This window comes from Anguilla anguilla, chromosome 12, assembly GCF_013347855.1.
Source record: "Anguilla anguilla isolate fAngAng1 chromosome 12, fAngAng1.pri, whole genome shotgun sequence".
Lineage (NCBI taxonomy): Eukaryota > Metazoa > Chordata > Actinopteri > Anguilliformes > Anguillidae > Anguilla > Anguilla anguilla.
Window position 1 is genome coordinate 9982244 of NC_049212.1, and position 72089 is coordinate 10054332.

General features: G+C 46.9%; 1 protein-coding gene across 2 annotated transcripts; it reads left to right on the forward strand.

Annotated features, from left to right (window-relative positions):
- Window positions 1–19249: 19249 nt before the first annotated feature.
- LOC118208802 (WSC domain-containing protein 1) lies at window positions 19250–51968 on the forward strand. 2 transcript variants are annotated; one of them, XM_035383690.1, is made up of 10 exons: window positions 19250–19677; window positions 38871–39619; window positions 41427–41541; window positions 43371–43555; window positions 45039–45160; window positions 47991–48162; window positions 49850–50014; window positions 50954–51154; window positions 51382–51767; window positions 51912–51968. In XM_035383690.1, the coding sequence occupies exons 2-9, from the start codon at window positions 39202–39204 to the stop codon at window positions 51732–51734; spliced, it is 1731 nt and encodes a 576-aa protein (XP_035239581.1). In that variant the 5' UTR covers window positions 19250–19677; window positions 38871–39201; the 3' UTR covers window positions 51735–51767; window positions 51912–51968. The 2 variants fall into 2 exon arrangements, with proteins under 2 accessions (XP_035239581.1, XP_035239580.1); XM_035383689.1 differs by having other exon boundaries at window positions 51382–51771; window positions 51915–51951.
- The last annotated feature ends 20121 nt before the right edge of the window (window positions 51969–72089 follow it).

Consider the following 72089-nt stretch of genomic DNA (forward strand, 5'->3'; position numbering starts at 1 on the left):
GAGGAAGGGAAGGTTTTAGTGTCTTAGGGCTTTTGGGGTGCTCCACCAACACCACCCTGTCCTTCAGGAAGCAGAGAATTCTCACCCCGCCACCCCCCGAAATTCACCCCCCACTCCCTCCTCACCCCTGTCCCTCATCCTGCCCCCCCTTCCCCCTCAGCCTGTCCCCCTCCCCGCTCAGTTTACTTAACCAGCTTCCTGCATATCAAAGCCGGCTTGATGCATAATTTATCTCGACCACCTTTTGAAGCCTTTGAGCTGGGAGACAGCGAGGGCGGCCCCACAGGCAAGCTCCACAAAGATCTGTAGTGCCTTGCACTCCTATTCCCCCCGCCCCACCCCCACCCCAGCCCCATCAGGAGAAGCTCCTGAGCCCACTCTTCTCAAACTCAGCCCCCGGCACATCGAAACGCGCAGCGGCTGGAATTCAACAGCATTTTTCCCCTTTTCTAAACACTCGCTCCAGGCCACGGTCTCGAGTCACTCCTAGAGGCCCCCCAGCACGTCGAGCCTGCAGGCCCCAGCGAGAACTACTCCCAGGGACCAATTTAGCCCTCTCGCAGCATTCAATAGCCGAGCCACGCCAGACCGAAGGCCTTTTCTGCTTGTGTGGAGAGAACGGCTTTCAGCTTCACAATCCAGGATAGATCATTGAAAAATAAAACTTGTTCACACTTAGCGAACAGCACGAACCTGTATTGGCTTCATACAGCTGTGAAGGTGAAGTGGTGGTGCTTTTTCCCGCTCACTGTTGACATGAAGAGCAGTACCGCGGTCACGGACAGCGATCGCCACAGAGTGCTGTGAGAGAGCCCAGACAGCCTCTCCCTAAGGCTACTCAAACAGACGCAGTAAGCTTCCGAAGGGGCTTCCGGAGGATCCCAAACCTGACCAAGCGATGAGTCGCTGAGGCAAAAAAGTCTCATCAGGGTGACATTTTGGCTCCGAGATCCTCACACCGTGCCATTGGGTTGGGGTGGGAAGGGGTGGAGGGGGTGGCTTCCCATTTTCAAATCTCTGCACCATGTCACATTATAGAAACAGTGGGCAGGGGGCGAAAGATGATCCAAATATTTTTTGGGGAGGGGTGGGGAGGTGGGGTGGAGGGGTTCCACAGATCGTCGCTTCATTCAGAGGAGCTCTTGCTTTTGGGCTGACGAGGCCGGAAGAGTTTCTGACATTTGCAAATCTGCGGTGGAGAAGGTCACATTCCGATTAGCTTCTTTTATTAACACGGACGAAATGCCACCTCTTTCAATTCTAATTTGATCTATTATTCAATAACTTTTTTTTTTCTTTTTGCATCTGCCCAGAAAGATGAGAACATCAGTGTGCAGAGTAGAGTGCTCACTCATGTACACGTGTGTGTGCGTGCATGCATAGGAGCGTGTGTGTGTGAGTGCATGCATACGAGTGTGTGTGTGTGCGTGCATGCATATGAGTGTGTGTGTGTGTGAGTGCATGCATATGAGTGTGTGTGTGTGAGAGTGCATGCATATGAGCGGGGGTGTGTGCGTGTGTGCGTGCGTGTGAGAGAGAAAGAGAATAAATGAGTATGTCTACGATCCAAACAACTAATTGACAACAGGGTGACGTATGGCTGAATGAACTCAGTCCTCCTAATAGAAGAAGCACAGACTCATGTGACAGCTGGAAGTGCACAGAAATTTAAATGGCGATGGCGTACAGGCTGAAAGGCACAACCGCCGGGCTGTACAAAGACAGCATGGCGTGCGATCCACTGAAACGCGTGACAGTCGCAAGACGGTGCGCGGTTTCCGTCTGACTGGCTCATCGTCAGGCGACGGGAGAATCGGCTGTAAATTTTACGAGGCGGAACAAAGCCTCAAACGATCCGTGACGACAGACAAAATCTCACAAACGGTTTTATTTTGGCCCAAAAGTAAAGCCTTAGTGTACCATTTGCGGCGAAGACCACTGAAGAAGAAAAAGAAACGGCAGGAAAAAAAAACGTATCCAATTAATATCTGACAGCTTCCGGGCAGTTTTAATCTGAAATTGCACAGTTTGGGAAATTTTCCTCAAGATGAGTGCATTGGGATGCAGCGATATCACCGCAACCGCGATTAAAATTCCACAAGGATGATTTGGGAATGATTTTTGGGAGTGCGCAACAGCATCAGCAGCCTATAGTGGCTTTGGGGGTGATCAACGTCCAAGCTATTTTGTCTGCCATTTTTTCCCACTCATGATCACATGAAAGTTTCAGGGAATTTCAGCGACCAAATGCAATTGTGCAGATGTGCACATCGGCTGAAGAGCCACAAAGGAAAACGAGGCTGTAGTTAAATTGAAAATGCTGAACTGGGGGGAGCGTGTGAGCCCTTGTGTGGGACTGCGGTGGTGTGATGGCGTTCTGCGCTGCGTGCCTCCAGGGTTAAGAGCACCGTGTTGGCGTTCCATGGACTGACTCTTTCTGGAGGCAACATCGGACGGATCTGTTCTGACAGGTGCCGAGAGGATGCTTCCCCCGGATTCGCGCGGCGCGCGTGGAGGGGTGGCGGTTCGAGGCGTCTGGTCGCCACGGCAGCAGACCGCGCGCGGCGTGTGCGTCTCGGTTAACCCCGAGGGCCATACCGGCGCTTTTCGCGTGCACGCGGTCAACAGCGTGACCAGCTTTTCCTTCGAGATCGAGAAACGTTTCTACTGGCTGTCCTCAAGAGCCCCTGGCCTGGACCAGCCCAGAGTTCAGAGGCATGAACAGCTCCAGGATGGGTCTCTCGAGCTCAGCGGGCGAGTGGACCGAGGAAGAGGAAGAATTTTTGCCCGCCCTCTCGAGAGAGCTTTTAATTTTAGACCACAGTTTTAGACCGCAGAATACTATCGGCCCCTCGTCAAAAGCTTGGCCGAACACCCGAGGCGTAGGACTGGAGGGAGCAGACAGGTGTGCTGTACCCTGGACTCGTGGCAGAAGGGAGACAATGGCAGGACTCAGGGGTGTAACTGAGGGTTTATTAACAGACGCCTGGCTAGGTTACCCGGGGAGACGAAGGATCAGCGAGGAGAGCGGCATATTTAATCTTGCGTTTGGACGCTTTGTAACTTTATCCGGGCGCTCATGTGATTGAGGAACACTTTAAAGAACACTCTTTGTTAGACGGCTGTGGTAGAATACCTTCTTAATGCTGAGATGTCTTCCCTCGGTGCCAAACAGGTCTGGCTGGCTGTGCCTTGAATTCACAATGAAGCGTGTGAACAGGAGAAATGGCAAGATCCAGAATTGTTAAGTCAAATATATTCATGTATTCATCTTTAAAACCCTTCCTTCTTTGTCTTAGGGATCGGAGACAAGGCACCAATGCAAACATATCTAAACCCTGTCGCTTAGTGGCTGTCCAAATGGGGTTTTAGCTCACTGACACGTAACAATGAGTGAGGAAGCTCTGCAACAGAGCCAAAATATGCGATCGCACATAAAAACTCTCAATATGACTGGATCACCTCCTCCACTGCAGAAAATTCCTTCTAGACACATCGTAGATATTTAAGGATTTGCAAGTGACAGACTGACATTACATTTCAAAAGCTATTCTAACACAAGCTTAACAAAGGGTTACCACTCAAAAGGTGCGTCTCAGTCACGCAAGCATCGACATGAAGCGTGAATACGTACAAACGTGAGATTCAAAATGCCAGCCCTCACGTGTTAATCAGTGGCCACCACAGGCAAGAGTAGTTCTGCGATAGCAGATATTTTTTAATCCACAGTTCTGCACAAGATCGATAATTGGTTTTAAAAATTAAGATGTTTTTCACACTATGTAGTCCAAAAGCAGGTATAAAAGCAAGAAAGGTTGAAGCAGATTTCATTTTAAAAGCCTCTGAAATTTAGAGTAAAGTAAATAAAGTTTTGGGAGGAAAGTGACCTTTGGGTTTGACAGAACGTACAAATGAAGCTTTTTTTTTACTCAGTGTGTAGTGACACTCCTCAAACACGATCTGTTCATACTGGTTTATGAAATTCCTGAATGCTGTCAGAAAGATTAGTTTTTTGTTCTAAGTCTTGTGTGGGTTCTTTATTTAAGCACATTATCTTTTGAAATTATGCCTGTTGACAAAACAAAGAAGGAAGCAAAGACGTGGGAGTGTGTGTGGACAATAAACCAGCTTTTTGTTTACCAGATTGGAGTAAGCACACACACTTACCCACCCACACGCACACACACACACACACACACACAGGTAAAAACCAGAGGAACAATTATGGTTTATTAAAACGCATTTAGATGCCCTTCATTAAAACTACACTTAGAATTTAGAATTACGCTTCGCTGAGCTAACAAATTCCGTAGATCAAGGTATTTAAAATGATTCGATAGATTAAATGGTGGATGCGTTTAATGGTGAACTGTGCTTACAAAAGTAGCTTGTATTAAAATAAAAAAAGGTCTTGTGACACCACGGACAAACTGAAATATTTTAGTTTAAACGGTCCTCTTGGAAAGCTGAAATAATATAGAGGAAAGCTAAAATGGAGGTTCATCTTGGCATTCTGAAAGAACAAATTGCCACCTATATAATAAAGCTGTATGCACTGAGAGACGAACCCACTTTTCGAAGATCATTATTGAGAATAACTGTGGGGCAAGGTTTTCCTCCATCAATCATTATAATAAAATTATTTCCCAAACGAAATCCTAAAACTAAATACATGCGCTTTCGATCCAGTTCCTTGTCATTTCTTCAAAACTGTCTAGGAAGGTCTGTGCTCTGCTCTTCAAAAGAGAATTAGCACATCACTAGAAAACAGAATTGTTCCTACTGCCTTTAAAACAGCTGTAGAGAATCCAGTAGGCCAACTACAGAAAATGAAGAATGTCGAAGAGAAGATTTAAAACAAAAAAAGAATTTAACCGAGCAAGGGACAGGACTGAAAATTGGTTCAGCTGTTCAGCGATGGCAAGAGCTCAGTGATTTGAAGGGTTTCAGAAGCGAAGCTGACCTTGCTGCACTTCTGCTGGACAGGTAATTATTTTGCTAGTTCTGTTTCCGTTGGAATTTTTTTATATTGAACAGTGTACTCTACATAGTTATTTTGTTACTTGCAGCTGCTTCCATGACACATGTTACGAGTGAAATGTGCTGCAGAAAAAACTAGATTTAATTCAAAGTAAAGTTTGGCTGTGCAGTATTGCTAACTTTCTGAGGGGAGGGGGAGAGAGCTGACTTTTTTCTCCAAAATCTCGCTCGTTTCTCCAAACTTACATACTGCATTATTATTATATTATTATTATTATTATTATTATTATTATTATTAATGAAATATGCTGTGGGAAAACTGCTTTAGTTAAATCTCACATATATGGAGGCATTTACTTTTTAAGGGGAATGTGGCTGGGCTGTAATTTGCATCTGAATTTGAACCAAAGGGAGAACCACAACCCACACAAACACACAACCACTGTGACATCCAGCTTTGGCAATTCCAGACAATGAACTCAATGGTCGCTCAAAAATGATGTGGGGGAGGGGAACCCTCCTGACCACCCCAACCCAACCGTTTTCTTTTGGACAAGCAGGTTCACTCCCCCACTACAGTATAAAACAGTCTTAATAATGTGCAGGGTTCCCTTCCCCCAACCAGGGATGTCAGTGGCCACTATTCACAAATAACTCTTTGCCGTTATGGCTAATGGTGCCCACTAGCAGTGCTCTGAGTATTATGCCTCTCGTTCTTCAGCCCCAGAGAAACGACTGATCTTAGCGCTGCACTGAGGTGGCTGGAGCTGGGGGGAGAATGCCTGGGGGGGGGGTCAGCTGATTGGAGGGGAAAAAGCTCAGAGATGGTAATCGCCACTGTGAAATAATCCGGTTCATTCCAGCGAGAGGAGAAGGAGCGGAATCGCTCCCAATCAGTCTGCGATTGTTCCCTGACCTTGGGCGGAGACCTTGGTGGGACACGAAGGACCCGCTGGAGAGCCCGGGGAAAAATCCCTCCTGTGATCACCGCGGATCAGACATGGAAGGCCACCTCATCAGCACCCGGAACACACCGAAAGGAAACGTGAAATCCTGAGCCTACGAACTCAATTACCCACGATGCCGAGCAAATTATTTTAGATTATTTTTATTTTCCGCTAATTCCCCACGGTTTTATTTTTCCTCCTCCTCCTCCGACTTTGAAACCGTCGAAACGGCTGATGTGTTTTCCCAAACGCACGCGTCTGCTTGCCGCGCGACCTTTAGCGGAAAAACGCTTGCTGTGCGACAGCGGTGAGCGAGACGAAACTGACAACGGATCAGCTACCCGGACATTTTTTCTTCCTAAGCAAACTACGGGATACAGGCATCACCATAAGGCAAAGGAAAGAGGTGGGCTTTAAATCAACAAATGAGAAAAAAAAACAAAAACAAAAACAAAGTGCGATTAAACATTGAACAGCGAGTAGCGGTAGCCTCCAAACCTCGATGCTGCTGTCAAAATGGCGGCCTACCTCCCCCCCTCTCGCTATTCCACTTAGCATTCATTACCAGCCGCTCTGTCAGCAATCACAGCGCGGGTCCATAAATTAGCGCGCGGTCACACGTGGGGGGGGGGGGGGAGGTGTCACGCCACCGTCGCCCCGCACGACACCGCGCCGCTGGCTATTTTAGGCACCTTCGCCCCGGTTTCCAGAGCGCGAGAGAGAGAGAGAGAGAGAGAGAGAGAGAGAGAGAGAGAGAGAGAGAGAGAGAGAGAGAGAGAGAGAGAGAGAGAGAGGGAGAGAGCGGTGGGGAGAGGGAGAGAGAGGTGAAGAGAGAGAGAGGGGTACAGAGAGAGAGAGCGACAGAGAGAGAGAGAGAGAGAGAGAGGGGGAGAGAGAGAGACAGACAGAGAGAGGGGGAGAGAGAGAGAGAGAGAGAGAGAGAGAGGGGGAGAGAGAGAGAGAGAGAGAGAAAGGGGGAGAGAGAGAGAGAGAGAGAGAAAGGGGGAGAGAGAGAGAGAGAGAGAGAGAGAGAGGGGGAGAGAGAGAGAGAGAGAGAGAGAGCGTCTCTGAGGCGTCAGAGGCCCTCGGAAAAACGGGACGATCGAGCCGTCCGGGCGAGTTTGCCGTAACCAGCACGGAGGACCCTCGCACGCCCTAAGGGGCTTGTTTTGCAGTTTTCGCAACAGATGTTGCACGTCGGTTAAAATACACACATTTAAAAATGCATTTAACTCTTCGGGTGCTGGTGGCAACATCTGAAAACACTCCCAGCTGATCTCGGACATGTTCTGCATTTATTTACAAACATGCTGCCCGTTAAAACGCACGTTGCGATCTGAGGGAAGTGTAAAATTCTACTGTCTAGAGGCAACAAAAAAAAAAGCATTTCAGTTCACCTCTGTTTCTGGCACTGGAAGTATTCTCTGACCTAAAACCCAACCTGGTACTCTGAAGATAAAACTTTTGAGTGTCATTAATACAGCATTATGCAAAAAAAAAAAAAAAAAAAAAAAAAAAAAAACCTGACATCTTTTCGCTTCTCTGATATTAATATTAATTTATGAGAGCCCGTCCTAAATTATGACCAAGCGAGCTTTGTCTCATAAGTAGGATTTTGCTGGTTGAAAATGACTGCAGTGCTTTGTTGTGGCAAACAGGCCGAGATGGCAGAAACACATCGATTATAATGATGCCCGTAGCAGATTCTACCAATTCTATCACCATACAGAAAAACATACCGCTGTCTGTTTTATGATCTCCAGATCATAAACCAATGTACAACAAGCCAAACCGTACATCTGCATCTCCATCCACACACATATATATATGTGTTTGTGTAAATATTATGAAGAGAACTATTTTGGTTCTTTTAAGACATTTATAGCTGAGTTCATTTGGTGGTAGCTAAGAGGTGTTAACACTGTAAAATATCCAGTGATAATTCAACTGGGACCAGGTAAGTGTTGATTAACTCTGAAATATTGTCTTTGATTTTCCTGTTCATTCCTACGAAATGTTGTCTGTACACAGGGGCATTCAGGCATGAAGCCGCGTCCAACCTGGAGCAGCTTCATCCGGGTTTGTGCGGTGATCTCACAAGCCTTCCTTAATCAATACAGCCCGCAAAGCCGCTCAGTTTCACATGGCCAAGTCAACGTAAATTTGCCAAATTTAATCTAACTAGTCTAGCCACACACAAATGCATTTCTTGTTAAGATATACTGTAACATGTAACTGTACACTGTTACCTTGGTTACCTGTATGCTAACTAATGTGTAAACTATTAGCCAGCTTGTCAACTTGGCAAATGCTGCCCGAGAAGCAAAAATAATGCACTGATCACTGGAGGTACTTCCTCCGCAGTGGTCTCAGCGTAGTACTGCTGGGGGTGGAAAGCAGGAAAGACAAAATCCCTCTGCCACAGACTCCATAATGGATGTTCGAACCGCGCTGGGAATATCTGCCGCCCAGTGTTCTGGCACCAATAAACCTGTCTTAGGCTATTACATTACAGCAGTGTCAATTTGAACCGGATCGCTATTACTGAAGGACCTCTGCGTTCACTGAATTACAGGACATAATTGAATCCGTGAATCTGGAGTTTTTTCTTTTCCCGACTGGTAAAAAAGCTATCCCGCCAGCAATTCCTTAAACCTCCCTGGGTTAAGTAATTCCTTGGGCTGATATTTTACAAAGCAGATGACGAACTAAACTAACCTGCATCAGCTAGCATCATTTTTAAGGCATAGCTGCCCAACTGTAGATATCCCCTCATAGTTCTCTTTCTGGTGGGGCACTTTTTCTTGTGGCGCTTCCCTTTTAAAAGAAAAAAGAAAAAAAAGAAGCCCTGAATAGCCATGCTTGATTGATTGCTTTATCCGACTGATTAATATGCGGAAGGAAGAACAGTGAAAAACTCTCTCAGTCAGTGCTGTCAGTCACTCGCTTGTCTTGTGTTTGGAGGGTGGGGGGGGGAGGGGGGGGGGGCGCAGACGCTCAGGAGAAGGCCAGCGAGGCAGCATGACAATGCACACAGCCAAGCCACAACAACAGCTGCCATTTCACAAAACTTCAAACATCAGAAAGTTTCAGGGCTGGGTAAAAAGTACTCAGGTCTAATTCATAAGACTCAGGTTAACGATGCCCAGTGTTGTAACGGTGTGATTCCTGCCTGTTTGTCCACAGGAACAGAGCTGGCTGCTGGCATAAATGCTCTATGCACTTATTTATGGTCACAACCATTCGTGGGCCACACAGTGCAGGTTTTCAAAAATATATATTTTATGAAGACATTTTAGTTGTGCACTGTTCACAGGTTTAAATGCTATTTCTACGGTTGCCAGATGTGCGGTTTTCAACCATAATGCCCAGGTTTCAAATTATTTGCACAGGTGTGGTTTGTGGTGCATGTGACGCAACCGGTCAGAGTAACAGATGGAAGAAATTTTTCCGTTGTTTCCAAATTAATTGGCGTGTCAATGACTCCCTGGTCCGAGATCGTTTCCCAGACCCCACGCCCACGATTATGTTTCCAGCAGTGCATGTTGCCCAGTTATGGCAAATTCCAAATCTGGCAACCTGAGCTATTCTTCTTGTGCCGGTTCCCTGGTCCGCGACCACCGACAACCCCCCCTCGGTTCACGTTTCCTTCCGCACAACCCCCCCCTCGGTCCACGTTTCCTTCCGCACAACCCCCCCCCACCCCCGCCCCCGCCCCTCCCCCAAAACCCATTCTTGATTCGAGCCACTAAAATTCTCAAGCCAGCTAAGCCCAGGAAGCACAGTATGCTAAAGACGAGTGGCCAGAGGCGAATGTGCTCGGTCTACAGGGCCTCTCCGGTCCTTCTGGGACTCCTGCCACCGGAAGGTTCCGCCACAGCTTCATTTCCGAGGTGTACGGGGTCGGTCGATGCGCAGCGCGGGAAAAAGCGACGTCTCTCATTCGCTGCCGATCTTCAGGAGCCTCAGGGCACGGGACGGCCACGGCCACACCCATGACATGACATCACAGGCATTTAGCAGCCGCTCTTATCCAGAGCGACTTACACAAGATTTCACACAGCATTTACACTGCATCCATTTACACACCAGGATATATGCTGAAGCAATGCAGGTTAAGTACCTTTGCTCAAGAGTACTGGTGAGCCTGTGCCTGCCTGTCATGAAATGTCCGGCAATCAGTAATATGTCAACATTTACTCCAATTTCTATTTTCCCCAAGTAATAACATATTTATTACATTTTAATGTAATGCAGTTACTGAATAAATCATGACACAGTAATGAATGTGGAGATTTCATAACCATATATATATAAATATATAAATATATATACTGTATATATAATTGGGTTTATATTTGCGTGGGCTGAAATAAATTTGCTGGGGGGACAAAAATGCAGCTGTGACTGAGCCATGTCTCAAATGAATTCCTTTCGTGTGTTTCATCTTCAAAAAAGTTTTCCTGAACTTTCCTGAAGTGCTGTAATTCTTAATGCGTGATTAACTTTTATTGCTCCCGGCTCCTGTGCGTGTGTGTTTGTGTGTGTGTGTGTGTGTGTGTGCGAGAGAGAGAGAGAGCAAGAGAAACAATGTGTGTGTTTGTGTGAGCGTGTGTGAGAGAGAGAGAGAGAGAGAGAGAGAGAGAGAGAGAGAGAGAGAGAGAGCAAGAGAAACAATACGTGAGTTCATGTGAGCGTGTGTGAGTTAGTGTGGATGTGTGCAATATGTGTGTGTTGTACATGCATATATGTGTATGTGGGCATGTGTGATGAGTATGCCTTTCCGTGCATATGTGTGTATTTACGGTATGTGTATGCGTGTGGTGTATGTACATATATGTGTATTTACGGTATGTGTATGCGTGTGGTGTATGTACATATATGTGTATGCGGGTATGTGTAATGAGTATTTACGTGCATATATGTGTATTTACGGTATGTGTGTGGTGTGCAAACCAAATGCCCTACTTTGTTGTATTATAAGGCTTTCTTCTGCTGCTACAGAGCTCAGGGCTTCCTTAGCGCTGATTCTAAGAAAACTTCAAACAGGAAGACAGAAAACAAAAGGAACATACATAATGGATGCAGGGGAAGGAGACACAGAGACAATGGGGTGGGGGGGGGATTGATGAGGGAAGACAATCATTAGTCCAATTACTCCTCAGATTCTGATTTCAAAGAGATGCACACAGGCAGAATAGAATACAGACAGTGCACTTGGGCAACACACACACACACACACACACATGCATGAACACACACATGCACGCACACACAAAAACACTCACACTATCCTCTAATTTGTACAATGGTACTTGTTTTCATGGCCAACATCCACAGAGGAACACGCATGCCTCACATCTTCACATAATTCTAGTCGTACCCCTTTCACTCCATTTATTTCTGTTTTAATTGAAGATTCTAAGGAGTTATCAAAATTTAAGTTGAGTTGGTTGTTCAAGATGGAGGCACACTGTGGATTTTCTCTCACCCAGTTACCCTTCACTTTGAGTGACAAATCTGAACAAGTCTTTCTCGCGCTACATTTTTGGCGTCAATTTCAGCACATGACAGACTCATAATGCAAATCCTCACCACAGTTATTTTTGTAGGTGGATTGTGTCTCTGCTCAAAATGTCGAGACAAATTTCTGAACGGGGGGTATGACTTCACAGAAGGTAATTCGGTTCTCAGAGCTCTTGCCCTAACCGTGCCTCTCCGGGCCTGTGAGCCCCGCCCCCCTCCAGGGGGGCTGACTGAGGATATCGATCCAGGAGCCCGCCATCAATCACAGGAGGAAAACTCCGGAGTCCACACGTGGGCCACAGGCACAGGCACAGGCAGCTGGTGCCGGTACAGGCCCCTGAGCTATTGCTCCTTTTGCCACCGCGGTAATGAGGTCCTAGCCCTTCGAGGGTGGCCGCCACGTTCCAGCACCGGGCACTAACACCCGTTTCCATGGCACCCACAACTGCCATTACAACATATTTCTTCCCTATTTTTTATTTAGCAGAGGGGTAACACCTGGATATCGGGCTCCTGTTTCCTTCAGGGACCAGGTTATGTGTCTGCTGGAAGTGAAGGCTCATGGGATAGCTGTACTCTGCCCACCTTCCCTCTGCCCTCCCTTTACTGCAACTCTCCTGGGCTGGGAGTGTTTCTCTGCATCCCCGGAAATATACAGATATCTATAAACCTTCAAAGCCACGGAGGCATTCCTGAGGAATATGTTACCTGTGTTGGCATCACAGTATCTGCAGTCATTAGATACTTGGCCCCCAAGAGACATGGTCACCATCCTGGAAAATGTCAGAGTTTTCGGACCCAGTGCTCCCTGGCCATAAAACTTCAGTTCTCCATGTTCTCCATGTTCCTGACTGAATGAGTTATAGTGGCATACGTCATTTCCCTGCTCTCAGGAAGAGCCCTGGCCTGGGCCACTGCCATCTGGGAACCAAAACACTCCTCACCTCACTCGTGAATGACGAAAGCCTTTGACTACCCAGTTAGTGGACAAGAGGTAGCAAAAAGGCTACCTAGGCCATGCACCTAGGATCCCGGTGTGTGGCAGACTATGCCATAGAGTTCCACACTCTTACGGTGGAGAGCGGTAGGAACTCTGAGGATCTCATCCTCGCCTTCCATCATGGGCTCTATGAGGTCATAAAGGATGAGCTCGCTTCCCATGAACTGGAGGATAGCCTGGAGTTGCTGTATGCCCTGTCCATCCAGATTGAAAACTGCCTGGATGGTTCTACCACTCAGCCATTTTCCCCGGGGCCAGATCTTCTCATTTCCCCCAGTCAGCTACAGCTGTCCTGAGTTTCTCGAGATGTCCTTTGGTAGCCACAGAGAAGCCCGTGCAACTTGGGCAGACCTGTCCAACCCAGGAGGCGCATGACCAGAGGATGGGTAAGAGGTGCTGTTTGCACTGAGGAATCTCTGGCCATTCTTGAGCAGCTTGCTCTAAGCGGGAGGGAAAGTCCAGGGCTTGTTAGGAGCCTGGGAGATCCTGACAAGCGAGGCCATCACTCCCAGGCCTGAGGTCGCCCTGCCGCCCAGCCCATTCCATTACTTAGCCTACATTCTGATCATGCATTCAGTCATCTGTGTGCCATTGACTCGGGAATGATGGCCTAGCTGTGCCACTTTTCGGTTTGTCTGTTAGCTTTCTTAAGTAACCCGGTTAAAAAATGACAAACGGCAACAAGAACAACAAAGGTTGCAAAAGTCACAAAACACAACAAGTCCTATGGGTATACTGAGTTGCTGAGAAAGTTCAACAAAGGCTTTACTTCCATAGGTGCTTTAAGACATTTGGCATGTCGGCCAAAGCACTGGTGAAGTTCTATACATGCACCAACGAATGCATTCTTACTGGTGGCCTGCCAAGTGTGGTTTGGAAACAAAACGATGAAACATCTGAAGCAACCTGACAGAGTTATTAAACAGGCCTCTGAGATAACAGGTAGCGACCTTCCACAGCTGAGAGAGCTCTGCACCATCCGCTGCAGGAAGAGGGCTCAGGGCATCATTACACACGGCACTCCTGGGCATCATCTGTTCACATTATTACCATCAGGGGAACGATATCACAGTATAAAGGCACACACCTCTAGTGTCAAAAACAGCTTTGATTCACAGGCTGTAAGGATTATTAACAGAACGAGTCCCACATACTTGCTTGCTTTATTTGCTGTGGGCTTAATATGGGCTTAATACATAAGTGTGTGCATTTGGTGAGTACAGATGAATTGTGTATAATGTGTATGGTGACAGTGTATGTATGTGTTTATTTATCTAGAGAGTAGCCAGAGCACTGAAGTTTTTCATTGCATTGGAAGGCCCTGCTTTCAATGCACATGACAAAAAGTTACCTGTCTTGATGTAGATGTTTGGAGCCAGGATAAAGCTACATCGGACTTCACCAGTGAACACTCTCAACATAAACAGTAGAATGAGTGTAGTCAGCCACTCGCTAGTGTTAGTCAAGTCCATGTACTTCTAACTGTGTCTGGAAGGGACACAAAACTAAAACAACACTACATTATATAATACCACAGAATCGCTGGCCACCTTACACCTGGTAATCACAAAAACCGATAAACTATGATCTCCATTTGTAGGACTGCATCACTGACAAACGTTTGAACATGCAAACATATTTTTTGGGACTACAACATAGTGGTGAGTCCAAGGGAACTTTGAGCTCTGCTCATGGAATATAGTTGTAGGCTTTACATTCGATTTAATATAAATTGCAGTTTTATATCTGCTGAGATACTCAGTATTGCGGCACAGCATGTACAGTAAAGGGCAGGGACCTAGTCATAAAAACCCTAATGCCATAAAAACCTCTAACACACTGGAGGACAAGGTGAAGAGGAGATGGCGGGATGCAAAGACAGCAGCAGTGTGTCGGTTCTGTGTCTGAGAACATTCATCACTGAATGAGCCTTCCGTTCAAGCAGGAACAATGGAGAATTGGAAAGAAACGCCCGAGACAACCGTTCACACCTCCAGTACCGTGTTTCAACGCCCTTTAGCTGAACGTGTGCATTTCATTTTAGCATCATTATGCAAAACCATGGCACGCAGTCCTGAATCCCAAAAGAGCTTATTTTCATTCTGTGACTGGTGGAGCCCTGGAACAACCAGTCCAATCCACCCAGGCATTCCAATACAGCAATTAAAACCTAACTTTGCTGCTAATTGCTGCTTTACGGGGGCATTTTTCTATTCTCTTTCTAGGGGGAACTGAAAATGAACTTTCCTGCTCAAACATTTTCCAGCAGTCAGAAGTGATCAATTTGTCAAATTTGTAGCCATACTAAAAACAATTTCAGCCTAATTTAATGAAAAACCTCTAGAACTAAAATGAATCGGTCTAATATTTCTGGGGGATGCCGTTATGTGGTGCTTACCCTTTAACTAGCCAGTAAGAAAGCATCACTGCCCTCTTTTATTGATCCATTATCCTCTGTAGTTAGTTTGCGCTTTAAAATTCTTATTTTTACTGAGGTCGCACAAATGAATGGAAGTGAACTTCGAGCCAGACAGCCAGGAAGAATGGCAATGCCGTCAGCAGGGACAGCCGACGTGGCTAGTATTCACGCTACACAAATACAATGCGGAAGGCTCCACAAAATGACCTGTCTTACAATAAAGTATATCTGTTTGATGACATATGACAAATCTTTACGGATAATTGAAAAGATCCACAAAAAACCTGTATACACAGTGGTCGTCCAAGAGTTCAGCTCCAGGTTATTCATTATTAAACATGTCATTTTTAATTTTTAAGAAATATGCCACAGGAATAAAAGTGAAGGAAGTGACAATTCCACCTCCATACATGCAACGAGGAAACGCCATTGTGCTTATTTTATTTTCAGAAAGATTGCTCTCTAAAACAAATAACTGGGCTCTCGCATAAGTTATTGCTCAAATCTATATAATAATTACTGTAGCCACAAATATGCAAAGCGCGCGCACACACACACACACACACACACACACACACACAAATAAAAACATTGCCATCATTATAAATATCTGTGGAATGTGTTTTATTGTTATCATCATTATTATTACAGATGTATTTTACAGGCCCTGGTGAGTGTGAGTAAATGCTTTCTAAAAGTGGAAGCTTTTATTTATTTGATCCATATTTAAGTAAAGGCCAGTAGTACAGAATGCTTTCTCTTGTTCATGCGTACCTGTAGATGCAGAACCAAAACAATAATGTGTAGTATAATAGTTACAAAACTGGGTTCTCCAATCAGTGGTTGCAGGTTTGATTCCCATGCAGGGCACCGACCTCACACACGTAACTTGAATTGCTTCATTGAAAATCCAACCACATAAGTGGATTGCGTGTGAAAATGTAACCTGTGCACATTGCTCTGGACAAGAGTATCTGCTAAATGCCTGGAGGTAATATATGTGATGGCCGTTTCCTTAAAGGAAGTCAGTCAGATAGAGTGGAGGCTAGGCCCTCCCTCCTTCACGGTATCAGAGAGAAAACCCCCTGACTGGCTGGATCTCATTCATCTCTGTCTCAACCAATTTGTGTACAATTTATCTCTGGCAACAACCCCACCAGCCCTCCCCCGCCCTAATGCTCTCACGAAGCCAAATTAAGCGTGAACATAACCGTTGGAACATCTAATGGTATTTCATAATCACAAGATTCCACTTGTTCTCCTTTAAAGAAAGGCCCTGTCTTGCTTTGTGCTCAACCAATAATGAGCTTTGCGAGCTCCGGATTGCTATGATTTAACCGCCCCCCCCCCCCCCCCCCCAGCCATTCTGCTAGTATCCCCAATAGCATAACAACTGCCATTACTCAAACACCTGTTTCTTTTTTATTTTATTAAACTGCAAAAAGACAGGCCTTGTCTCTAATTCTTCTCACGCTTTGATCTCTCTGCCACATTTCCCAGGGAATAAACCTGCTGTGTTATCCACGCTTCATCAAGAAGGGATCATTAAACACCAAAGCTAGGCAATTTTTTAATTTTATTTTTTTTGTTTTGGAAACCAAAGCATGTCTGTTTTTCTCCAAAACTGTTGCTTGACGAAAATAAGGGAAGACAAGCTGTGATGACTGAAAGACTGAATAAGCCTGTTTTTCCATGGATCACGCACGGCTGAATGATCAGCGTTAAAATAAACTATATTAGGGGACATTTTACTAGGACAGAATATATATTTTATCTCTTTGGGGCTTGAACTCTGTTAGACTTTAATTAACACAAAGCAATTAACTGTGGAAATTGATTTCGGATGGAAGTTTTTAGAAGGAAATTTCAAGGGTGAGCGTCTCTGCAAACAACAACAGTTACTGTAACTTCAGCGTGAGATCGGATTGCACAACCGCAGCCTCTTCTGAAACAGTCAGTCAAAAAGAAAAACAAAAAAACAAAGCATGGCTATAAGATTAACTTTCATCCTACCCTCTAAACCTATTAGCGAGAAACAATCAGGATTTTTGCGGATTATCAGAACCTATACAGCCTGACACTGTTTACCCCTGTTCAAAGGGATGTCTCACCTTGATACACTTACAATCTGACTCCTGAACGATAAAAAAAAATAAAAACAAAAAAAAAAAGAAACCAGAAATGACAACACAGCCAACATCACCGAATGGCATCAAAGAACATGGCCGTTAACAGCCACAGGAGCCGTCTGTTACGCTCTCTGGAGCAGCCTCCGGCAGCTGCGTATGTCACCTTCGTGGGTCACGGTCATGGTTTGCAATTCACAGAGTGTTAGTCAGAGGTGTTTTATTTGTGGCATGACGCACGCGTTATGCCACGATAAAGCCTGAATATTCTAGAATATTGAGTGCATTCAATCACGCCTCTAATGGATTCTATTATTAGATTTATATATAAGACGATTTGCGGCAAGTCTGATTTTTTTAAAAATTATTACACATCAATACAATCTTGGCAAATACTGAAATTAAAGAAAAATATACAAGTATAAAAAGTGGATATTCACTTAAATTCATTGGTAAAAAAAAAAAAAAAAAAAAAACTTTTTTAAAACTCAAAAGACTAATTCAGTACTGAATTCGATTTTTTTTTCCAATTAATGTATTACTCAATAAGGACAAAGCCACCACAGCAGTAAGGGTTTTTCGAATGAAACCAAGAAAGAAAAGCAAAAAATTCTCAGTCGATGCTTAAGATCCTGCTACCTGTCTCAAGGTGCTCTTGTCACAGTCTTGACAGCGGATGCAATATTCAGTCGCGACTCTCTCTGACTCAAGGTTGTACGGCTTTCATCCGCGTTGCGGGGAACTTCAGAGGAGGACGGCTGGGCCTGTGATGCACGGAACACGCACAGTCTGAGGCCTGAGGGGGTGACATAACCACGGCCACAAAAAAAAGTTTTGCGCGCAAAACATTTTTTAAAAAGTTGCGGGACAGACTCGCATTGTAATTCACACGGCAAACTAATCAAGAGGCAGCAATCAAACTCATTAAAATTTGCCGGCACAATTATGCTGTTCATTTGGGAAAGAGGACACAAGAGTCACAGTCGATGGACTGACAATTAGTCACTCCCTCCCCACCCCCCCTCCCCTCCCTGCCCCCCCCCCCCCCCCCCCCCCCCCCCCCCCCCCCCCCCCCCCCCCCCCCGTCCCCCCGCTCTTTGTTGTGCTAAAGTATCTAAACTGCCAAGATTTGACCCTTTTAGTCACAGCCAAATTCACAGTGCCTTCAATAACTATCTTGACTTCAATCGCACACATGAATAAATTTCTCTTTCTCCTCTCATTTACAATTCCATTACTACATCTGAGCTGTCCTTCCACCCGAACGCAGAATTGATCTTTCCGATGAATGGGCATGAGCCATTTCAACAAACCCTGGGACCAGCACATCACCCAACTGAGCCTTAGCAGGAAGGACAGCCATTTACACATTTAAGATGTAATTATCCGCAGATGTCAAACATTCATCGCTTTTACTGAAGGCAGGCATTGAATAGCATTCCTTTAGCAACCTTGCGGCTTTTTATCTAGTGTAAAAGACCATTTACATAGCACATGTCTGAAATGAATTATCAAAGGAACAGAATGATCTTCAGCTCCATTTGAATGTGAATATTTTGTTATCCGTGTTAATCAAGGCAATATGCCACACTCATGTATGGACACACTCGCCCACACGTAGAATCTAAACTGCTAAGACAATGGACATAGCCACAGATCACAGGGGATTCGGTTTGCCAATATGTAATAGGACAATACTTTAGCATTACTTTTTTCCCCCAACTAACATTTTGTTTGTCCAGCAATCAAGAAAAATATAACTTGCAATAAGTAAATAAATAAATACAATTTTAAGACTGATGTCAACTGAGATCAAAACTACATGAGAGAAAAGTAATTATTTATATCATATATTTATCCCAGGAATATCTTTCACACCAACAAAGGATGAGGGGACAGCATGTAATCTACTTCCACATAAATATGTTGGCAATGCGCCAATTGTTTTGCTCATCGCAAGTGTGCTCTGCAAAAACAATGATATCATTGTTTTTTTTTTCTTAGTATTTGACCATCAAAAAAAATGCCATGACAGATTGAAGTGTTCAAAAGGTTATAAAGCAACCAGCCGAAAAAATGGGCATCAGAGTATGGTATGATTCAGGATTGCCACAACCTGGACACGTGGGCGGACTGATTGACGCAATTCAAACACAGCACTAAATTCTTATCAAATTCATCAAGTTTAGCTGTCCCTCTCTACCCTGGGGAGTTGTACCGGCTGTACTGCGGGTGGCGTGTGCCTTGACTTCCACTATACAGCGGGCCTGGACGGGCTGTGATGCTCCATGATACTGAGCATGCGCACAGCAGTCACCGTAGCCCGACTTAAAAACAGCTGGTCTGCGAGGACAGCTTCTGGAGAGAAACGTGCCGCAGAGCATGGAGACACCGCGAGGATTTGGATGTACGGATTATAGCTGTTCGAGTGGTTTCACGGCAATACCAAATAATAAATATGAAAGAGGATTAGTGGCATACAGCGCGCGAGAGAGACGGATGAAGGGGCGGCCAGACAGTAGTCACAAACGCAAAAGCTACGAATACTCTGACGCGAACACGACTGACGCTTACAACTGAAGATATATAGACTGAAACTTAAAGGAAGGCTGCTATTTCTGAACCAGTTCGTGGACCTAGTTGTCACTTGTTTGATTTTTTCGTGTCACCTTAAAAAAGGTAAGGTTGATGCTGTTCAGTAATATGTACGGTAGTGTAAGATGTATAGAATTTAAAGTTGTATTCGTTCCAGTCACCCACTGTCACATTGATTGTTGGAGATGTAAAATTCAGTTGAATAATCCAGATACGTCGCTTCAAAATTCAGTTTGGAAGGCTTTCGTTGCTTGGCAATGGTTGGGTTTGCTCAAGATTTAGGCTACACGTAGATTTAAGATCAAGATATAAACATAATCTAACTGCAGACGGAGGGGCATCAACGAGCACTTGTCTCAAGCAGTGCTGGACTAACAAGTGCCGAGGGCTCGCAGGATTTTTCTAAAAGCAGAATTCCCGTTCTTAAAAGACCGCTGCAAGCTATTCAAATGTCCCGTCTTTCTCTGTATCCATTAGTGTTGCAGCCTCAATATGTCAGTCTGGTTTGCAACTGAATGGATCTGCGTTGCTGCCCGAATAGTGGTAAAAGTGAAGATATCGCCGACGCAGCTAATGCTGAAAAGAATGCTATGCTGTTACCCAGGACTCTGTTCTTAAGAGTCGCCTGTAGCAAGCTGCCTTGTGGCGAGAACGACGCTTGTTGCTTGATGTAGTCTATGGGGGAAAAATATGTTCTGAAATTCAAAAGTTCGTTCACATCAAAGCTATATAACCGAACGGTAAAATACCCTATCTACAATTATTGATACGCATATAGCCTACTGTTTAGCCGACAATACCACAGGCCTACTGTACAGTGGACATTAAATCACGTTTGTCAATCGCTGATCTCGCATTTTCAATTATGAATTATTTTAATGTGTGTTCAGCTGGCCGGCCAAAATAGACTTGGAATACAACAGCGTACTTCAACGATTATTATTACATTTGGGTGCAGCACTGGAGTTAGCGTTTCTAACTTGATCACAGGTGGACAGTGAATGTCAAATGGTCAGACGCTGCACTGGCAGTTGTACCAGAGTGGATACATTTAAGGCGGAATCACAGTGGCCAAAAACAGTACTCTGTCCAAAATAGATAACCAGCGCAGATCATAAAGCGATGGCCGCTGATTGGGTTATAGCTCCATCCGATAGCAGTTTTTAATGTTTTGTTTTAAACGATTACATTTTTAACATGACATAACGAGCTAGTGATATTAAACTTTTTGTATGACTACGGTAGATTATTTTACGAATGGCTAGGACCAAGTGTAGGGTTTCCTTAAGTCTTAAAACTGCATTTTCCCAAATCGAGACTTCTGTTTGAGATTCTAAAAATAGCCATCTCAAGCTTCACTGGCTCTAGAAAACGAAATCTTAAACCATTATCGAAGTGTTGCTATGTGTGCGCTCCAAGTAGCAACACTATCGGCTTGGCTTTTTTTTCTTTTCTTACAATGGCATTTTCCCCCGCAAGCAATTTTAAAATCGGGCTCTTGTGATGTTGAATATATATATATTGTATGCATTTCGGTTGGCACGCTTTTCAGTACATTATAGCGAAATACAAGGACGGCCCTGGAACTAATGTCGTGTTTCCGCAGCGGGTCCAGGCTTCAGCTGGCACATGAGCGAAGTAGAAATAATTGAATTGGACAGAGACGCGTTGGCAGCTTTTCTCTGTGGCTTGACCAAACAACGACTATACAGGTCAATAGTGTTGGCGACAGTGACCATGAAATATTATTATGTGATTATGTGTCTTTCAAATTTTTATGTTGAATTACTTTTTTTATATAGCCAGTGACCAACACTGCTTGTTTTTAAAAACTAAACGTGCAAGTGTTTCATCTAATTAAAGGTGGTATCTCTCTTGCAAACAAACTTGCGATTTTTTCCGTTTTAATGTAAAATGCATATTATTGGTACGATATATTTTTAAACTAAGGCGTTTAACTGTGGTAGCCTACTCATCTCACTAAAACTAATCACATTTGAGCGGGCAGAAACAGCTGAACGACACTCTTTCCTATTGGGGTCACGCGCAACTCCCCTGCTACATCTGCCGGCGCAAAAAACCAGCAGCAGTACTGCACAGTTCGCAACTCTGCTTAGCCCCAGATGGGCCCGGGTTAGATAACCCTGTAATACCGATTACAAAACGGTGGACCAATTTTCCTCATTAAACCTTTCCCGGTATAGTCCGGAAACGGCTCGTTATGTACTTTATTACGTAATTTGACGTCACCTCAGCAATAGCTGTTTAGAGGGCACAGGCAAATACATAATATGTGCTTTCTATATTCTTTTTTTAGCATTTGTGCAAAATGTTTTTGCTTCCGTTTTTGGCAGTTTGGCCTGGTTTTCACTGATATCGAGTCAGTCTCCAATTTTTGTGACGCTTTAAAAATAGAGTAATAAAAATTGGCACAAGACTGAACTTGGCTCCAACACACCTGGGGAAAGTCATCAACTTATCTGCATGTGGAGATCGATTTTTAATGTTTTTTTTTTTTTTTTTTTAATGTAATTTTGCTCACCTGTTGACACAGAGTGCAGAGTTATCCCCCCTACTTCCCCCTACATGGACAGAAGTCAGAGAGCTGTACTCTGCAATTCATTACCCACCCAACCAATGCTCACCATTTTCCTGACTAAATTAACGGAATAACGGAGTTAACGACTGAGTTGAGGGCAAAAAAAAAAAAAGTGAATGTGAGTGTATCTGCTTGTTACCTAATGTTAGCTACCTTAATTGTTGCAGTTGATGTCTTACAGTAAAACTTATCAAATGTAACCACATCTGTTGACAATTTGACTTTAAAATTAGGTTTGATATGTTTTCAGTATTACCGTGTCGGACGACATTGTCGATCAAGGCAATCTGTGCAGTCTTGGATTAACCATGCTCAGTCATTACTGTGATGCAATGGCAACTGGCAATCTGTGTGTGTGTGCACTTCTGCCCAGTCCTTGCTTGTCTGCCTGTACTTGTTCTAAAAAGTGTTTGGGACGTTTCTGGGCGTGACCCTTTTTTTTCTTTGTGGGCTGTATGTGAAAAGCACGTGGCCAATAGAATAAGGAGGAGAAGATAAAGAAGAGAAAACGTGTATGGATTGGCTGCAGTGGTCTGTTTCCAGTTGGGTCAGTGCTGGAGGGATAGGATTGTTTTAGTGGCTAATCTAACTAACCTGGTCAGTCTGGTTAGTAGATAGAGCCCAGGTATGATTACAGGGAAAAAAAAGGTGAAAGAAAGCTAATATGTCATATGGCAGCTATGATTGTTATTATGATTTTAAAAAGCATTCAATAATTGTAGATACGGTTCAAAAATTTCCTTACCAGCTGCTGCCATGCTCGTCATCCATTTCGTTATCTTTCAATATTTCGTTCTTCCGCATCTGAGCTCGCTCCTTCCAAAATTGGGTCTCCATGCTGCTGAGGGGCCTCCTGAATTTGCACCAAAAATGCTGCCAAAATTCGCACTGATAAATTCTACCACTCGACCTGGAAAGATGAAGGAAAAAGAGGTGTGAAGAAACAGAATCCTTGTGGATGCCAGAATGCCAGTTCTCACGAGACTAATATTATCCGATGCCCTCTGTGTATTGCAAAATATAGTAGGTAATTTGCAGTGGATTTTTTACTTTACAAATTGTGGACATGGCGGATTCGCACGGGATTAAGATCACAGACGACCTCCGCAATTATTGCAAATCAGATGAGGTCCCCAGGTAACACTAGCCCAGAGGAAGTAGGGCTATACCACTGTTAAAAATAAAACATTTAATTTTACGCCAGTAAATTACTGCCAACTGGGTTGCCAGAACTTTGCTGTATAAATGATAGTAACAATATGTTAAGCATATGGTAGCTGGCTGTATATCTAACAAATGGTAAATGCATTAGTGTTTCACTGTAAATAAAACAAATATATGTCAGCTGTTTACAATTTTGTAGCTTCGCTATTTTACAGACTTTTACCATTTTAAAATTCATACATTTCTTTACGGTGTACCGTCAATAATAATAAAAAAAAATATCGTATGACACTTTTGCCATATTGCTCAGCCGAGTCTCTTGTGATTGGCTCGCTTGCTTCGCTTAAAAGCGTCTTGCGTAAGAACGCTGGAACCTTCTGTGTGCTTTAGCCCAGGGTGTTGATGCTTGTGTTCACACTGGAGCCGTAGCAGAAGATTTCCGTACATCATAACGGTCCCAACCTGGCAAATTTGAGGAATGTCTTTCTCGGAAAACTGACTCCTGCTCGCACGTGATGCCAACACACAAAATTTCCAGAGCAATCGTGTTGTTTTTAACCAAGATGCCGTGTAAGAGGTACTCTTCCTGCCATGGGTTCAACTGACGTTCTCAACAGAAATGAGCTGCTCCAGAGTTCACTTGGAAGCAGCCTGAGGCAACCTCTTTGAGGCAGACCACAGAGCGGTTGTTTGGTCCGCACCAGGGTTCAATTACGGAGTTCCCACCACACAAAACTACCCGAACCGAGGAAGTAAATGCTCCAGGGTTCAATTCAAACGCACCAGACAAGGCTGCTGTGAATGCACCCTTGGATTTCATGTCTGGGTTATGGTGTTCACCAGACCACGATGGACAGCCGAACACGTTTTAAATTACGTACTGTTTTCCTCTGAAGACTGTTTTATGTTCCACACAATTTAAAGGCTAGTTCAGAACAGAGATTCTAATGCCCAGCATCTGACTACAAAAACTACTGTTACAAAAAAGGGTTTGTAACATTCTAAAATTGGCCTGTTCACATCAAAGCAATGAGATGAGACGTTGCTTACGGTTACCATAGCAAGGATTCTATCCTCTTCCTTGTTTAGAGTCGCTTCCTTGTTGGTTACAATACTCATCTGGCAAATATCTACAGGTCAATACAGCGAAAATGGACTAGAGTATGAGCAACAGAGAGATGCTTGCTGTGGCAGCAGTACAGCTAATGAGTGTAAGTCTTCGTAAGACCCGAGCATCCGGTGCTTGGAGGCGGCCATGTTTGCTCCAGCACCTGGTACATGGAGCGTGTGCACAGTTGTGCAAGGGGTCTAGATTCCGGATCTTAATTTCGCCCGTCTTTTCCCTGAGCAGTGTGCTCACCAAAGAGCTGGTGTCGCCGCTGATTCTGGACAAGACTACTCGTATACCGCATGCTCTTTAATTATTTACCACTGTGATGGGATATGTTGTTGCCAATGCAAACACCAACCTCCCCCCCCCCCTCCATTCACACCTCTCATTGACCCCCCCCCACCAATAAAAATGTTCTGCGAGACACGTGTTGAGGCACAGGTGATGTGCCTGTTACTGCAGAGAGGGCGGGAGAGTCGGGGATTCGTTCTGGCTGAGAGCCAATGAGTGCAGTGCATCGTCACCTGGGGCCTTAACTAACAGGGAACATGCTCATTCCGGGGTCTGGTTTCTACGAGTTTCAGTAAAAATATGCCTTGGGTAGGCGAAGGAGGCCATTAGGGGATTCAGCAGCACAAAGTCTCCCTGGCACCTGCGGGTTCATGTTTCTATGATTTATTTAGAAAAGGAGCAGATGGTTTCTGCCAGCTAAAACTACCACTGGATGTAACTGGGTCAACGGCAACAAAAAAAGACCTCCAAGCTGATCGTTATTTCTATTATTATCATGAAAACCAGCACCACAAGTAGCAACATCACTGATGTCACCATTATGAACAAAATGATCACCACTACAACCACACTTATCACCGACATCACCACCATCAACACTGTCAGCGATAACCACTGCAGTCACTCATCACCATCATCACCATCATCATCATCACTGTCAGCATTATGCCCACCGTGATTATCAACGGCAGTTGGAAGCTGCGGAGATGAAATTTCATATCGAGAAACAGGAAGGAAAAAAACTACACGGGTGGGCGAGTGGTGTGTGTGTGTGTCTGTCTGTCTGTCTGTCTGTGTCTGTGTGTGTGTGTGTGTGTGTGTGTGTGTCTGTGTGTGTGTGTCTGTGTCTGTGTGTGCGTGCGTGCGTGTGTCTGTGTGTGTGAGTGCGTGTGCGTGTGTGTCTGTGTCTGTGTCTGTGTGCGTGTGCGTGTCTGTGTGTGTCTCTGTGTGTGTGCGTGTGTCTGTGTCTGTGTGTGTGTTTGCGTGTGTGTGTGTGTGTGTGTGCGTGCGTGGGCGCACGTCCATTTTATTTTAGTGGTCAGTAAAAGGGTGTCCAGGGGGCCGGCGCTTGCGATGGCTTTCAGGGGCCGTTTATCCCCCGGTTTTAGTCACGGTGGCGTGTTTATGCCGGACGGTAAATCTGGTGATGTAAACTTGCCTGGAGCAACACCAAGTATAAATAACTAAAGGCAGTCCATTTCCTGAGAAAATTTTAATGCGCCTCTTAATATACCTTATACGTTACGTCTCTCTCTCTCTCTCACTCTCTCTCTTTCTTTCTTTCTCCTTCTCAAGAGGCTATTACTGTAAGCTCTGGATGTTTTGGTAAATTTGCGCTCATTTAATGTGGATCAAAGTGAGGGTCTGAGAGTGCTTAAGTGAAGAGTGTAGGTTGAAATGTCCACATTTCAGCCAGAAGTTGTCAGAAATGCAGGGTGAATTTGTGTGTGGACTGTCTTTAAGTTCAAAGTCTCCAAAATGCATTTTAACCTAACACACGTACACATGTGCACACACACGCACTCACATACGCACACACACACGCGCGCACATGCACTGTCACACACTCACACACACACACACACTGCTGTGGGCCTGCGGGGTGTGACAGTGTTTCTGTATGTGGCTGTGTCTCTGATCTCAGTACACTGGGACAGTCGTCAGTATAAGGCATCTGCATGTTCTGTTGTGTTAGCCACATGCCTTGCTAATCACTGAAATTCACACAAAATAAAGCAGTAGGCCCTACTCGTCATGCATAGCAGGCTAGCGCTAGCATTGCTGACTGGTGTTTGGCCACGTTCAAGACCAGCGTGTTCTACTGAGTTTTAAATGTTCTATTGAGTTTTGTGCGGCTGAGAACTGGAACAAGTTGTCTTTGCACATTAAAAGTACAGGTGAAAAGCATCTTTCTTTAAAAAAAAATAATAAAATCAGAGCATGGCTTATGTAAAATCTAGACATGTAGGAGTATTTGCCTACTAGAAATGATTAATTTATTATTTTTTGTTTATCATTGTTGGATGCTGTCTAGGCATATGGATCTGCGCCATCTTTGCTGCCAATATATCACAGAGCACAATGGCTTTACTGTGCACTGTGTTACTGCGGTGGCGGAAAGGGAGAAAGAGAAGAGGGAGAAAGAGAGAAGGAGGAGAGAGGAAGAAGGAGAGAGGGAAGAGAGAAGGAGGAGGAGAGAGGGCCTCAGGGTCTGAGCGTTGCCGTAGCAGCAGCAGCAGCTGTCAGCTTCGTCCTCACGTGTGCACGCTTTGGTGCTGCTGTTTCCACGAGTACAGAGAAAAATAATAATTCAGGAGCATTCATTTTCAGCCCCCCCAGGGAAGGTTTGGGAGGGGGACAGTACGCGTGAACGCGCCGTTTGCCTGTCCCCCTGGAACGCTGTTCTCTGTAAACGTGCTGTAAGTGCCTTTGATTAAGCTGCACTTTCACCGGGGGTTGCGGGTTTCACTCAGTGAGCTCATATACTGCAGACTGCGGGAGGTCCCGTGTGTGTGTTCGGGAGGGTAGTTAATGGGGGGTTAGAGATAAGAGCAGTAGACCCCAAAACACACAGGCAGCCAATCAGACAGCAGCCGTCGACACAGCCGGCTGAACGGCGACAGTAGTACCATGCGAGTGAGGTAAACACAATTATCACTATGCTTGACTAATTTTGACGGATATATTTATTTTCTTGCTAGATGAGCAGCAACTGTGGTGATGGGGAACCTAAAACGGAGGATGAAGCTATTTTGAAAAATAACATCGTCTGCGGTTTCAAAATGATTTCGGGTTTTTGAAGTCCAGCAAAGAGCAGAAAAACATCTGTTGCAAACTTTTGAAAAAAGAAAAGAAGAAATGAGTACCAGCCGAGACAGGAAACACCCGTAGACGTTTTCTGCGTTTGTAGCGTTAGCATGCGGTTGAGCGCTCGGGAAGCACGACAGCGCGCTAACTTGCAGCTGCTAGGTCGTCCTCAAACGCTGACGTTCAGCCAAAACAACCGACCGTCAAATCCGCATTTACCAGAATTGCACCCGTATTCGGAGGTTTGGAGGAGACAGGGAGACATGTCACCCCCAGTATTTTCATATTAATGAGACTCGCTAGCATGCTTGTGAGTCTTATAGACTTCTCATTTTTAGGCCATGTCATCCAGGCCTACGTGGCATTGATTATTCCCCAAGCAGATTTTGTGTTTTTCAGTTGTATCCCTTCTGGTGGCCTACAGCCCCATTCTATCATAGGCAATGTTAAATGCTGCATGCTACCAGGATGGCTATATAACAGCCTGACTGTAGCAGGGAGGGGGGGGGGTGCACTGGTCACTGGACAGAGACAGAGGACATGGGGGTCCACATCATTCCTGTGGGGGAGGAGAAGAGGAGGGGGGGGGGGGGAGAAAGAGGGAGAGGCAGAGAGGGGAATCACAGAAAGGGGATGGGGAGGGGGGGGGGGGCTTGGGGCTCGAGTAGCAGCGTCACCTCTGTTTCCGAGCCTGCCGTTTCCGTGCATTCGGGTAGTTCGCTCCCATTACAGCCCCCCCCAGGGAAGGTTTGGGAGGGAGACAGTATGCGTGAACGCGCCGTTTGCCTGTCCCCCTGGAACGCTGTTCTCTGTAAACGTGCTGTAAGCGCTTTTGATTAAGCTGCACTTTCACCGGGGGTTGCGGGTTTCACACAGTGAGCTCATATACTGGAGACTGCGGGAGGGCCCGTGTGTGTTCCGGAGGGTAGTTAATGGGGGGTTAGAGATAAGAGGAGCAGACCCCAAAACACACAGACATTGCCCAGAGTGGGGTGATGAGGGGTTGTGTATTACTTTCAGAGAAAGAGGGAAGGAGGGAAAGGAAAAAGAGTAGAAAAATTTTAGGTCCTGGAAGAGGGTTGTTCCTTCGGGCACCCCGTAGCAAAACTGCTCCACACACGATTGCACTCTCCGCCATCTTTGTTTCACAGTCACGCATAAGAATCGATCATTTTAAAAGATGGCTGAGAACCAGGAGAAGGGCAGTGTGCCAGCAGGAATGGGTTTACAGACGAAACTCACGCCGAACCTCTACAAGAAGCGGCTTGTTTGCGAACTGCTGCTACTACAGCGTTGTGTTGTCAGTTTGTCGTTTGTCATTGGCTGCTGCAAGCCTTATGTAAACCTGCCCCCGTGCAGCTGGGGATGCTGGGATTCTGGCATGCCCCCTTGCCTCTCCTTCCTGAGTGCCTGAGAACCCATACGCCCGGCAGCATTACGATTCCGATGCACGCGCTGAGATTTAAAATGCCGGCTGAGGTCGACCGTTCAGCTGTCCTGAGTTTGAGATGCTGCAATGGTTTTCCTGATGGTGGGGACAGGGGAGCTGGGCAAGGAAGAGCGAAAGCATAAGAGTGGAAAGAGGGATGAGGATAAGAGCTGGAAAGAGGGATGAGCAGAGGGGAAGGCAGGAGAGGGAGAGGGACATTGAAGAGTTAGAGGAAAAAAGTAAAATTGAAGGGAGTGAAAGAGAAATGGAAATGAAATGAATATAAAGCTTATTGGAATCTGAATTTTTGAGAGAGGAGGGAAGAAGAGAGGGAGAGCAGGGGGAGGTGTAAAAGTGGAATAGAAAAATAAGTGGCGTTTTGCTTTTCGCTACACGACGGCGACACACCGCTGCTCACTACACACCGTGACCCAGGGTTACGGCTTCATTCTGCTCTCTCATTGGACGCAGATGGCACGCCAAACTTTGAGCTGCTTTGCCAAGCCCTTTGTGTTTGTGTTTCAAAGTCCAAACTATCCAACATTAATGAAATCTTGAGTCAGCACTGAGACAAATAGCAGACAACACTTTTTTTTTTTTTTTTTAGAAGACGGTATGTGTTTTTGATGACTGCAGATTCTGAAGAAATGAGTTAAGCTGTTGCAACACTAGAAAAGTCAGATCCACTTCATGTGACACCATTCCGGAAAAAAAGAAGGGGAACCACTGAAGATTTAAATTAAGTAGTTCAAAAGAGACGGATGTAAAAGTGTCAGACTGAGAAAAAGTGGGAGAGGAAGAGAGGGTGGGGGGGGGAGGAACTATAGTACAGGCTTAGCTTTGGCAGGAGGCCAGTCTGAACAAGATTTCACAGCTGAATGAGAATCTGAGCTTATCAGCTATGGATCCAGCCACATCATATCACAGTGCTGGAAAATGACCTTACAGATCCTCGTTCTGCAGCTACTTTTGTCCAGACTGAGGGGTAGACATCTTTTGAGGACATGCGACTCATTTGTAAAATGAAGGCCAAAGTCTGACAGTCACTGAATTGGCTAGAAGTCCCAGTATATTGGGGCCGTCGATATCGAAATTAGTTTTGCTTGAATGGTGAAAAATGAGTGTTTGAACACATAAATGAACAGTGGCACTTAAATTTGTGGACTCTCAGAGTTCTTTGCCTGCTGAACAAATCCTTTGCCCTTCTTGTGTGATCTCATTACTGGGATGAATTACCTCTGAAGTAGCCTTTTACAAAATGAGCCAACAAATACTAAAGCTGCAGCATTATGGTCAAAAAAAAAAAACTTGTCAATGAGGAGATTCTCTCCAGAACTACCAAGACCTCATTTTGCACAGGGTTCTGTGCAACTGACAAAAGGACAGTAGTTCGCAGAATGGAGCTTAGATACCACAAGACGTCTTAAGAAGCTGAAGGCCCACATATAAACTGTGCATCAGGCAGAGCACGCAGAGCTGAGCAAGATGGAGGCACCTGCATTTGCAGCTACAAACAACCACTCATCCTCTTTCATTCATACACAAGCAAGGGCACACACATGTACGTACACTACCCACTGAGCACTGAAAGACCATCGTGCCAGCACATGCAGGCACGCACGCACACAAGAATCCACAGCAAGCAAAAACCTCAGAAAGCCGCCAGACACCAGCAGCCATTCAGAAAGAAGGACTCTCTCATGGGCTTAGAGCAAGGCCCCTTTATAAGGTGAAATAACTGAAGCAGCGGTGTGGATTTCAGTGGGACCTGTGAGTAGGGTCGGCACTGCCCCCTGGTGGACAGCGCACCATCTCCCTTCCTGGCCCCTCAGGGCATTTTAGTGAAAACTGACAGCCTATCCTGACAGTATATTCTAATCACCTCTCTCTCCCCGGTCTCAGATGCACATCCATCCACCCATCCATCCATTATTTAACCCAGTGTATATGCTGGGCTTTGTTCCACCAGCATCAAGCTCTTTGTTGTAACTGCTAATTGTTCTCAATAAGGCACTAATTGTTGTACTACATGCCAAATAATTCCAATTGAAAGAGGTTCCATTTTAAATCAGTTGGGTCCCATTTTCGGAAAGTGTGGAAACCTGAAACCTTCTGTGTAAAATGAAAGCAGTTCACTGACAGCAAATGGTAACAGGCCAAACCTGCATAGTGTTAAAATAGGTTTATTTGATTTTAATTTCTTATGGGTAAAAATAATCAAACATGTCAAAGGACTGTTTAAATGTTACATTGAACCCAGGGGATGACACATGAAAATTGCTAGACCAAACACTTCTTTCCAATGTGGTCCTTGATCAAAACAAATAACGCATAGCAGACTAAATGTACAGCACGTTAAAAACACAGAAGCCAGGAAGCATTATGGCCAGCACATAATACAATAGTTAGCAAACATGCTAACATTGAGCAGACACGCAGTGCAGAACAGGCAGCGAGCAGTTTGGCAAGCAGACAAGTAGCCAATCAGCATGCGAGCAGGTGCAAGCATGCAACACGTACGTGACAAACCAATACATGCAGCAGCGCACGCATAGCAGGAGTGATGCACGACAAAGCGGATTAAGACAAACACAGCACAGCATGATATCCCAGCATTCCACATGCGCTACGTTCAAATCAAATCTGTAGAATTAAGCTCATTTATGAGATTAAATGAGCTTGCTTTCCAGGATTGGACAGTGGATTCAGCACAGGCCAAAGCTCCCTTCAGCGAATCCCAGACCCTTCGACCGACAGAAACATCACAGGGAGCGTATCGCCAAAAGCCCTAATCCCTACACCCCGTGACGTTGGAATTGATCCCAGATCAGAGCTTTTTGGAGCAGAGGCGGGGGGGTGGGGGGTGGGGTGGGGGGGTTGCCCTTCATCGTTTGTTTTCATTAGAAAGAAAAAGTTTTGGCCTGAATTTGAGACCCCTGAAAGGACTGGGCAGCAGCGCTGGCACAGGGAGGAGAGGGTTGGCTCTGACTGTGGCATTTCAGGGGCTGACAGATGCTCTATGGTAACCAGATGCTCAGCACCTATGTTCCGTCCTTTCAACTCCCTCACGCCACTAGATCCTGGTTGGGTAAAACCAGATGCCGTATTACGCTTTGTGAATATTTATGAAGAGGACACATCCAAGGACGGAGCATCCACTGCTGTGTCTGGTGCTGTCCTTGGTCACCTCCCGTAATGAATAATTACACGAGTCCTTCGACTGGAACGTTTCAGCTTTCAGCGGCAAACAGGAGGCAGAACTTGAGTGTGTTTAGAATGCGGAGCTGAGCATCCACCTGCTGGCTGTGAACAGTCTCAGTGGAACCAGCTCCGTCTCAGAACATCCAGCAGGTAGATTTCGGGACAATTCATAGCAATTGAGATGAAGTGGGGGGGGGGGGGAGACAAAAAACAAGTTTGGTCTTAGAAAGCTTCGAGGAAACGGCATCACCAGTGCTGTGGTGCAGTGCCTGCACAAGGCCTTAAAAAATATGTCACGCATAAAAACAATATAAAACCATGGTCACTTTATTAGGTACACCTGCCGGTTAACACAAGCAGGCTGCCCGTCCAAACAGCGAATCGCGTGGCTGCAGCTCAGTGTAAAACATGCACACGGAGTGAAGGGCTTTTAATTGTTGTTCGATTAAACATCAGAATGGGCAAGATGCAGATTTTTACACAGTCTGAATGCCCGGCGCGGAAGGAGTAAATACACTCGGGCAATGTCCCTCAGTGGAGGACATTTTAACTGCCCAATTCTCAGCCCCTCGGTCATTATCCCACTTACACAACGGCTTACCAACAAAGAGCACAGGCTGACCGCAATCAAAACACACGCTTCAAAATATGCAATTCCACTCCCATGGGAACCAGCAAATATCCCACAGCCTATAGCACTTAGCAAGGAACGCATCTTTCTAGTCCCTGGTCTTACAGCATGTTTATCACAGATAACTAACTAGCCAACAATTGAATTGTATTTCAAAACAGAGGCTAAACTATGAACGTGATGAACTATAACTAGACAAGGTATTCTCTACAGTCATTCATGGACATCCAGGTGACACTGTTAAAGTATGACATTGTAACTGTAGGCTTGCTTGCTCTTACAAATTTCCACTTTACTTATTGAGTCAGACCGATGCACATTAATTTCGAATGGTGACTGAACTTTTTCAGCTGCTACTTCATAGTCGGGCGTATGTGGAAAGACAGTGTACACGTCCCATCCAGTCAGAATCGAGTATTCAGCCAAGCCGTTGTACACTGCTTTTTGTGGGCGCGCAACATTTGTGAGTTGAGAATAAAATTCTTTGTATCATATCCAACACTGTGTCTGTGTTTATGGACACAATAGAGTGAGCATTAAGACTATTATTATGATGGAAAAACTGATGTGCTTTGTTATGCACGCATGCATTTATACAACCAGTGGTGCCGCCAGGCCTAGATGCATTCCAAAAATAGATTCTCACTGATTTTTGGAATCGAGCGCATTAAGTGATCACTCGATCTGCAAAGTAATTTGATTAATCACCATGCCTAAGAGCTGCCTCAATCAATCTCTTAAATATAGGCTGAACTGGGTTCTGTTTTATATCCAAATAATGATCACATTATCGATCCTATCATGGGCATAAACGCCTTGAATCAACCCCAGCAGCATTAGAAACGGTGTGGTCTTGTGCCTTATGTCCCACTTAATGAATGTGAGAAGAAAAACTACCGTTATCTACATCCGGAAGACATACAACAGGTCCATAACTCCTCCGAGTTTCAGATGCAATATAGTTTGTGGGCAGACAAGAGAGGCAGCAGGCAGCCATTTTCCTCCAGTGCATTCACATGCAATGCATCATGGGAGAGCTACCTGCCTGCCAGAAGTAAGCAGATAATTCTTGAAGAATTGTTATTTTTCAATAGGGAGAATATAGTAGTTATCAGTGTTTTGACGTTACATGAGTTATGAAAAAATAATTAGGGAAGTGAAAGAATTTAAAAAATGAGGTTGTAGAGGTAAATAAAAGATTGAATTTGAGGATAAAGTTTTTTTTTATAAATCTGTGATTAAAATACTGTCATAATCAAGCCTATTCAAATCAAAATCACCCTTTTTCAAATGGATAATTCCAGCAGGACAATGCACCAAGTCACAAAGCATGCATCATCAATAGGTGGACAGTGACTGACTAAGTCATCCCCCCCCCCCCCCCCCCCCCCCATTGCAGCCAAGTGTTTGATTAATCAAACATTTCAATATGACATTACAAACTGACAGCGTGGTTGAGTATTGAAGTGCTCTTTGGCCTAGGCTATTAGGCTAGGCATTGTGCGTGAGGTTGAAGCCTTGGCTATGTCATTAGCTGGCCAAAACAGGGACTCAAGAATAATTGCTATAGAACAGTTAGCCAATAGGTGTAGTTCTGGCTGCTAGATGGTATGAGTGAGGGAGTCATGATTTACAGTGAATAGGCTGTGGAAAATGGGGGGTTTTATCACTGAAATATTTTATTTTGGGAGCGCAGAACACTCAGACAATCAAATTAATTAAGCCGTGAGCCGTTGTGGAAATGTGCTTCCAGAAATGAAATGTTGCCAAGAAACCGACGACTTCATTTGCTCGCTCACTTGCCTGTGCTGAGTCAGCAGCGGTGTGCAGTGGACCGGCAGTTCGGTCTTCTGCATTTTTATCTTATTTTGTGTTGAGTCTCTTCACAGTCGTCCTGCATAAATGTGAGATGCAGCTCGAGCGTTTGGGCGGGCACGGGGGCCGGGGGGGTGGGGGGGGGGGGGGCGGGGGGGTGCCGTTTCTCACTCCGAATGACGCTCAGCTGACGGGAGCGGAAAGCGACGTCTTGGGCGTCATTCCAGAACACGTCAAAAAAATTTCACGCCGGTCGGATCTGGAGAGAAAATTGAAGGCAACTAGCTCCTGGAATGAGCAGGAGCTGAAGACAGCTGCAGTACAGGCCGGGCAGAGTATCACTAGAGCAGACACTCAGCTCTCTGGTGATGTCTCTGGGTCACTGACATCAAGCAGTCATTGCATACAAAGGATATACAACACTAAGTACTAAACATGACTAATTTAATTTAATTAACGTTAATATGTCCAAAACATCATGGTGCCCTGAAATGGTGACTATGTATAAAAAGCGCTGTAATTTCTACATGGTGAAACCAAATTGTTGAATAATACCCTTAAATAAAATTTGAGAATCTGCATTTTAACTACATGCAAACTGTTTGATTACAAACCAGAAGTACAGAGAGGAGTACAGAGCAAAATAAAAAAAGTCTTTGTCCCAAAAATTACAGAGCTAACTGTATATATACTGTAGAGAGCAATGGGACACAGACCCTAACCAGCTGAACCTTCCCATACCCTGGGTGGTGCAGTCGCCAACCGCATGGCACCCTACGGAGCCACTGGCCACAGTCGCCACTGACGCGGTCCAAGGCCACGGGATTCATCCATGCGCCTTATACAAAAGAGCCACCCAGCAGCTGGCTATGGTTCAACAATCAACAGTAACATTAAGCAGTGATGGACATCATCTCACACGCTTGTCTTCAAATTGTGTGAGTACCCCAAAAATAATGGCGGGACAGTGCGCCCAAAATCTTTACGAAGCCAGCAGAACCCTTCCCTTACTGAACCGTGTTGAATTTCCGTTTTTATCTGCGACCGCAGCTCTAATAGCTCTGTCTGTCGGTCAATCGGTTGGTCGGTTGGTCAGTTGGTCGGTTGGTCCACAAAAGTGTCCCACCCCATAGTGGCCACAGTTTTCGCCCCAGGAGGCTGAAATTTGGCATGGAGGTTGGTCATGACCGAAGGTAGAGCCGAGTAACTTTCAGGCCGATTGACCAAGAGGGGGCGTGGCGATGGGCGTGGCCTATCACAAAAAGGCGCATAACTCCCGAATGGATTCACAGATTTCCACAAGATTTTGTGGGAAGGTTAGTTCATGAGCCAAAGAAGAGGTCACGTGTTTGTGTGAGGGTGTGTGCGTGGATGCATGCACGCATGGATGCATGCGCGTGTGCGGTCGCAGCTATTGCGGATTCACGCTCGTTCCTGTTTGCTATCTGCAGGCGATAACCTGCTAAAAAGCACGTCATTCAATTCAGTGGCCCTGAAAACACGCTCGGCTTCCCCTGGGAGAAACTCCCATCCCGTCCGTCACTCACAGAAAAAAATAAAACAAAACAAAACCTTTCACAGCACAGCAAGGCCGTGCGCTGCCTGACAGTTCTGGTTATTCCTTCCCTCCTCACGTTGGCTTCCCTCGCTGCTGGCAGAAGCGCGTGTACACACACACACACACACACTCACAAACTCACACAATACACACACACACACACACTCACACACACACTCACACACTCACACAATACACACACCCACACACACTCACACACACACACACTCACACACTCACACAATACACACACACACACACACTCACACACAATACACACACACACACACACACACTCACACACTCACACAATACACACACACTCACACACACACTCACACACGTACACACACACACAGACACACACACGCTCTCACACACTCACACACACTGCCGGGTCTTATTGTGAGAATCTGGGCCTTCCGCCAGACCCCGGGCCCAGGAGCGGGGGTCGCGCTGACAAAAGCGCTGTTTGGCTAGCGGAACTCCCTCGCCGGGCCTGGCGTCCTCCACAGCCCGACGGGACGAAACGCCGCTAAAGGGCCCACTGTGCCCCCCACCGAGGGGGGGAGGCGAGCGCTTCCGTCAGCTCCTTCCGTCTCCCCCTGCGATCGCGCTGTGAGTTTCCTCTTCGTTAAAAGAGAAAGAGAACAGGACAAGGGGCCTCTCTCTTTCAAAACGCGGGTTCCCAGTAAAGTCCAGTATTATTCTACTGGCGTCTTCCGCATTAACGCCTATGGCAGCGTTTTGGGAAAGTGTTCCTAGCGGAGTGAAAATCGACGAAGTGCACCCAGTGTGTCCATCTCACCTGCTGTTTAGTTTCCTCCGAATCTCCGCTCTGCTTTTTTCATGTGGGGTTTCTTCATGCAGATTTTGGTTGCCCAGAATGACAAGCCCCCCCCCCCCAAACGCCACTGTAAAAGAGACCCGCTATGTGGCCTCCTCAGAAAACACAAGGGCTGCAATGAGAACGAGAGCACAAAGCGGGAGCACCTGGCTGCGTGGGCCCCAAAAAGCCAGCGTCTGCAACCCGAACACGAGGACATAAACGAGCGGCAGTCCCAGCCAAACTCCGTCTCTCGCTGCCCGATTCTTACAAAAGAACCGGAGTGAATAGAGGCCTTTCTGCATGGAGAGCGCACACACACAGCCGCTTGTCCCTGCAGCCATCTTGCTAGGGGACAAGACCTCTGGCAAAAAGAAAGAGAAAAGAGAGAGAAACAAAAGAGGAAGCTGGGACAGAATGAACACATCAGTGTATTTGAGCGGTTCTGGTAAACCCGAGAAGGCAAAGTTGCACAGTGTCTCACAGTCTGTGTACTGATTCAGCTGGGACTGTGGTAACCGGCTTCTGAGGGAATACTGATATTTGGGCACAGGGGAAACGATATATTTATGCTGCATTATTAATCAGTGGAGATGTTTTGAAAACTGAGGGACGCGGCTGAAGCTGTTTGTGTGTGTGTGACACGACTGAAGCTGTTTGTGTGTGTGTGACACGGCTGAAGCTGTTTGTGTGTGTGTGACACGGCTGGAGCTGTTTGTGTGTGTGTGACACGGCTGGAGCTGTTTGTGTGTGTGACACGGCTGAAGCTGTTTGTGTGTGTGTGACACGGCTGAAGCTGTTTGTGTGTGTGTGACACGGCTGGAGCTGTTTGTGTGTGTGTGACACGGCTGAAGCTGTTTGTGTGTGTGACACGGCTGGAGCTGTTTGTGTGTGTGTGACACGGCTGGAGCTGTTTGTGTGTGTGTGACACGGCTGGAGCTGTTTGTGTGTGTGTGACACGGCTGAAGCTGTTTGTGTGTGTGACACGGCTGAAGCTGTTTGTGTGTGTGACACGGCTGGAGCTGTTTTTGTGTGTGTGACACGGCTGAAGCAGTTTGTGTGTGTGTGACACGGCTGAAGCAGTTTGTGTGTGTGTGACACGGCTGAAGCAGTTTGTGTGTGTGACACGGCTGAAGCTGTTTTTGTGTGTGTGTGACACGGCTGAAGCTGTTTGTGTGCGTGTGACACGGCTGAAGCTGTTTGTGTGCGTGTGACACGGCTGAAGCTGTTTCTGTGTGTGACACGGCTGAAGCTGTTTGTGTGCGTGACGCGGCTGTTTATGCGGTAAAGCGTCCGCGCGTGTTGAAAGCGATCCCCAGGAGCCGATGCGCTGCGCGGTTTGTGAGATCGAGGTTACCGGTGGCGACGGTGGCGGTGTGTGAGGGAGGGAGGGATCCCGGCCGGGCTAAGCCGTCGATCCGATTAATATCGCGCGGGTCGTGCGTCTCGGGGACCCTGCTGTCACCGCCCTGGACCCCTCTGACAGCCCGTAATTCCACAGGCTTGCAACAGCATTTTCTGCAAGATTAATAACATGATTTATACTAGCATGCGATGTGTCGAGTGTAAATCTGTGTGTGTGTGTGTGTGTGTGTGTGTGTGTGTAGGGGAGCATGTAGCACGGTCTCTATTTGTGTGTCTGAGGTGTGAGTGTGTGGTGCAATGTGCAGTGCGCATCACACACCCTCGTAGAGTGTGTGGGTTCGTCACGCTCTGATGGACACACACATGCCAAATACACCCTATTCTTTTCAATTTGTTTTCTTGCACCCTCCATCGTATTAACGTGGAAGGAAATAAAAGATTCAAAACCTAAATATGGCTACTCTCCATTTCCTCCGCAGGTTCTGTGGAAGCTCCGCCTCCTGCTATTAGCGATTAGCGTTGGTGTTGAGCAGCGAGGCGATGGCCTGCCATTGGCTGAGCTGCGTCTGAAGATCCAGACTGCACTTCTAGGACGAGAAGTTCAGCGAAGTCGGATGGAAGGTCAAAGAGGAACGCCATAGTGGACAAGAGTGGGCGGAGCCTGGGATGAACTGACAGGGAAGGCCTCACCAGGACATGCTGCTGTAACACCCCTTCTGACCTCAAACCCGCCCCCCCTGCTGAGCTCCTTCCGGGAGTCCGTGCGGCCGGGCCGCAGGGGAGGGGGAGGGGCAGGGGGCGGGGCCAGAGATGGCAAAAGCCTTCTACAGGCTGCAGCGCTTCCTGCGGCGGACCCAGCTGCTCCTCCTCTTCCTGGGCGTGGCCTACATCATGGCGGGGAGCGTGCTCCTGCTGCAGCGCGCCAGCCTGGCCGTGTCCCAGCGGGGTGGGGGCGGGGCCGGGGGCGGGGCCGTACCGCCCGTCCCCTCCCTGCCGGTGCCACCCCAGGCCCTGGAGCCGCCCGCCCTCAGGGGGGGGCACTCGCACCGAGGCCCCGGGGCAAGGCGCGGCGGGGGGGCCGCAGATGAGGGAAGCAGCCCCCGCTGGCTGGTGTCCCGGAACCTGGAGATCCGGCAGCTACGCCGGCGCTGGTTCCACAGCCTGATGAGCGAGCAGGACGGGCCAAGAGCCGAGCGGGTCCAGCCCCGCAGGAAGGTCCGACACAAAGGTACCGCCCCCCGGACTCACCACCTCATTCTTACATCAGAGCTACCGACAACATAGTCACTATCGTTACTGAATCTAGGACTTCTTATATAGTTACTATCGTTACTGAATCTAGGACTTCTTATATAGTTACTATAGTTACTGAATCTAGGACTTCTTATACAGTTACTATAGTTACTATAGTTACTGAATCCAGGACTTCTTATATAGTTACTACAGTTACTGAATCTAGGACTTCTTATATAGTTACTATAGTTACTGAATCTAGGACTTCTTATATAGTTACTATAGTTACTGAATCTAGGACTTCTTATATAGTTACTATAGTTACTGAATCTAGGACTTCTTATACAGTTACTATAGTTACTATAGTTACTGAATCCAGGACTTCTTATATAGTTACTACAGTTACTGAATCTAGGACTTCTTATATAGTTACTATAGTTACTGAATCTAGGACTTCTTATATAGTTACTATAGTTACTGAATCTAGGACTTCTTATATAGTTACTATAGTTACTGAATCTAGGACTTCTTATATAGTTACTATAGTTACTGAATCTAGGACTTCTTATACAGTTTCTATAGTTACTATAGTTACTGAATCCAGGACTTCTTATATAGTTACTACAGTTACTGAATCTAGGACTTCTTATATAGTTACTATCGTTACTGAATCTAGGACTTCTTATATAGTTACTATCGTTACTGAATCTAGGACTTCTTATATAGTTACTATCATTACTGAATCTAGGACTTCTTATATAGTTACTATATTACTGAATCCAGGACTTCTTATACAGTTACTATAGTTACTGAATCTAGGACTTCTTATATAGTTACTATAGTTCCTGAATCTAGGACTTCTTATATAGTTACTGAATCTAGAACTTCTTATATAGTTACTGAATCCAGGACTTCTTATATAGTTACTACAGTCACTGAATCTAGAACTTCTTATATAGTTACTATAGTTACTGAATCTAGAATGTCTTATATAGTTACTATAGTTACTGAATCTAGGACTTCTTAAACACTGAATGACTCCTGAAGTGCGAGGTGAAGGACGCTACACGTCCCTCAGCTGCTCAGCATACTTTAGGTCACATGTCCTATCTATATGTAGAGCTGAGATTCGCAGCGGTGTAAAAAAATTATACATCTAGATATTGGGAACCTGAAAAAAGTCAAATGCGGCTTTGAGTTGCTGTACGGCATCATGAAATATAAGTTCCCTCTTCAGACACCATTGTAATTTGTTGTGTACTTTTTCTTTTGGCCGACGTGCTTATTCTGCATTCGTTTATTCTGTTTCAAATGGCACCTTTAGTGCTGTTAAACAATTAAACTCATTGTCAGTTTGGTAAGTGGTAGTAGTTGTTATATTTATTAGATTTTGTTAATTAAATACAGCCAGAAGTAGGTGGATAACTGTTTCACATGAGAGCATTTACACAGCACAGGTAAGCAAACCCACTTTGCATGCTAGCATATGTTGGTTAGCTAATTTGAAAATATATTGGTATCATTAGTACGATAATTAGCTAACGAGCTAAAGTTCAACAGATAGCTTGTTCAACAGAAGACATGACAAGGTAGTTAACACTAGCAAGAAATATTACTAAACTGATAATACATCGATATCATTGGTATGAAACAAACATTGCTTTTTAAATTGTGACATTATAATGACAAGGGGGAACGTATTTTAGAGGGGAAACTGATTTTGCATGACAATGGCTAACTGAGCTGGTTGTGATGAACAGGTCTCTGCTGGTTTGTTTCACCGCTCTGTTTCCGTGGTAAAGGGACGTACGTCGGCTGTTTCCTGGACGACTCCAAGGACCGGGCTTTGAAAGGCAGCGTGTTCTACGACTTCCGAAAAATGACCAGCACTCTGTGCCAGGACACCTGCTCGGAAAGGTAACAACCTCCCTCCCCCTCCCCTCCTGCCCCCCCATCGCTGTCTTCCAATGACATGCACAAACAGAACGGAACGCAATGTGCCAAAGTAAAATGGGCGATGGCCAGGGAGGCCCCTGTACTTGAATTAAGGACTAATGAGCCGGTGATCAGGTGGGGGACAGAAAGGTTTTGGGGGGGGGCGGGGGGGCTGTGTCCGTGTGTGCGAGGGGCCTCAGAATGCACTCTTGTGCTTCACAGCCAGGCCAGCTGGCAGTGCACAGGACAGGGATTTGGAGGGGGGCCAATTACTGCAGAACAGAGAGCCAAAACATCCAGTCCCTGTTGTGTCTGGGGAGGGGGAGGGGGGGGGGGGTTCTGCTGGCTGGCAAGACTGAATGACTGGCACCTGTGCCAGCCACCCCCCCCCCACACACACACACACACACACACACACACAGCCCCTGCTGGCAAAACTTCACCACGGGATCGAGGGTGAGGGGGGGAGACACTGTCCGCTTAATTAAGTGCCCACGTCGTGTCCCCCTAACGCGGGTTCGGACGCACCGCGTCCTGAGATTGGACCCTGGGAGCTGGAGTTTTCAGCGGGACGCCCGGTAGCTTCCGAGAGCTATTAAACCGCTTTTACAAATGAGTGTGCGCTCATCTTCAAAACAAACAAGTAACTTCTCAAAGTCACCGTGCCAAAGTGACAATTTAAAACGCAAAATGTATAGCAGGCTATTCATTAATGAGTAAATACACTTGAAAAAAAACCCTTGCACTGTGAAAATGACTGATCAATGTAAAGTAAAGCACAGATGAGCAGTGACCCGGGAGCGCTGCTCTGGCTGCCCCTGTGAGCAGCAGCGCAATGACATCACTCCCAGCCTGTGTGATGTGGCATTTCCACCGTGCGGCGACACAAATGTTTCAGCAACCTGGGTGACGGAAGACACTACGATGGCGAGTCGACCGCGGTACGCTGAGGCTCTTGGGGGGGGTGGGGTGGGGGTGGGGTGGGGTGGGGTGGGGTGGGGGTGGGAGGGGGCGTGACGGATGCGATCCCCACCCCCTTGTTGGGCTTTGGTGGAGTGACGCCCGGGGGCGGTTTGGCAGGGGTGCGTGTTTAACAGCTGCTGAGCCCTCTGCCACCCACGCGTGTGTGTCATGGGCGCTCCTGACGTTCCGGGTTCGGCTGGGGGGGGCAGGGGGGCGGGGGGGTTGGGGGGGATCTGTGTGGGATGCCAGGGACCTCGATTGAATTTCTAAAGAAATCACATCCAGCGCTTTCAGAAGGTCGTCATGGCGACAGAATCTTGGAAATGGATTACATTCTTGTGTGTCAATCATGCTGCAGGCATCTGCAGCGTAGGCCCGTGTTTCTTAAAGTATGGGCGGGGACCCAAACGGGTTGTGGGAGTGTATGAGTGTGTGTCTGCAGTTCTCTAGGGTATGCTAGTGTATGAGTGCATGTCTGTTGTTCTCTAGGGTACGCTAGTGTATGAGTGTATGTCTGTAGTTCTCTAGGGTATGCTAGTGTATGAGTGTATGTCTGTAGTTCTCTAGGGTATGAGTGTATGAGTGTATGTCTGTAGTTCTCTAGGGTATGCTAGTGTATGAGTGTATGTCTGTAGTTCTCTAGGGTATGCTAACCTCGTTCCCTCCCTCTCTCCCTCGTTCCCTCCCTCTCCCTCGTTCCCTCCCTCTCTCCCCCCTTCCCTCCCTCTCTCCCTCGTTCCCTCTCTCTCTCTCCCCTTCCCTCCCTCTCTCCCTCGTTCCCTCCCTCTCTCCCCCCTTCCCTCCCTCTCTCCCTCGTTCCCTCTCTCTCTCCCCTCTTCCGGCTGCAGCGGGTACCAGTTTGCCGGGCTGGAGTTCGGGTCGGAGTGTTACTGCGGCAACCACATGCCGCAGAGCCGCACCCGGGAGGAGGAGTGCAACCTGGACTGCAGGGGGGAGAAGGGCGCCGCCTGTGGCGGGGTGGGGCGCCTCTCCGTCTACAAGGTGGAGGAGCAGCCGGCGGGGCACAAGAGATGTGAGTGGCGGGGGTCTGGGGCGGGGGCGGGGGCGGAGGCCACGTGGGGGTTCACTTTAAGCAGGTCCACCTCCACATGAAACAAGGAGGCGTGTGCTTGGGCATCCCAATGGTAAAACAACGCAACTCGACTCAACCCAAAAAAGGGAGGTGCTCTACAGCCTGGACAGTCAAACTATAGAGAAAACTCCTTACCCCCCCCCCCCCCGGACAACTTCCTGGGGACTCGCCCAAAATAAGGCGCACTGGAGAGCACCGAGCTCAGGGAGAAACACTGTTTAATGAACCAGGGGAGGCTGACATTTCGACATCTAAGACATCTTCCTCAGAGTAAAACAAAAAACCCAACTCTGCTCCCAGTCAGTCAAGCTGCCATTTTGCTGTGAAACGTGTAAGGGGAGGGGGGGGAGGGGGGCGGGGGAAATTAAGTGCTGGCGAGACCATAACCTTGAGCAGTAAAACAAAAACAAGCCGAAATCCACCTTCGTAAACATACTGCTGCAAATGCTATTGCACGTCAGAACCGGCAGGATGCATTCACTTCATGTTCGTGATTAATACGAGATTAACGTTTATATTAATATGAGGATTTGTTCTCCTGATTTGTATTCTTGGGTCCCGGTTTCATTTGTAAATGGTTCCCCTCGTCGGGACGCTGGACGCTGTAGGTGCAATAAGGCAATGCTGATTACATTACATTACAGGCATTTAGCAGACGCTCTTATCCAGAGCGACTTACACAACTTTTTTACATAGCATTTTACATTGTATCCATTTATACAGCTGGATATATACTGAAGCAATTTCGGTTAAGTACCTTGCTCAAGGGTACAATGGCAGTGTCCTTACCCGGGAATCGAACCGGCGACCTTTCGGTTACAAGCCCAGTTCCTTGCCCACTGTGCCACACTCCGTCCTGATGAAAAGTGATCGCGCACTCTCGCCCGTTTGTCGTCTGGCCGGCGTTCCGGATTCCGCAGAGACCCGGCGGCTTCGTGAGGCCCTCAGCGCGAGGTCGACACGGCGAAAACGGCGCGGGCCGCTCGAGCCGTCCGAGCTGTCCGAATAATCTCGGGAGAAGAAAACCCCCTCCGTTTATCTGCCGCGTCGGAGCGTTGGCTGGAAAAGGCTTTTAAAAAAGGCCAAACTGTAGTTTTTTTTTTTTGCTAATCGCATTTGCCGAAGTGTGCTGAAATCCTGTTTGCAGACTTCTGGCTAAAGCCAAGAGTACGACTGAGGCGGGAACACAATTTGAAGCCTCTCCAAAAAAAACCTGGAAGCACTCTGTTCACAGCTGTGTAGAGCGTAGCGTCGGGGTCAGACACACCCTGCGCACGCTTCGCTGTGTGTGTGTGTGTGTTTAGCATGAGTGTTTACACGTGTGCGCGTGTGCGGGGCATGAGTGTGTGTGTGTAAGCCTGGTGCTCTGACAGTGTCTCTCTCTCTCTCTCTCTTTTTCTCTCGCTCGCCCGCCCGCCCGCAGACAGGAACGCCCGTTACCGTGGCTGCTTCAGGAGGCCGGCCAACGTCTCCGCGGCCTTCCTGTTCCACGCCGCCCAGGCCAACCTGACGTCTCAGTCCTGCGTGGCCGTCTGCACGGACAAGGTCAGACACCCCCCCCCCCCCTTTATACCCCCCTCTCCCCCCGTCCCAGATGCGTGATGTCCATATCCACACAAAGGAGATTAATAATAATTGATCGCTGGTTCGGCCAGGTCTGGGGACTGCATGATGACCCGCACTGAGCGGGGTTTTTTTTTCCTGGGGTCCCTGTAAACAGTCTTGCTGTTTAATCTTTAACGCGTCTCCATAACGAGAATCGACGGGTCCCGTAACGGCCCCAGCAACACGCCCCGTACGGGGGGGCGAACACACCGCAGCGCTCCACAGCACACGGGCGAACACGCGCATTACTGCCACGCTCAGGCATTGCTCAGTATTTTTTTTAAAGATAATGCTGGGAAATGTAGTTCTAGATTCCTAAAAAGCGAACGCATTGACGGTGCTTTGCAGGAAGGAACTGCACGTCCTCGTCTACAGCAGAAACGTGTGTTCTTTCATACACAAAGCCCCTCATGATCGCCGTGTCTGTTCACTGAAAAGGACAGCGCCGAAGATTTCATTTTGACGCTCGGCTTCTTGACGCACACAACAAGCCACGTCAGCTTCAGCGTTTTTATGTCGTCTCTTTCCTGATAAATGGGAGGAGGAGGAGGAAGAGCGGGAAAACGCGAGGAATCGTTTCTCGCTGACGGCTTAATGGCGGCAACGCGGCAATCAGCCTCCATTAGAGCCCTCTCAGGCGGGGCAGTCTGTCACGTCGAGAAGAAAAGACGCTCGCGGAGAGCGCGAGAAGGGTCTTCGCCTCCGTCCCCGGCCACTCAGGCGCGCGGCGATGCGCGCAGCCTTCCCGTCCGCGGGAGGAGGAAGAGGAGGGAGTGTGGGCGGGGCGACGCTTCAAGCCGACATTTTAAGGGATCCTCGCGGTCTCCTAAACGCCCTCCCTAAATGCACCATAAAACGTTAGCGCCGCTAGAATGCCAGTGTTATTACATACTGCCAGAGTTTGCCTCAGTGCGGGGGGGGGGGGGTGGGATGGGGGGGGGTGTTTGCACTCAATCCTGGGGACCTCTTGTGTATGTTGGCTCTCATTACGGCTGTAATTACAGCCCTTGAATACTAACACGCTGTTAATTATTTAAAGGGGTGCTTCACCATCTGAGTTTGTTCATGTGTTATTTCAGCAGTGTATGTTTTTGACTGGCTCAGGCGGCTTTTATGCGCAATGAAGGATGAATTAAAGTTTCCGACGTCAAACCAGCTTTACAATGGCTGCCGGAGTGTGGTTCAGTCAAATTTATTTCGTAATAAACTTATTCACCAAATGGTAATTCCAGCAGCCAGTGGAGCCCTGCTTCCTGAAATAACATAAGCACGACATTGATTGAATACAATAATAAAGAATTTATCGAATGAGTTATGAATAAATGAATATCGGGAAGTGAGAACGAAGTAATAAAACATGAGTAACTGGTAGAGGACTATATAATGATTGATTAACTAATACTAGATAAACAAAAGCACTAGAAAAAGCACTGTTGCTTATTCTATCAGGTAGGGGATGGGCAAATATAGGTCAGTGTCTCTGCCGTTAACAGACATCTGTGAGTTTGTGTTACAGTTGAGCGACCGACCGGATAATATGTCTGTGCGTTAATGCCTTTGGCAACATTAAACTTGCCACGCTCGCCATCGTGAATGTGCTTGTGACGGCTCATAGTGTGAAATGCATCAAAAATAGCAGGAGAAATCTGTCGCATCTGGCAGATCTCACCACACACGTTGCAACTATTACAGGAGTTGTGGGACTGTGGGTGTGAGGCAGTCAGGCTGTGGGGACTGGGTGTGAGGCAGTGGGACTGTGGGTGTGAGGCAGTGAGACTGTGGGGACTGGGTGTGAGGCAGTGGGGCTGTGGGTGTGAGGCAGTGGGACTGTGAGTGTGAGGCAGTGGGGGCTGTGGGTGTGAGGCAGTGGGGGCTGTGGGTGTGAGGCAGTGGGGCTGTGGGTGTGAGGCAGTGGGGCTGTGGGTGTGAGGCAGTGGGGGCTGTGGGTGTGCAGCAGTGGGGGCTGTGGGTGTGGGACAGTGGGGGCTGTGGGTGTGAGGCAGTGGGGGCTGTGGGTGTGAGGCAGTGGGGGCTGTGGGTGTGAGGCAGTGGGGCTGTGGGTGTGAGGCAGTGGGACTATGGGTGTGCGGCAGTGGGTGTGCAGCAGTGGGGGCTGTGGGTGTGAGGCAGTGGGGGCTGTGGGTGTGGGACAGTGGGGGCTGTGGGTGTGGGACAGTGGGGGCTGTGGGTGTGAGGCAGTGGGGGCTGTGGGTGTGGGACAGTGGGGGCTGTGGGTGTGGGACAGTGGGGGCTGTGGGTGTGAGGCAGTGGGGGCTGTGGGTGTGAGGCAGTGGGGGCTGTGGGTGTGAGGCAGTGGGGGCTGTGGGTGTGAGGCAGTGGGGGCTGTGGGTGTGAGGCAGTGGGGGCTGTGGGTGTGGGACAGCCTGTCCTCCAGGAGTTGAGCAGCGGTAGAATGGAAAGTAACAGAAATGTAATGTGTTGAGTGTACAGCCTGTGGAATCATAATGTGGCTGAACAGGCTGCGTTTTGAAGCTGAATCCCTGAATGCCCCCACACCAGCCATTGTGAAAAAGTTCACTGTTGTGAGGAGCCGCGCCGCGGCGAGCTGTTTTTAGGAACGCGATTATCAGGAACGAGCCGCGCCGGCACAAACGCGGTTTTAAACGGCGGCGTTAGAGCCGCGCCGCGCCGGTACGAGCGAGCTGAATAAACCGCACGTTATCGGGAACGCGTTGCGCTGTTACGCTGGCGTGATGTCTCTCCTCTCTTTTTTTCTCTGTTTTCTCGTCGTTTGTTTTCCTTCCTCCAGGAGCTCCCGCTGGCCGCTCTCCGCAGGCCGGACTGCTTCTGCGGCTACGCCTCGCCCCAGTTCAGCCTCCACCAATCGGACGGCGAGTCCCGCTGCGCCACGGCTAACGGCAGCGGCCCCACGCCCCCCAGCGACCGGGAGTTCTACCAGGTGTACCAGACACCTGTGCAAGGTGAGCGCGAGCCTGGACCCCACACACAGCAGGGCTGGGATACCCACCTAGGACCCCGCGTCCCCCTGTAGGGGGACACGAGTATCTGGTCTTAATGTCAAAATGTATGTATTCTGTTATCACTGCAACATGTTTTTATTATCATAGAACGTGTCTTTGATAACAAAAACATGTTACTGTGATTATGTATCGTGTAAAAAAAAAAATGTAATACTGAAAAATGTAAATACTTAAATATCAGACCTGGGTCAGATACGTATTTGTTTTGGATTCAAATACACTTCAAAGTTTTACAGATTTTGTCTGGAGTATTGGAACCAATGAAATACTCTCAAAAAGTGCAAACCCCGCCTTTTGGTCATATTGGCAGGCTCAGTTACACCAGGCAAGATCAATAGAGCACAGAAAGGTATTTGAATCCAAAACAAATACGTATTTGACCCAGGTCTGTTCGAAGGATATCGGCTTATGGCCCTGCCTATATGCTCAGAGGATCAGTATGTACAGAAACCTGTATATCAGTGACCTAGAACTCCAGTCCCAGATGGCTAGGATGGCTGCTGGATTTCGGAAGGTCTGTGGTTAATATTTTAGTCAGTGATTTGCTACGAACACACACAGTGTTTCTAAGGCCTTTCTTAATTGGCTGCTGATGGAAAGGAAAGCACAGCCTGCAGACTGGGCAGCCCTCCATTGGAAGAGAGCTTCTATTGAAAGCCCTCCATTGATGGAGATTTTTGGAAAATAAAGGATAAATGAGGGAAGAAGTGCAGGTCTGACTTATTTTTTTAAAAGAAAACAGTCTACAGGATAAGTAGCCTTTGGCCTTTCAATTATTTCTCAAAACATCAATGCAAGACAGTTCATTAATAAGAACATGAAATGGAAAATTTTAAATATGTGGACTGCGTGGGTGCACGTACCTGATTCTACTAATCAAGGTGCTTAGCAACAACTGTAGTGGTTGATTAGTAGAATCAGGTGTGTGCACCCACACTGGCCCTTTCTGGATAAGACTGGAGACCCAGCTCTAAAACATGAAAAGCACCTAATTAAGAAAAATTAATAGCTTGTTTAAATTCTGGGATTGCAGTTGGGGTTGTAATGAAAAACCAGCACACGCAGTGGTCCCCCAGGACCGAGTCTGAGAACCACTGCTAAAGTATTACTGCTATAATTTTATCCTCAGGTAAACTACTGGCGCCTCGTCGTGAATTCTAAATTCCCAGGCAAAGGAGAAGTCATCTACTATTTCGGATCTGCCATTGATCGAAACCACAAATATTAATTTTTTTTTCTTACCAATGCTGTAGATTGGCTTTTGACACTTTTCAATACAAATAATCTCCTTAAAAATGTGGTTATGCTCATTTTGGTGGATACATATATATTTATATAATCCATAAATAACTGCAGTTTAAATACTGGGTGTGGCCTAATGTATAGTGGGCGGTGCTTATGGAGATGTGGGCGGTGTTTAGTGAACATGGGCGGTGCTTATAGTGATGTGGGCGCTGTTTAGTGAACATGGGCGGTGCTTATAGTGATGTGGGCGGTGTTTAGTGAACATGGGCGGTGCTTATAGTGATGTGGGCGGTGCTTATAGAGAAATGAGCAGTGTTTAGTGAATGTGGGCAGTGCTTAGTGAACATGGACGGTGATCAGTGGTCTGTGGATTCTCACTCAGACTCCAGGTGCATGGACAGGAAATTCCTTCCGGAGAAATCCAGCCAGTTGGTGGCGCTGTCCAGCTTCCCCGGGGCGGGCAACACCTGGGTGCGTCACCTGGTGGAGCTGGCGACCGGCTACTACACCGGAAGCTTCTACTTCGACGGCTCGCTCTACAACAAAGGTGAGTTTGGCCTTGCACAAACGTGACCCATTTATTCACGCTCACTGTTCTCTGTGTACTCCTGACTGACAGATTTTGTTGCAGTACAGACACAACAGAAAAAAAAGACTCCCAAATCAAATGTGTGGGTCTGAACTGTTTAGTTGATTAGATTTTTTTCATTTTTTGTCATGTAACAGAAAGGAAATTAAGTTCTGCTTGCTTGATCCGGGGTTATCCGGGTCCTTCGTTTGTGCAGATTGTGTGTGGATTACGTCCCCCTGCCCCGTGTGTACTTATCACACAGCACCAGAGCTGCAGCGATAACGCTTTTAATTAACTTTTTTATTATCATTTTTAAAGCCAATTTCGGTTGCATTTTGAAAGCGTTCAGCACCAGTTGAAACAAATTGCAACAGATGTTGATTTTACTCTGCAAGTTCTCTTGGTCTGCTTTGGCGATTTTGTGCCATGTAAATGTTACATTGATGGTTTATGCTCTATTTTGACCTAATGTTGATGGTTTTGTACTCTATTTTGACATTATATTGATGGTTTTGTACTCTATTTTTACATTACATTGATGGTTTTGTGCTCTATTTTTACATTACGTTGATGGTTTATGCTCTATTTTGACCTAATGTTGATGGTTTTGTACTCTATTTTGACATTATATTGATGGTTTTGTGCTCTATTTTTACATTACGTTGATGGTTTATGCTCTAGTTGACCTAATGTTGATGGTTTTGTGCTCTATTTTTACATTACGTTGATGGTTTATGCTCTAGTTGACCTAATGTTGATGGTTTTGTGCTCTATTTTGACATTACGTTGGTGGTTTTGTTCTCTATTATCACATTACGTTGATAGTTTGTGCTCTATTTTGACATTACATTGATGGTCTTGTGCCCTGCGCTGACGTCTTGCTGTGCGTTCTGTGCGTCCGTGCTCGTCGAGCAGGGTTCAAAGGGGAGAAGGACTACTGGAAGAGCGGGCGGACGATCTGCGTGAAGACGCACGAGAGCGGCCGGCACGAGATCGAGATGTACGACGCCGCCATCCTGCTGATCCGCAACCCGTACCGCTGCCTGATGGCCGAGTTCAACCGCAAGTGCGCCGGGCACCTGGGATACGCCTCCGAGCAGCACTGGAGGAGCAAAGGTGCCCCGCCCGCCTCGAGGAATAAGACCGCGTGTGTGTCATACCTGAGTGTGGTGCGTGTCGCATGCGAGGATCTGCTTGTGATCGTTTCTCGTGTGTAGTGTGTGCCTCTGTGTGTGTGTGTGTGTGTGTGTGAATGTAGCACTGTGCTCACGTGTGTAACACATCTGTAGCGTGTTGCGTATGTAAGCGTGGGCCTCTCACTGAGCCCCGCCCACTTCCCGCAGAATGGCCGGAGTTCGTGGGCAGCTACGCCTCCTGGTGGGCCTCGCACGTCCTGGACTGGCTGCGGTTCGGCCGCCGGGTGCTGGTGGTGCACTACGAGGAGCTGCAGGGGGCGCTGTTCCCCACGCTGCGCGCCATCACGTCCTTCCTGAGCGCCGGCGCCAGCGAGGAGCGGCTGCTCTGCGCCGAGAGCAACCAGGACGGGCACTTCAAGCGCCCGGGGGCGCGCCAGCGCGGCTTCGACCCCTTCACCCCCGAGATGAGGCGGCTCATCGACGGGCACATTCTGGAGGTGGACCGCGCCCTCCGGGAGCGCAACCACACCGGCCTGCCCTCGGAGTACCTGCCCAGATGATGAGCGGTGGCTCACCCCCCTCGGGCACAGGACCCCCCCCCCCCCACAGGCCCGGGCCCGGGCCCCGCCTCCTGCAGGATCTGGCCCCGCCTCCCGCAGGACCTGGCCCCGCCTCCCACAGGATCTGGCCCCGCCTCCCGCAGGACCTGGCCCCGCCTCCCACAGGATCTGGCCCTGCCTCCCACAGGACCTGGCCCCGCCTCCCACAGGATCTGGCCCCGCCTCCCACAGGACCTGGCCCCGCCTCCCACAGGACTAGGCTCCGCCTCTCATAGGACTGGGACACGCCCGCTCAAGGACTGGGCCCTTACCTCCTACAGGACCGGGCTCCGCCTCTCATCGGACTGGGACACGCCCGCTCAAGGACTGGGCCTCGCTCCCCTCCCCTACTGTTGAAACAGTTTTGCCACAGAACAGAACTGCTTGTTTATCTCATGAGAGGATGGAGAATTTTTTACATTTAATTTGAAATATACGTTTTTGCTTTGTTCTGTGTTTTTAACCCACCCCCCTCCCAACCCTTCCTCCCCCAAATCTGTATTTCTTTCCTTAATCTTGGGGTTCTCTTGTTCATGAGGATGCTGGTGTCACATAGAAAGGTGACCCCCATGGGTCGCTATTACAGAAAAGTGCCCCCCCCTCTTTATAGAGGTGTATAGGAAAGGGTTTCTATACACTTCACTGGAAAAATGTGAGTATTTATTCAATTTCATAACCTACAATGGCTTGCATACTACGGAAACAAACCCCAATACAAAAAACATCTACACTGCAATACATTTTGGCCATTTTCTATGCTTTGGAAAATTAACCCAATCCCAAAAACCTAAATTACAATACGTGGGTCAAAATCTTATACTATAAAAATGATGTGGGGGTTGTTTTTTTATTTAGAAATGTCGGGTCAGTTTTCTATATGACACTGGAAACCACCGGAATATCTCTCTCTCTGTCTCTCTCTCTCTCTCTCTCTCGAATCTGGCAACAGGAAACTGGCCTGGAGAAGGTTTATGAAAGATTAAGAGAAGATATTCTGAGCACAGTATTTCCTGATTAACCCACGGAGAGAACGTTACAGATCGTTGGCCTCGTTGCAGAAATTCAATTTTCATGTGTCCTTTGGAGTACCGCATGCGTGTACACCTATTTTAAGACTGCCACCCAAAACGTTTGCCGCGCCTAACGCACCAGACATCCCTGGTTAACGCACATATTTGATTTTGGTCTTTTGTTTTGTTTTGTCTTTTTTCTTGAAAGAAAAGCATCGTCTGTAGCTTAAGTTCCTGTTCGTCCTTTTGGCGACGTCTGCGTCATTCTACTGTAACACGGCACTGTGCATCATACTGTAATCCTCCAGGAAAGGCACACATATCTGCAACTGTACAGCCACCACTGATGAGATACCATAGACATCACCACACATGAGTAACCAGACATGACGTAGATGAGAAACCATAGATGTCATGGACAAAACACAAACCACACATTTCTATAATCTAGCCAAAGACAGAACTCTTCAGATTCAGATGGAGGGAAGATGGAGAAACGGTGAGAAATGTGGAACTGAGCTGAGAGAAAGGAACAGGAAAATGAAACTCTATGGGAGGTAGGCACCTAGAGACAGAGACAGCTAGCCAGAGCGTGGTTCGGGGTGGGTACGGGTCAGGAAAACCAAGGGAAATTTCACAGAAACTTGAGAAAAATGATTGACAGGGAATTATCAGTATGTGCTAAAATGCGTTTGGCTGGCTAACATTTGGCTGGAACCGTCAACACACACCCAAAATGCCATGCAGAATAGGCTCCCCGTTGGCCTGAATGCTACAGTTTGCCGTGTCTCTCATCTACCACAGGCAGGAAGTCTCGCACGTTCTTTAACCAGGGAGGTGTTACAGCTCTAACTGCACTAGGTCGGAGAACAGGGATAGCACATTACATTGGCGTCTTTGTAACCTTGTGTAATCACACAAGCGCAAGGCAGGTTTTTGGGTAGCAATACATCTTGAATTACATGGAATTATGAACTGGGCTTGTGGCAGTTACTTATCCTTTTCCTCCTCTTCCAAATTATTCATTTAGCAGATGTTCTTACGTAATACGAGACGACAAAAGTGCATCCACACAAATTACAAATTACATACAAAATAGTAAAAAACTGCTAATGTAGCTTAGTGCTATTTTAGATTTTACTGTGCCAAACTGAAACAGTCACACAATCCTAAATAACTCATAAAATAGTTTTCATTTATTTGTGCCATAGCTGTAAGTTTAAGTTGAAAAAAAAGTGAAAAGTAATTATAAATGTGTGCCCATATGCAGGGAATGTGTTGTCCAGCTTGCAGACGCACCCCTGGATCACATGACCTGGCTCCAATCAGTGTGTGATTGATGGATGTGCCAGACCCTAGCTGAACCCTAAAGGATCATGGTGATGATGTCACCTCTGATCTTCTGCTTCATCCTTCAATTCCACAGCAGGAGATTTTGTTTTTATGGCTCTCTAAATGGAAGATACTGCAAGCTCGACAATAATTTCAAAAATAATAAACCCATGTCAGTTTGAGTTATAATCACCTTCTCTGTGACTTAAGGCTGCTTCCACAGCGTGTACAGTATGGAGCACACTTGGTTATGTTTCTAACCCCCCCCCCCCCCCCCCCCCCCCTTCCCAGACATACATCCCCAAGTCCCATCCTCCCCGGAACACTGACACTCTTTGTTATCTGTTGACTGCAAAGCTATTTTTAGTAGGAAAACCAACTCGATTAAATGACTTGAGCAACCGTCTCCTGTGCTGAATTTGTGGCGCGTGTGCAGAGTGCTTGTGATTTACGATCATATCCGGCAGTGCTGTGTAATGGTGTGTGCTGTGAACATTGATCATGACAGGGGAGGGGGAGCGGTGGCAGACACGAAAGCCAGCCAAAACGGCCACACGCCAACGAAATTACAGAACGGCATGCTGGGAGTGAGAGCCGCAGGCTTTCCACGAGAAACAGCGCTGAATACCTCACCGTGTTCAAACTGCGATTTGGGAGGTTCGGGTCAGGGGAAGGTGTTCCAGTCCTCATGCCTCCCACTACCCTCCACAGATCTCTGCTCCAGGGCCTTCAGTACACAGCCAGAGGTGAAAATCCCAGGTTCAGAAAGCAAATGCCACCCCCTCAGTATTTTGGATTTGCCAATCAACACAATTCTTCAGCCATGAGGTAGAACTAATTAGTGAAATGAGCTGGGCTGAGTTCATGGGTGGAAGGAAAACACGGCAGGACTTTTATTTTCTGACCCCTGGACTTTCCACCACTGGACCCAGCCCAGCAATCAGCTGCAGAACAAGGGTGGAACTGCAGTACCCATTTTGAGAGGGTGGCTCACTCTGCAGGTGGTGTTAAGCACGACACCTTCCTACCCCCTTCAGACCGTTACGGAAGTTCTGTGGATCGGACCAGCAAAGCACTCCCTAGCAATGCTGGAAAAGGATTTTTATCAACACAACGTGATACCAACTGAAAGCTATGCCCTGCCATCTCTCCCTCCCGAAGTCCCATAATGCTGAAGAAAGACAAGCGAGCAGGTCAGGGAGCAACTAAGCAGAGCCAGAATCCAGATCCCTGACCTTGGGCAGCAGGTCAGGGATCTGGATTCTGGCTCTGCTTAGTTCAGGAGAGTGGGACACGAGTTTGTTCCTGATTGGTCCCCAGGGATACAGGAGTCGGACACAATACCACTGCTTATACTCTACATGTGATCTCTCAACAAAATGTGTGTGGGAAATCTGAGAGAGAGAGAGAGAGAGGTGAGAGGTGAGTGAGAGAGAGAGAGAGAGGGGTGAGAGAGGGAAAGAGAGAGAGGGTGAGAGGTGAGTGAGTGAGAGAGAGAGGTTGGTGAGAGAGAGGTGAGAGTGAGTGAGCGAGAAGGAGAGACCACAGATCACATGATTCATCTCAGCTGCTGACCACCTAGGCAGAACACATCCCTCATCATCAGGTGAACGGACAGGTGAGATACTGATGTGGCACTAGCCTCCATTTCCCTCAGGTAAGGAATCCAAACCATTGGGCTATTTTACGCTACCATCATTGTAGCCAGTGCCGTTTTTTGCACAAGGCCCCTCACTTTGGGTGTGCGACTTCCTGCTACGCCATCATACAGCTTCCTGCTCCACCATAATACAGCTTCCTGCTCCACCATAATACAGCTTCCTGCTCCACCAACATGCAGCTCAGTTTGAGTTCTACTGCACGGCTTTACTTATTTCTGCCAGCTCCCCTGCTGTTGGAGGTCTCCCGGAAGCAGCCATAGGCCAACCCTGAATTTGGACCGTTGCGATTCTGGCATAGAAACGCGGTGTCAAAGCGGCGAATCCTTCTGTTCGGGATGTGGAAATGAGGCGGGTCGCGGGGCGGCCCTTCCCTCCGAGCGCACGTGCGGCCCCCCCCGGAGGCCGCGCGGAGACGGAAATTCATTCCGCGGTTTTAACGAGAGAAGGTTGCGGGACGCGGGACCCCCTCCCCGTCAGAGCCGGGATCGCACGCGAGGGCGAGAAGCTCTCGGCTGTCTCCTCCAAAACCCCATTACGCGCCTCACGCCGCCGCCCCCGATTGTTTCTTTAGCGAGCTGAAATGAATTGGATACCTTGTGGGAAAAGACCTCCCGGTGTGTCCTGAGTCGCACGGGGCGCGCGAGCGAGACAGAGAGAGAGAGAGAGAGAGAGAGAGCCAGGGTAATTTAGTGCCGGTCTGGCAGGGGGAAAAAAAATCAATCGGTAAATCAGTATCCTGCCTGTTAGCCCTGCTTTTAAAGAACTTAATGCTTTTTAAAGGCCACGCGCGAAACATTTAGAAATGGCAGAAGCAAGCGATCACCTATAAAGCCGCTTCTGGTTCGCCGTGTCACCCAGTGAAACATGCGCTAGTACAGGAGCAGTTCTGACAGGCCCTGGGCCTTTAAAAATCACTGGTGCGCACATAACAATGGCTCCCTCTTTTGTCAAACATTATTATTAATATTAATATTAATAATAATAATAATAATAATAATATTTTGCTCAGGGACATGGACAGAAATCCCTTCCGCCAGACCGTTTAAAGCATTGCTTTACTGTCTTTGGTGAGTATTACAGGCACTGCTCGCTCTAATACACACCCGGGCCGGGCAAGGCCATCCCACACAATCTCATTGCAGGTCGATCACAATCTGACAGTGCTGACTGCTCCACCCCACCCCCCCACATGCACAGGCTGCAGCCGTGCCTGGCAGACCCTCCCCAAAAGACCCCCAGCCTGGTGACGGGTTCCCCCAGAAGCCCTCAGCCTGGTGACAGAGCCCCCAGAAGCCCCCAGCCTGGTGACAGAGCCCCCTCCCCCCCCCCCCCCCCCCCCCCCCCCCCCCCCCCCAGGGGCCCCCAGCCCAGTAACAGAAGCCCCCAGCCTGGTGACGGATCCCCCCCAGAGACCCCCACAGGGTCTGGGTCTGAACTTAGCCACGAACCCACTGCTGCAAGTGTTTCATTCGCTGAACAGCCAAGTGCTGAGCTGGTGGTCACTAGGGACTTCGGCTTTGTAAAGTACTCTGCGGTTTTCTGAAAACAACATATCACCCAAAGCGGTGGTGTGCATCTCGTCCCGAGTGTCAATTAGTTAACCTCGCTGCCACTCCAAATGCGCCTTTGCGCCCATTACCATTGATGGACGTCCCGTTTGAATGTGTCGGCATGGACCTCACGAGGCTAATTAGGTTAAAGTGCATGGGGGCTTTGTGTTAGTTGCAGTAGACTACACAGCGCGATGCCTCAAAACAGTGCTATTGTGTAGCATATCGGCTAAGAGTGTCACACAAGCACTATATCAAATAATCTCCTGGGTTGGAATGCCGAAAGAGATTCCATCAGATCGATTGTAACCAAGCACTTCCTTCGATGTCACACGCATTACTCGACCTATACAAACTTCTGAGAAGGAAGTCACTTGGAACCTCCGTCCACCATCCCCAAACCGACAGCTAGGTAGAACAATTCAATAAAACTTTTAAATGATTCGCAAGCTCATGCACAAAGATAGCTGCAGTTGGGAAAGTGGCCGAACCCTCCATTGCTTGCAATGCATGAGGCTTCTCAGGCCTCTGTGGGATTTTCTCCCTTTGAATTACTTTTTGGCTGACGGCTGCCACGGTGTGTTGGATCTAATTCAGGGGTGCACAACAACGGCCGATCCGTTTCAGGATTTTGAGCCAACCTCTGCTCTTAATTACATAATTATCTCGATCATGTCCTGACCTGACATTTCTTTAAGCACCGACAACAGCCAGAGGCTGCAAGTGTGTCTTAAAGGTCTTACTGTGCTCGAGTACAGGAGTGAACCAGCGTAGTTTATAGAGCTGTCAGAAAACTAAAACTAAAAGTTTGGAACAAAAACAAGCTCACAGACTGGCCCTCCAGGACCGGAGTTGTGCAGCCGCGATCTAATTAAAGAAAGCTGGGAAGAAGGTCCGAGCACAAGTGCAGATCACATTCAGTACGTTCTGCACCTGCGAGCAAAACTCCACACACTGGGGCAATTGTCACAGGAGAATTTGCTGCAGGCACAGGAGCAACAACAGCATGCATACAAAACAGGGGGGCTCAGCGGAGACAATTCCAGCTGAGACATCGGGAGATAAAGTACCTGTATTACTCCCTTCCTCCAGCTGAAAACTGCTCACCAATTTGCAAAGGTCCTTTGTGGTCTCACAGCGAGTTGGAGCTGTGGACCGTGAGACCAAGGCCAGGGCAACGTGGATGTAACACTTCAACCTACTAAAAAAGTGTGGAGAGAGGCAGTTCCTGATTCTTTGTTTCCATGGTGATTCAGAGACGACTTGGGTCCAGAGGTAACGAAACCGGCCGATTTCACCTGGGTCCTTTTGTGAGGACCGCCTCTCGCTGTGTCAGAGAGCAGAGCGTGTGACCCGGCCGCAGGAGCGCTTCGCGAATGCGTTCTCCCCCTCCTGGCAGGGTGCACAAAACTCATTCACCAGCTTAGTGAAACGTCTCCAGGGGTGACAGTATATTTTCTCAGCCTTATTGATTGCCTGAACAGAAAAAGGAAAGTTCAGGCCGAATCACAGGCTATGTTAGCGATGGTAGTGATAGAAGAATCAACCAGTGGAGCAGCCCCTTTGTGCAGGATTGGTCTGTACACTTTGGCGTTGATTATCTGCAAAAGGTGAATGTAATCTCATTTTTGATGTTTAACACATGCCGAGGGTCAACGAACTCCTGGGTTGGCTAGGCTCCGCTCACTTTATAATGTCGCTGGATTTGACCGAAGGCTACTGGCAGGTTCCCTCGACTCCAGAGTCAAAGGAGGAAAATGGCCTGCTCCACTCCAGACGGTTTTTGTCCCAATCTGTGACCCTTACTTTCAGGCCGTTTGGGGCTCTTGCCACTTTCCAGCGGGGTCCAGGACCACCAGCCCACCTGGATGATGCAATCACTCCCCGTGACACCTGGGAGCAGCATATGGAGCTGGCGGGGGGCTGGGCTCGAGTCCCTGAGGCCTGCGGAGCTCACGGCTGGAACGCCCTGTTGGACTGTGGTGGGGGGGGGGGCGGGGGGGTATGGGAAGGGGTGCTGCGGTTATGGTGCTGCCCGTGGGTGGAGAGCGGGGCAGTGGTGAAGCCAACCTGCAGCCGCAGCTGTAAGGAATTATGCAACTACCGCTAACCTTTATCTGTTCTATTCGCTGTGGGACTGGGGGCTGCAACTGGAGATGCACACAGCAGCTTGGAGAGAGAGAGAGAGAGAGAGAGAGACACCGCGACTTGTGCATCTCAATCTGAAGTCTGACTACTTTTGGGTGTATCACAAGAACTTGTGACAGGGCCATTAAATCCTTTCATGAATTTGGGGCATTTCGGTGCCTGTATTTGGGCTGAATATTTCTACCCGTCCCACCAATAGTAATACGCCCACTTGTGGCAAAACATCAAGGGACCAAACCCCTATGGAAGGGCACAAGCCATTTGCAATGTTGCTTTGTTCCCCCCACAGCTCTAAAAACCGGAAGTTTTTTCTCCTTTAACACCCTGGGTCTACCAAGAGATTTATTTTCCGACTCTTTTCCACCTCAGTCATTCAAGAGAATGCCGGCGTGTCTGTACTGCCTGACAGAGGTATCGAGCTGATGAAATATTTAAGAAAGTACTTTCTCTGCGGGACACAGACTGCCGTGTTTCAGCATTTTATAGTGTTTCTATTGCAAAGAGCGATACTTGGGAGGGGGGGGGGGGGGGAGACAAAGGAAAAACATCGCTTCAAGACAAAAATAAAGGAAATCGAAAGGGACAAACACTGTAAACATTACAAAGCACTGCGCTTGCAGAGTTGAAACAATACGCATACTTCACAGTGGTGAAACTGCAGACGTATGGCCGTATTGAAATGCTTTATTCTCTCTCTCACTTTGCTTAGCCTTTGTTGTATTTTCTGAAGGACACATTTTATAACCGATGGAGAACTTCCTTTCTCTGTCGTGACTCTGGTGGCCGGGCTTAATTTGCCGAGCTCTAATTCGGTTCTCGGAGAGTGCGACAAAAACAAAAAGCAAGACCACGCACAGCGTGCGCTAAGCACAGAGATGAATGAGACAGGGGGATCAGAAACAGCGGGAGAGAGATTCAATTCACTTTAAAAGCAAAGCCACCCCTCAACAATCCACGACTGAAACGGTATTACAGAATCCACCATCCATATGTTAAAAATGGGTACCCACTACACCCCACAGCGGGTATGGATCTCTGTCAATTTGTGATCTATGACCACACAGTGTACCCAACCGTAAGCAACACCGATTTTAAGACACACACGCTTATCCTCCTTGTTTATGGAAAGAATGATGGGTAATGTAGTGATTATCCTTTTGGATCCTACATACCCCCTGCCCAACTCACACAATCCTATACACCCCCTACCCAACTGACACACACAATCCTATACACCCCCTACCCAACAGACACACACAATCCTATACACCCCTACCCAACAGACACACAATCCTATACATCCCCTACCCAACAGACACACAATCCTATATACCCCCTACCCAACTGACGCACAATCCTATACACCCCCTACCCAACAGACACACAATCCTATACACCCCCTACCCAACAGACACACAATCCTATATACCCCCAACCCAACTGATGCACAACACACACACACATACACACACACACACACACATGCCAGAGAAAGAGAGAGACGGAGAGACACACCACTGAGAAAAGTGCCCAGGCGAGAAAATAAAAAAGGACAAAGGGAACTTTTTTCTTCAGTCTCAATCAAGCCCAAATAATATGTGTGGTAAAAGATCATCGAAATTTCCAGGACGCCGCTGAATTGCAATTACTTGAAAGGGCCATTGAAATTCTGAAGGGGTAGGCACACGGCTGGAGTGGGATAGGGGAGTAGGCTGGGGGGATGTGGGGGTGGGGGGGTTGGCTGTGTTTGTTTGGAATCTGAAATGAACTGATCTATATTTTGGGACTAGTTTTGGATGGGCAATTGACTTTAATTGTGGCATCGTTTTTTTTATTGTTCTCTGATTGACTGGTTTGTTTGTTTGCTTGCTCGATTCATGAAATATATGAGGCGGTATTCTGGATGATTCCAGGGGGCCCTGATTGACAGGGGCTCTCAAAAAACAGTGCAGCAATTGTGCAGGGATGGGGTGTGCCTGGGGTGGTGGGGGGGCCCAATGCGAGATATTCCAGGAGGGCCAAAAGCCCTGGGCAGTTGGGTGGTGTAGCAGTTATGGAGCAGTTAATACCAGAGGGGCCACAACTCCTGTACCTTTCGGCAAGATGCATTTCCAGAACTTGGTTCATTTCCAGCTGTTCAAATGGACAACACTCCGTAAAAAGTTTTTCTACATGATGGTATCTTGCAAAGCAAATTATGCAACAATGTCTTTTGGTAAGATGTATTTTTTGCCTTCAGAAGAATATTTAGAAGCTTCCGGTGGAACAAATTGAACGAGGTTCCCAAACCAAAGCAAAATTATAAAGCAGCCTTCCTCAGTAGTCTAATTGCTTTACACGGCCCTTTCTGTGGAAGCAAAGCACTGGAGAAAAAAACCACAGAAATCATTTCAGCTTTCTCCATGGTCTCATCATTAATTTAGAGTGAATGTGCAAAACACATTTCTTGGCATTTAAAATAACTGACAGTAAGAAGGGAATTCATTGTAGTTCATTCATATTACATCCTTAAAGACATCAGCTGAGGCTATTAACTGTAAATCCGTAAAAGAATATCCACAGTACTTTTGAAAGAAAACAGGCAAACTCTCAACTGCAGTTGAGATGTCTTGTGAAGATGGGAATGCTTGCAGTCCTCACCAAAACAAGAGAGGACCAGTTCCCCAAGTGAAAGATAGAGATCGTCAGCCAGGAGAACCACACTGCACATCTCTTCTATCCCTAGGGGCGACATACACAAAATGTTTTCATTTGAAACTTGTGATCAGTCATACAGCATTTTGAATTACAGTAATCCCAAAAAAACATTAGTAAATGTTTGTAAAAACTGAAAGCAACTGTATTCAAGATTATGTCGGAACGATGGACTAACCTGCTTTTATCCTCGAAGGGAAGGATTAAAAATGTCAAAGAAAATGACTACACTTCCCAGAATCCCATTTTAAGTAACCTAATTCCAACTGTTTTTCAGTATTTGACAGAAACATAAGTAAATTCCATTGGATGAAGAAAAGCAAAATGAAGTTGTTTTTAACTGTGAAAAAGATAAACATGTGGGTGGAGTAAATGGACCAAATTTCATGAACTATTCCTTTTAAGCAACACCATTATGATGTGCACAGAAATGGATCGATTCAGAGTATGCTTTGCATGGCTGGATATCAAGCAAAACTGCAATGATCCACTAAGTGATTTACTGGTGCTAAACAACGCAGTTAGAAAATGAAATGCTTCAATTACTCCACCATATCCACAACAGTAAAAGCCTGGCAGAAAACCAACTTAATTTGTCAACATGAATAGCAGTCTAATAAACTCACCGATCTGGTACAAACCAGGCTCTGCCATTCAAAATATACCATTTAACTTCCCGTCCTCGAAAAAGGGAATCTCTCACCTATGCCGTCTATTTGAAAATAATAAACTGTTAAGCTTTCATAACATTCAACAAGAATGTAACCACCTTCCCATCTATTCATTCATTCCTGTCAAATCAAAGATTCCAAAAATAGAAAAGGTATACAACAATAGTTTCACTGAAGAACACTCTCCTCCAGTTAAAAAAAACAGGATCTCTACCGACCCAAATGACTGATTCTCGTAAATATAGGCTCAAATTTCCCCATTTCAGGGTACCATAACATTTTGGAACAAATGGCTTCACTGCTATTTCTGATTAGTCAGGTGTGATCAATTGCTTTCCTAGTACAGGTATAAGAGAGCTGTCAGTATTTAATCTTGATTCTAGGCTTTTGATTGCCTTTGGAGTCTGTTATTGCCATTTGTCAACATGAGAACCAGAGTTCTGCCAATGAAAATCAAGGCCATTATGAGGCTGAGAAATAAGAGAAAATAAACCTTACCAAAATCAAGTGTTGGGAATGTCATTAAGAAGAAAGAGAGCACTGGTGAGCTCAGTAATCACAAAGAGCCTGGTAGGTTAAGAAGAACTCTACAGCTGATGACCAAAGAATTCTCACCATAATGAAGGAAAACCCCAAAAACCTGTCCGACAGATTATGAACACTCTTCAGGAGGCAGGCACGGATGTGTCCGTGACTACTGTGCACAGAAGACAGAGCAGAACAGAACTACAGAAGCTGCACTGCAAGGTGCAAACCACTAGTTAGCCACAAAAACAGGATGCCCAGGTCACAGCTTTCAAAGAATGAGATGTGTGTGGATGAGATGGAGAGGGAATGAAAGATGTGTGTGGATGAGACAGAGAGAGAATGCAAGGTGTGTGTGGATGAGATGGAGAGGGAATGAAAGGTGTGTGTGGATGAGATGGAGAGGGAATGAAAGATGTGTATGAATGAGATGGAGGGGGAATGAAAGATGTGTGTGGATGAGATGGAGAGGGAATGAAAGGTGTGTGGATGAGATGGAGAGGGAATGAAAGATGTGTGTGGATGAGATGGAGAGGGAACGAAAGATGCATGTGGATGAGAGGAAATGGTAAGGGCAGCTCTTGCAGAAGCTTGTGATTGGGAGGTCTGAAATTGTGAGTGTGAACAACAGGCCCAGGGGCTTTCAATGGAGCAGAAATACAACAAACACACATGAGAAATGGAGAGAGAGAGAGATGAAGATAGAGAGAGTGAGAGAACAGGGAATGCTGCAGGTCTGGAGGAGCTCCCTTACACACTGGCACTGGGTTTTAAGGCTGGTTTTCTTTTTAAAGTGCCTGTGCTGTTGTTTATGCTTAAAGGCCAGAACTATACTTACACATAAATTTCCCTGGAAATGCTCCAAAATACTTTCAAATCAAGAGAAAAACAAGAATGGGAGGGAGGGGAATGTTCATTTTTGCCTGTGTGTGTCAGTGTGAGTGTGTGTCAGTGTATGTTTGTGTTGTATTTGTAATTGGCTGCAGTAGGCATGTGTGTGTGGTGTGCGTCTGCCTCATGTACTGAGGGGCATGTGTGTTTGCGATTGTGTGTGCACACAGTATGTGCATCACTGTGTGTTCTGTTGTGTGTGTGTGTGTGTGTCTGTAAGTGAATTAGACACACACCCCAGGCTGCCAGCCGTTATTAGGAGATCAATGCACATGCATCATTAGACATGAAGTGCACACAGCAATCAGAGAATCACCAGAGCAGGGATGCATGCCTTTCTGAATCCAGCTAAGATCAATCAGTGCACTGAGGGGGAAGAAGAAACCCCAAACCTGCCAGGAACACACCTACATTTCAATTCCGATCACAGCGTGCTCACGCCGTGTTAAATTAAGAGTTCATGAATACAAATGAACCAAAACAACATGCAGTATCCTGAGAATCAGCGTTTGACACTTAAAACAGTAAAGAGTCATGCGTGAGTCATCAGGACAGGAACTCGGGGTTCACGCCGATCACTTACTTTATCCGTTCTCCTCTACTCGGTCCGCGGGTGACGCGGAAATCGATCGAGGTCCGCCATCTTCAAGGTCATCCCCATCTGTCAAACGCTTGGAGGAGCGAGGAGTGACGAGGCTCCCGAAGAATGCTCGAGCAAGGAAGCACGAGTGCATCCTTCACCAAAGTATTTTTCCGGAACGCGCTACGTGCAAAGTGATCCACCTGTGGATCCACCTCTCTCCATCTACCACGTCTGCAAATTGACTCGACTGAGCGAGGATCTTCTGTTTGCCTCATACGTGTTGCCTCGATTCCCCTGTCCTCGTGTCGTCTCATCCTCGCATCAACTCTCCCTCGCGTCCTCCATTGCAGAGGTGGGTAACCCGGCTTCAAAGAGTAAAAAGACTGACCATGTATTTGCTCCACCACCATGCACTAAACCAGCTGATTCTAATTAGCATAGCTCTTCAGCATGATGGGAGAACGAATTATTGTAATCAGCTGGTTTAGTTCATGTTGGTGGAGCAAATACACGGTCAGTCTTTTTACTCTTTGAAGCCGGGTTACCCACCTCTGCTCCATTGGGTGGAGCGAAGGAACGAGGAAAGGACGTCAGGAAGAGGTGCTGAGAATGAAAATAAGCAATAGGAACGAACCCATGGTTGCATTTGAACTGCCGTTGTCATGAACTACACTGTGACAGGATGAGCAGGCCTGTATTGCCTTGAGGAGCCATTCTTTACTCGGTATACTTCTCTCCAACCAATTAGCCGCTCACCTCTCTCCAACCAATTAGCCGCTCACCTCTCTCCAACCAATTAGCCGCTCACCTCTCTCCAACCACTGTCTTTCAGCAGGTTAAAGTTTAATTTCAACTTCTAAAGTCTGATGTGTCATAGCGCAACATCAGGGCACTGAAAATAACATGATGAATAATAATGTTAAGCTTACATTCAGGCATGGGCAAAAATACACTTCTGAATTTAGCTATAAACTACAATTAAAATGGTGGAAACACAGGTCACTTTGCAGGTGGTATAGAGGCATCAACCACATAAAATTTTACAAGGCTTTTACGGCTAATTGAGTTGCATGTCTTGCTCATGATGCACGGTACAGATGCTTGCCATCTGCTGGCATGTCTGAAGTGTTCTTTTTCATGGTAGTTGCAACAGGCGTTTTGCATATTCAATTCAAGCAGATGACTAGATTTTTGGAGAAGGCATCTTAATTAACCCTTTGGTGACAATAAAAGGAGAACTTTTTCAGAAAAACTGACAAACATGGCATTTTAACATTCTCTCCCCTGCTCCTGAAATCAATGCTTGCCTATGGTTGTGGAAATGTTTCCAACAAATCTCTTGAGTCATGTAGCAAGTCCAATGAATCATTATTTTCAAATATGAAATCGTTTTACACTTGGGTTCAAGTTAGACCCCCCCTTGTAGATTCCATTCCACAACCAATTCTGCAATTCTTGCACTTGCTGTTCCTAGTGGGACTATATTTTCCCCCTCTAGGGAATTGCTGCATTGATTTTTTTCACCGGTCACTCTGGATAAATGTGTCTGCTGATTGCCAGTGAAGTCATAAGAGGAGGAGTGTCATCATTCTCTGGAGTCAGTTGATTGGGTGCAGGTCTGCAGGTTTAACTCCAGTCCTGGAGGGCCGCAGTGTCTGCGGGTTTAACTCCAGTCCTGGAGGGCCGCAGTGCCTGCAGGTTTAACTCCAGTCCTGGAGGCCCGCAGTGCCTGCAGGTTTAACTCCAGTCCTGGAGGGCCGCAGTGCCTGCAGGTTTAACTCCAGTCCTGGAGGGCCGTAGTGTCTGCAGGTTTAACTCCAGTCCTGGAGGGCCGCAGTGTCTGCAGGTTTAACTCCAGTCCAGGAGGGCCGCAGTGCCTGCTGGTTTTCAGAGTCTTCATTGCTTAATTTTTTGGCTGGCTTAACACAGCAGGTTTCCAAAGCCTGAATTGGCTGCTGATTAAATCACAAAAAACAAGCAGGTGCTGTTGTCCTCCATAACTGGAGTTTGAGATTCCTGCTGAACAGCTTCATGTGCCTCCCTGGCTCTGCCTAATCCCCCCCCCTGCCACCCCAACCCCAAAACAACCAGAACTCAGGGTTTGTGAAACCTGCCTAACCACGGTGATAAACGTTCCCCCCTCATTTCTTAAGTACCCAACTGTTCCATGGGCAGTGCATGAGAGAAAATGGCATCTAAATATTTATGTCACTATTTGTTTCACCAAACCTATCTACCGGCAAATGCAGCTTTCCTAATTTGAGCGAGTCATTTCTGAGTCAACCGTAAACCAGGAAGTCGGCTGGCTGCACAGGGCCGCCGAGTTTCATTTTCTTATTTGCATTTATGGGAATCTGGCACCGGCAGTCCTGCACTATCAGGGGTGCAAACAGCTTCTCCTTATATGCATGACATTAAGAGGTTGGGGGGAAAGTGTCAGACATCATAAAAAAAACAACATTTCAGGGATGATGCTTCAATTGTATGAGTCAAAATCCCCCTTCCACGGCTGTTTTATCAACTCTGAGCACGTACCCGCAGATTCTTGAATGCCTAATAACCTTTTCCAGAAAACTCGAACGCAGTTTCAAGTGCCACTTACATTTCCTACATATATTTTTGAATTATTAACTGAGACACCTCTTTCCTCCTTTTAAATGCACATGAGTTGGCAACAGGGGAAAAAAATGTCTTGAGGAATTCGTCGTTAGTTTCTTTTTATCCTCCCTGGAGCTAGCACGTGCGCACCTTTGGAGGCCAGCAATTCATCAGAATTCCACAAAGCTGCAAAGACCAAGGTCAAACATACATTTGAAATATGTTTTAAACTTCGTACGTTAGTAAAAAACATGACATTATAACCACAGATCCCAGAGAAAAGTGTACCCAACCAAAAAATATATATATAATTCTACTAACCAAAATGAAAATCATGAGAGAGAACAATTTTCCGATGAAAAAATCCATGAGTTTCATTTAAAATTTTAAGAAAACCCACTGGACATACATTGGTACATACACACATTCTAAACTGTACTTTCAGGTTTTTTAAGTGTATAATCGGTCAAAGTTTTGATGATAGGAACTGAACTCAAGAGTGGCCTGCAGTTCTTTTAACACTCATTTGCTCAACACTGTGCTATTCTGGAACAGAGCCAACACAGTGGGGGGAAAGAACAAATGGATCCACTCTAAGAACCGAAAGACTGTTCTTCCCTTCCCCAACAAAACATCATTCCAAGGTCTGTCACAGTGCTCTTGTGGTACTGATGGTGACACTGCACTCCCTACGACAGTCTGTACCTGTTGTCACAAGTTCTTTCTGACAGAGATTTCTGCTCCCATAAAACAATATGTTGTGGTGCAGTTATGTTATGGTTGGTAGAGTGACAGCACTCGTCCTAAGACAGTCTATGCTGGTGGCTTATGAATAAGTGCTCATGAATGTTCATGCAGAGCTTATGAATTAGTTGCAGTAATGACGAAGATGCAGCTCTCATATCAGAGCCATCAGTTCTCACAAAACAACCTGTTATGGGGATATTCAACCTGTCACAGGGATATTCACTAGATGTAGTTATGGGGATACTCACTAGATGTAGTTATGGGGATACTCACTAGATGTAGTTATGGGGATATTCAACCAGTTATGGGATATTTAATAGATATAGTTATGTGAATATAAAATAAATGTAGTTATGGGGATATTCACTAGATGTAGTTATGGGGATACTCACTAGATGTAGTTCTGGGGATATTCACTAGATGTAGTTATGGGGATACTCACTAGATGTAGTTATGGGGATATTCAACCAGTTATGGGATATTTAATAGATGTAGTTATGTGAATATAAACTAAATGTAGTTATGGGGATATTCACTAGATGTAGTTATGAGGATATTCACTAGATGTAGTTATGAGGATATTCACTAGATGTAGTTATGGGGATATTCAAATGATGTAGTTTTGGGGATATTCAACCAGTTATGGGATATTTAATAGATGTAGTTATGGGGATATTCACTAGATGTAGTTATGGGGATACTCACTAGATGTAGTTATGGGGATATTCACTAGATGTAGTTATGGGGATATTCAACCAGTTATGGGATATTTAATAGATGTAGTTATGGGGATATTCACTAGATGTAGTTATGGGGATATTCACTAGATGTAGTTATGAGGATATTCACTAGATGTAGTTATGGGGATATTCACTAGATGTAGTTATGGGGATATTCAAATGATGTAGTTTTGGGGATATTCAACCAGTTATGGGATATTCAACAAATGTAAAAATTTCATGCCATTCAGGAGAAAAAAGAAAACATTTTTGTAGCTGTAAGTGTTCATCATTTCATCAGGCTATAATCATCACTGCCAGGCTGAAGAGGGCTCACAGCTGAATGCCTAGACTTCACGAGTTCTTAAGAATGAAGTCTTTTTATTTTGTGTTTATTTTCACCACTTCTCTCTGAGAGCGGCTAAAATTACAGTTGACGAATGCAAAACAAAAAGTTGCAAGGGCAAAATCAATAGTAATTACAGTCCCTCCCTCTGCCACCTCTCTCACTCTCACCCCCCCCCCCCCCTTCTTTCCCTGTGAGTTTCTAAATTCACCCCTTGGCCTCCTTCTCATGGCATCAGGAGCCAGAATTCGCACCTGCAGCAGGTGTGCAGTAATTACTCTGACCAGCTCTGCGGCAGCGGTCGAGCTGCAAGGCTGTCCGGGTCAGCGTCCCCCACCTCCCCCCCCCCCCCTCCCCCCGAGGATCCCCAAAGCCCCCAACACAGCTGTCACATCCACGGCTGTCCTCAGGTCCGGCCCTCCTGCCCCCCCCCCCCCCCCCACCACTGAGCTGGAAGCAGCTCCGCTGCGGGTCTCCTGAGGCACAGGTACTTAACCTGACCGCCTCGCGTAAGATGAGAACGCCAACGCGGAGCCTTCAGGTAGCCTTGGCGGAATCTTCCGGCACGGCCGCCAGACTTAGCTCGCTCACAGGGGCGATGGAAAACACGCTCGAGAGAGAGAGTGCTTTTGGTCCTGAGGGAAAAAGAGTCCGAGGAAAACAGAACACCATCGCTGAACTCCTTTGTCGTTGGCTGAACCTGTCGCATTTGTTTTCTTTTTCTAATGGTACTTTATTAACTAATAGTAGTCAGAGTAGTTACTGCGGTCTAAACTTTTTGAACACTATTGTCTCTCGAGACTATTTTTCCCCCTTCTAGGGCACAATGGCGCTCTGGAGCCTGATCTATGCATGTGTTCACGTAAGTTACGCTCGATAAAAGCATCTGCAAAATGGCGGTAATGTAACCAACAATAGACACTGACCTATAAGATAATGCCGGCTAAAGCTGGCAAAGACTGCGGTGAACGAATGCCTCAAACTGCAACTGCCCTTTCTAGATGCTGCAGAGAGTTTCAAGGGACAAGACAACCCGCCTTAAGGCCTTCCGATCGCAGCTCTTCGGTGTGGCCGTATAGCCAAAAACAATTCTTCCAGGCCAGTGAAAACAGACGATGTATGGAGACATTTAGACCATTTCCCAAGCATGCCAGTCATCAGCCTGTGGGAGGCCCACGTTCACCCTGCAGCCCATAAAGGCCAGGTCACAGGGCGGGCAGTGCCCACCAGTGCAGCCCCGTCCGGGCTCACTTCCCCTCTCCACATGACTCGCACAATCATTCAGATACGACACAGACACAGCTACACCAACTCGGGAAGTTATGCTAAAAGCAGTGCTCTAAGTGCAGCAGTCATACATCTGCCAAATGTTCGAGTCAAATGTCTGATTTTGCTTAAAGTCGGGCTCCTTTAGCATTTTGGGGAACAAAAATCTTCACAGTTGACATTACTGAGGGATGGCTTCTAGGTGACAGTGGGTAGGTTTCGTTTGAATATCACAAGTAGCATAACGGCTAACGTTACTATAAAATGGAGGCTATATGAGGTCTACTGGAGAGACCTGAGAGCCACCCTCTGAATACGCAGCCCCAACTGCCAGAACCCCCCTCCTCACCACCACCACCACCGTGCTCCCTGCTTCCCCACCTCCTGCAGGCCGACGTCACACTCGGTACGGTCATCCCAAACGAGTGAGGAGGAGGACAGCCATAAATTACAGGCTGTGCAGATACTCAAGAGGACAGCCGTAGATAATTCACCGCACTGATAGAGAGGTCAGCGGCCTGTCTTATCCATTACTGGCAGCTGTCAAAGAGTGATTGACTGTATTACAGACGGAGCGCTGGTTTGGAGGTGGATTGGGACAGGACGATGACGGGTCTACAGTACCGCAAGCTCGAAAGTGCCAGTACAATTTACCAATCAAAATGAGTAACAGATACGGTGGCGTTGTGAATCAAACCGCAAAATCGCCCCTCTAACTCACAAGTACTATGCAACTACTGTTCTTATGCACATTATAATTTTTATTATTAATAAATAAATTAAAACAACATCCACAGTTAACCCTAAGGCCAGATTCCATATGCTGGAGTCAAGAAATAGATTACTACAATTAGCTCAGTCAGTAAACACACTCTGGTGGTGCAACTACTGTTCTTATCCATCCATCCATTATCTATACCCGCTTATCCTGGGCAGGGTTACCATCCATCCATCCATTATCTATACCCACTTATCCTGGCCATGGTTACCATCCATCCATCCATTATCTATACCCACTTATCCTGGTCAGGGTTACCATCCATCCATCCATTATCTATACCCACTTATCCTGGCCATGGTTACCATCCATCCATCCATTATCTATACCCGCTTATCCTGGGCAGGGTTACCATCCATCCATTATCTATACCCGCTTATCCTGGGCAGGGTTACCATCCATCCATCCATTATCTATACCCGCTTATCCTGGGCAGGGTCGCAGAGGTGCTGGAGCCTATGCCAGCATGCATTCGGCAAGAGGCAGGAATACACCCTGGACAGGCCGCCAATCTATCACAGTACTGTTTTTATGTGCATTATAATTTAGATTTGAAAAAAAAAATAAAAACAACTTCCACAGTTAACCCAAAGGCCAAATTCCATATGTTGAGGAGTTGAGGAATAAATTACCAAAATTGGCTCGGTCAGTAAACACACTCGGGTTCGAGTGCAAGCTGGGCCCCACAGCTCCACAGTTCCAGTGTCAGCCATTTCATTAGCCAATCACCACCGAGGTACCACGCGCCACAGGGCTGCTGTGCGAATGAGAGCCCTACAGCGATGAGCCTTGGCAGC

What these genes read in the sequence shown, in the direction of transcription:
- LOC118208802 (XM_035383690.1), top strand. Translation starts at nt 39,202, where the DNA reads ATGGCAAAAGCCTTCTACAGGCTGCAGCGCTTCCTGCGGCGGACCCAG. An exon ending in CAGGACACCTGCTCGGAAAG is followed by an intron (nt 41,542 to 43,370) that starts GTAACAACCTCC and finishes TTCCGGCTGCAG; the next exon opens with CGGGTACCAGTTTGCCGGGC. An exon ending in TGGCCGTCTGCACGGACAAG is followed by an intron (nt 45,161 to 47,990) that starts GTCAGACACCCC and finishes TCCTTCCTCCAG; the next exon opens with GAGCTCCCGCTGGCCGCTCT.